This window comes from Bidens hawaiensis, unplaced genomic scaffold (assembly GCF_021521415.1).
Source record: "Bidens hawaiensis isolate Kalapana, Puna unplaced genomic scaffold, B.hawaiensis_p1.1 tig00030294_1, whole genome shotgun sequence".
Taxonomy (NCBI): Eukaryota; Viridiplantae; Streptophyta; class Magnoliopsida; order Asterales; family Asteraceae; genus Bidens; species Bidens hawaiensis.
Genome location: NW_027495054.1, coordinates 67,691 through 139,779, shown reverse-complemented (window position 1 = coordinate 139,779; position 72,089 = coordinate 67,691). Strand labels below are relative to the sequence as shown.

Here is a 72,089-nt window from a genome sequence, read left to right as displayed (position 1 = left end):
CAATTTAGCTTTCCCTTGTTGAAGACAAATCATGGATTTCACTTTCACTTATTGAACATTGATCATCCATTAGGATTCAGGACCACTAACTTAAAGGGTGCACACCAGGGGATATTGTTGTTGCACATATGATTTGTTTTATGTAAAAGCACTCCTTGTTTATTTTATACAAATCTGTTAGCACATACACGCAAGTGTGTTCTTATTTCGTTTAAAATACCTAGCTAGATCCAAACTGTTGTCGTTGGTGATGTTTGGGTAACTTCTCCTTCGTAGGTGACGATGGTTTAAATCATGTGTAGTGGATGAACTTTAACTAAAAAAAAAAAGCAACGTCACGCCATTGCTACCCCTTTGCCCATTCTTTCTTTGGCCTCTATGAGTGATGATGTGATAATGGTGTAGTGTCCACTATAGATGATCTTAGAGTGAGACTTCGCTACTATTGGTAAGTGTAAGTGTTTATTAAATAATGATACGAAAGTGATAATACGGAGTATAAGTAGTTGAAATGTGTGTGTGTGTGTATAGCCCTATACTGCTCGTATAGGCCTACCTTACGAGGCATGGTAAACATAAGCTGACACACAAACTGGTGATATCTTATAAAGTTGTCTCTATGTAACACGTAGAGATTATACAAGTCGTATAGGTTACACGTGGTGTTAAAAAAATATCTACCCTGGTATCCAAATATCGCATGCCATATTAAAATAAAAATAAGCATAGAAACATACATGATGTATTATAATCATAAAAATATTTACCCTATGCATACTAAAAGATAAAATCATTAACCTAATCTAAGTTTTTTTTTAAGTTTATTAATAGTATACAGTACTTTACTTGTCTTAAAGGTAAAATTAGTGTTTGGGAAGATGAGATAATGAGATTTAAAATAAAAATAAGTTTTTTTTAAGTATACAGTACTAAAAAAATTAGTGTTTGGGAAGATGAGATAATCATAAAAATATTTACCCTATGCATACTAAAAGATAAAATCATTAACCTAATCTAAGTTTTTTTTAAGTTTATTAATAGTATACAGTACTTTACTTGTCTTAAAGGTAAAATTAGTGTTTGGGAAGATGAGATAATGAGATTTAAAATAAACTTGTCGCATCACTCTTTTGCTTTCAAAAGTTTATGTGATATTACTTTTACGTATACGTCTACTTTATTAATTATATCTTAGAGAACTTTACAATGGCTTTAAATGTTAATTGGAAGTTAGTATTCAACTTTATTTTCTTAAGAAAATTATAATAAACTTAAACAAACGCGTATTTCGCATCACTGACTTGTTTGATAAATATTATGATCCATATTGATCAGCAAATTAATCTAGTGACACTAAACTAAAGTCATCTCTTATGTTTGTTGAAGATGACCCGTAAAAAGAATGTGCTATTAAATAAAATAATGGAATGTGTTCGTAGTGATTAATCTTTTAAACTATAGTCATCAAGCCCGTCCACGTTAGCTATGATTTTTATCCATTTCTTTCTTCTTTGGCATTGTCTTTGTTTTCCAATTTCCCCGTTTTCACTTTTCAGGCATTAATTGTGTTTCTCAAATAAAGGGAATTTAGCTTAATAATATCTTGTCGAATGGGCTTCGTTTTAAGTAATAACCTTGTGCAACTATTGGTGTAACTATAACAATACAATCGAATCTTCATTTATGTTGGTCAAAATCATACGAATTAGGATTCGTTGTCTTCTATATTTGATTACTTGGTGAGTAGTTTAATTTCACAACAAATTTCAAAGTCAAATTTTTTATAACTACACATCTTTTTGTCCACCAAAAGACCTAGTGGTCTAGAACCCTCCCCACTTTAAGGTGGGGCGCTTTTATCCAAATTCCAACACTTTGTATCACTAGGTTAAAGGTCCTTTATGCATATGTTTCAAATATTCGAACTTTTATTATATTAGAAGAAAATGATGGTCAAGTAAACTCGGTTCTAGTATGCTCTTTGTTAAATGCAGTTTAAGCGAGTTTTTGGTTTTTGTTACCATTAATTTGCCACATTAACAACCAACAATATTGAATAGATGGATTCAACTATGCATGTTGCCCTAAATCTATTTGCCACCCATCATAGTTATTTATATCTTCATCAGAAATCAAAGCTTTTAAATGTGATAGAGGGAAGCTTTACACATAAACATATTAATTTCGTAAAAAAATCATGGCATATTGACGTTTAAAAACTAATGAGTCCGATTACATAGTACATAGTGAAACTACACCAAAGAAACGAACAATCAATCACGAAATTGAAGTATTATTATTACGAATTAACGACCTAATGATTTACACGAAAAGTTGGAAACGAGTTACAAACGAAAACGATAGAATCGGAAAATCGCTCAATGACCCCTGAACTTGTATAATCCCGTTTAAATGACTAACACTTGTTAAGTATTTGACTTTAGACTTTAACATACTACATTGAATATGTCTTCTAGCACTATATACTATATGTATGTATTGGTAGTCTTGTGTTTATTTTAGTATTTAATAAAGTATTGTATGCATGTATAAATCATAAGTAGGGTTTATAGGTAATTAATCATTTAAAGGTAATGAAGAAAGCATTAAAGTGGTATGTGGTTTGGTGGAATTGGTTCCTTAATTGTTGCAACTTATAATGATTATTATCATGATAAGATAAAACTAGTTACGTATAAAAAGAAGAAGATGAAAGTTTTGCTTTTTAAAAGACAATTCCCTATTTTACTAAAAGATCATTAATAAAATAATAATTAAAGGACAAAATGTAGAATTTAATTGGTTTCATAATCTTTTATGTCTCGTGTTAACTCGTATTATATAATTACATGATCATTTTAATTCGATGTTCTCGTATGTATATTCTTGGTTTTATTCGAAAAGGATGAGACAACAGACTCATGTGCTAAGAATTTCATTGTACATTATACGAACAAAGAAGAATCGTTTCCATGATATTTCTTAACTCATTTGGTCACACTATAACTGCTCACGTTTCATATGGTGTGGAAAACGTTGGGATGGTTATGAACTACTAGCCACACAAAACTGGCGGTTAATATCAAGGCGGTAACAAAATTGTAACTGATAGAATGTTAAATATGATTTAAAATGAAAAGAGGAAATTCAATCGTTTTATTGAAACTTTTCATTTAAGTTTAGTTTAACCAAGATTTTTAATCCTAGTACTTAATTATTTTAAATATATATACATATAGCTCACAAACTTAAGAATATTACTCTCTTAAATTTGAACATAGTATTTTAAACTTGTTATAAAAGTACAACTGATCAATATAAGGTGCATCTTACTAATAAAGCAATATGACTAACTTATACGACATTACAATCTACCTAATACAATGGTGCGTCTAAAATTCAATGTTAAACCTACTATTATGATTAAATTGTGCAACCAAAACACTTCTTAAATCCCTCAATTCGTTGCACACATTAAAAAGTCCTTTTCACTAAAACTAGTCTTGTTTGTGTGTATATAGAGTGCACAAACTGGGTATTTTTTTTTATTGTTAAAACCGAGTAAGTTTCAAGTATGGTCAATATAAGTCACAAACAAGGGCCGAGTAAAATCGGTTCCGGGTATGGTCAGGTATTTGACCGGGTTTGCAAGATTTTTATCAGGTTTCAGGTAGGTCGGGTTGGGTTTGACCGGGTATTGTGGAACTGGCTTCGGTGGGTCGGTTCTGGTTTCGGGTATGGTTCTGGGGAGAAACTCAAAATCTAGTATGTACCCACGGATCGAGTCCAATTTCGGATAGGAACCGCAGGATCAGTTTCGAACCGGTTCTTTTGTGCACCTCTATATTATCACTAATCAGCAGTCACCCTCCCATAAAACCACAATAAACAAGTAAATAACAGGGCCGACCCACTAAATTGGGGTTTAGGCCCATAAAAAATTAAGGGCCTACTTTTTAAATTTACTTTAGATTTTTATTAAGGATTTGGGCCAACTTATTTTAAACTGGGCCTGCTTGTTAGCTTGTAGGCTTGTAGCTAATGTAAATACATTTGTGTATTATACACACCACTTGGTCCACTGAAACTAAAGGTGCGAATACCGGGTAACCGGTTAATGAAAATATCAGTTATTAAATAATCGGTTACAGTTTCTAACAGGTTTTTGAGTGAGAAAACACTAAACGTTGTAACCAGTTAAGTTCGGTTAATAGCCAGTCTATCTTTTGACCTATTAAAATTAACCGCTTACCATATGAAAACCCCTAACTAGTCCCTAATCTATGTTTAATGACGGTTACAAACCAGTTTCTTCTAAACAAGTTAATAGACGGTTTCGGTCAGCTGGTTAGGATTTGCACTTCTAACTGGAACCCTATGAGTAAACGAAAAATTGCGACCAGGACATTAACACATTTTATAAGTCAAACATCTTAACCCATTTAAAGTGTCACATATTCCCCAAATCTATGCACATTTTGAACCCCTACTTTAGACTTTTTAAAAACTATAAAAACAAATTATTTACCCCAACACAAACAATTAGTTCATCAATAAAGAATCATAAAAAAAAAACAAATCAATGTATGTCATGCCACATCAATGTCAATAACATCAACACAATTTCTTGAATCTTTTGTTGAAGATTCAGAGGAGTATGTTGTTTTATTGTAATGTATAGGTATGTTTCCATCGTCGTCGTCGTCGTCATAATTGTCATCGAGATCACTAAATGATACATCTTCATTATTCTCAATGGGAATTGTAACTTTATTAGTAACAATTTTTGGGCTTTCTTTCTTTAACCAATCATCATCATCTTTATATTCATGTGACTCTTCTTGAATCACAGATTTGTGACATTTGTCTACAATCTGAATATCATTAATCTTGATCGGGTGTTTTACGGTCTCAATTGCTGATACATCGAGTGGGACAGATTTCGAGTTACAATCAAGCATGTTTTGGGGAACAAGAACGCTTTAACTCGTGTGCTAGCAAGGCTCTAGCTTTCACAATCTGCATGACATACCAGAGTGTGAGATGAAAAAATCACTCATAAAACCGACACGAAACATGAACTATATAAGGTAATATCATTTTTAACTTTAGGGCTGCTAACAGGTTGTGTTCGTGGGTTGGCGGGTTTAACCCGATTAGGACATATGCATTCAAAGGCAGACATGAACACGACCTATTTAACCAAAATTTAAAAAATAAATAAATAAATAAATAAAAACTTAAACAATTGGCTTAAACGGGTAAACCCGTGAACCAGCCCAGTTGACACAAACACGGCCCATTTAACAGAAAATTCTTTGTTTTTTACTTATTAAAACTTTATAATTCTTAATTCACGTATTATTTTTATATTTTGAAGCAATTATATTTAAACACTGCCATAAAATTTTCAATTTTTAAATTTTGGATATGTAAAACACAGTTTAACAAACAAAATAAATAAACAAGTCAACCCACCGGATTAACACGACCCATTTAACTAAATGTGTTTGCGAGTTCTAACCAAAATTAACCCAAACTCGACACTGACCCGAACCCGTGTAGACCAATCATAGCAGACTTACATTTGGTGTTGAAAGAATTTCAGCATCATTGCATGCGAGTCTTGGATGCAAAAGTACAAAATATATCTTCCAGAAAGAACTCTCACTCATATATTTAGGACACAATTCAATCCTTAAAGCATTTAATCTTGGTACTAATTGTTCTACAGCCAAAACATGTTCTTGTTGTGCATCAGAGAGATCAAAATCTGGAGTAATTAAAAAACCAAACATAACCTAATTAACAAACTAATTATTATAGTAACAAGTAGATGAATAATGAGAAATCAAATAATTAATTATGATATTGAAATTAGATTAAAATAAGTTGTATTTAGGAGTACAAACGAGCCGAGCTGCTCACGAACTACTCGAGATCGAATCGATAAATAGCTCGAATTTAGTCAAGCTGAGCCCGGGCCTCATATAAAACTTGTTTTCGCTGTTGAGCCAGAGCTCGAGACTTATATGGGAAGATCTTTTAGCTCGTCAAGCCTTAAGTCCTTAACAAGCCTAGTTCGTCTCTTTTGAACTATGTATTCATTTCGCACTGCAAAATCAAGCTCTATACGAGCTTTGGGTTGTTAAGGTACTGCACACGAGCTCGAGCCAAGCTTAGGCTCGTTAAAGCTTTTCTCAAAATATAGGGACTGCACACGAGTTCGAGCCAAGCTTAGGCTCGTTAAAGCTTTTCTCAAAATATTTATAAATAAAAAAATATATACATAAGCTAATTGATAAATAATAAACAAGCAGAGCCTGATCTTGAAAAAAAGACTCGCGGGCTAGTTCGAGCTTTAGAAAAAAGAGCTTGAAACCAAAAAGGCCATATAGAAGCAAAAACCGAGAGCTTGGTTTTATGTTATTGTACTAACCTGTCTTATGGTTCGGTTTTGGTATTGCATGTAACAAAAACTGCAAAAATCAAACCAACCCGAATTTCTAAATTTTTATTTTTTATTTTCCTTTTTAAGTAATATATTAGAATTTAGTAAACATGTAACTTAAAATTTTAGTAAAATATATTTCAAAACCAAAAATACCAAAACCGAAAGATTTTCAAAAACTAAAAAACCGAGCCACGCACACGCCTAATCGCATTACCTTCATCTTCGGGTAACGGAAAACCCAGCCACGTTCCCGGATACATTACAATATCATTAACAAACGCCACAACTTCATCCGTAACGCCAACCGCCACATCATCACCATCACCTGAATCATAATCATCATCCGAATCCACCTGAAGGAACTCCGAAGCGAATTTCGATAATTCACTTCGGACTCTCCCTCCGATCTCCACCAAATCCCTCCGCATTCCCTCCGATCGCTCGTTAGAGCGATCAGAGGGAACCGGAGGGGCAATTAATGACGCGACACCCCAAAATTGACGAGTTAAGTTTTTAGTGATCTCTGATAAGTCTTGTTTTACGCCTCTTTGAGGCGAATTTTCTATGTTTTGTTCGACGTCGTCGTCGGTTTGTGGTTTGAGGCTTTTGGTGATGGATTGTGACATTGTACGGCTGCCGGAGATACGGTGGTGATCGGAAAATATTTATATAGTTGCTTGAAGATGAGATAACTAAGTGTGTGTGTGTGTGTGTGTGTGTGTTACACGAAATCTAATAATAATAATAATACTTTTTAGAGGTAGTGGTATAACGGAATATAACGGATTTATGAAAATATTATTATAAAGATTTGATGCATTGGGAAAGAAAACTGTATTCACCTAATACGCGGATTTATGTAAGGATGAGTTCGGTACCAAAGTACCAGTAATAAAAATCAGTGTTTTAAAAACCGTTATGTATCGGCCAGTTAAACCGGTTATACCGGATTTAGGTAAGGCACCCGATATTTAGAGCCTGATATTTTTAGGCGGTTTGCTAGAACGTCGTGCCGCCGGTTTTTTCAAAAATACCGGTTTAAACCGGCAAACCGGTTTTAAAACCAAGAGATTTTTTATATTTTTTGCGACCCATATTTTTTAACACGACTTTTAACCTAGTAGATAACATAAAAACAAGCAGACACACTAAACAACGATTCATTAATCAACTAATTTTGTATCTTACAAATCCAATGTTTGTTTCTTCACATCTTTTATAATTAATTAATTTCACACATAAAATGAAACTTCATATTTGACTAGATCATTATTTATATGTAATGTTTGGTTCATGTGTAATGTTTATTAATGTACTTTAGGATTATTTTTTGAGTTGAAGTTGTATTTATATGAATTAAAAGGTAAACTATTCAACCCGGTTGAACCTCCCGGTACATCCCGGTTCAACCGGTTGTATCATTTTTGAACCAAATCCGGTATGAGTAAAATACCGGTTTTTAAAACATTGATAAAAATAGTGATACCAAAATCCATCAAAAAATTTTGGTATCGTACCGACCTTGAAAACTCATAATATGGGTACCAAAAATACCAGGTTCCGTACCATTTACCATTTGCTCAATCTCTAGTTTTATGTCTCATTTTTTGTCAGAATAAGGTGCAAACGAGTTGAGCCAGGCCCGAACTTGAGTAGTCTCGTTCTGATTTACAAGAGCTTGAGCATGTCGTTTTAACTAACGTATAATTTAATATATTTAATATATTATGTTTTATTACTATAAATAAAATGGGTTACGTAAATGGTTAAACAGTTACTTGTTTATTAGGGATTGATAGGTTAAATTTTAACTTTCAAGATTTATGTGTACGTAAAATGCCTCCACAACCACGATAATAAACGAAGAATTGATTAAGAGAACTTGAATTCTTATTATTTCTTCAATTTATGGTTAATCTTACACAAAGGGTTGATATATAGGGATGAACGGGTACCGGTACCCGTCCGGGACCGGTATTGAAGGCAAAATTCGAGAAATACCGGATCGAAAACTCGAAATCAGTATCAGTACCTATTTTGCTAATCACTAGAAATCGTTGCTTTTTATCAAACTTTTGAGAAAATTTTGTACGCTGAGAAACCTTACACTTTAGTAGTTTATTGAGAAAAGTTTTAGGGTTGTGGTATATTTGTTCCCATTAGATCATTTTTATTTATATATAAAAGTATAAAACTCGTATAAACATTTTTTAATTACATTAACGATCTTATGTGATTTGAATCATTGATATTTGATTATTTGATGAAGCATCATCGATTATTAATAACAGTTCTTTTTTTCTCTTTTAAATTCTTCATGTTTAAGTGAGGTTTATTAAAAACCCAGCCTTTATATGGGCCTAAGTTCGTCTCGTGTGGGCCGAAAATAAAATGTCGAAATTTCTGTTCATTTTGGTTTACTATTAAGTATTAACTCCTTCAAGTTTTAATCAAGAAACTAACACATGATAGTTAAACAGGAGATTCCAGATAAAAATCTATTTTTCATGAGTTATTTGAGATTGGTTTGCTAAAAGTTGAATCGAGTAAAGCTTAAACAAACTCGAATCTGAACTTTATATAGCAAGCGTGGCTATCCTGTTGAGCTTAACGAATCTATTATTGTGAGAGTATAATCATTTTTTAATATAACAAATATCAGTTACATAGATAAAAATAGTTATATATTGAATTATGATCAATAAAACTAAATATAGAGAATATTATAAAATAATTATAACTATATGTAATATAAAAATTATATATGCATATGTATTAAATAATTAATAAACAAGACAAACTCGAATTGGAATTTCTGTTCATTAGCGGTTTCTCTAATAAAGACACCGCCCCCCTAAAGCTCAACATGCTTTGGTGAGTGCCCTTTATAGTGGAATCATCAAGAGTTTGGAAATGAAGTTTGATTTATCCCCTTGTCAGAAAGCGGTGTTTGAGTGTCTTCGGGCTCCTCGGGCTCAAGATTTCTTAAGTGTTCTCCCTGTTGAAGGATTGGGCCAACATATGTCGGCTTTGGAGTACCGGGCCATCCTGAAGTATCGGTTAATGATCCCTTTATTTCCGGTAGATGAGCCGTGCCCGGTTTGCCGTAAGGTTTGTTTGGATTCTTTTGGCGAGCATGCGGTTCGCTGCAAAGAGTTGCCTGGGTTTAAGTATAGGCATGATTTGGTGAGGGATGTTCTATGCGATGTTCTTAAACGAGCCGGAATTTCGGCTAAAAAGGAAGCCCCCGTAAACTTTCTTACGGATCCTCAAGAAGGAAGATCTACATTACGACCGGCCGATATACTTGTTTTTGGGTGGGTAGGGGGAAAACACGCTTGTGTCGACCTCACAGGAGTGTCCCCTCTTGTTGGGATTAGGGACACTGGATTTGTAGCAGGCCAGGCAGCATTGAAGCGGCATCGGGCAAGGTTGCTAAACACGAGAGAGCTTGTTTGGAAAATCAACACGTGTTTATCCCCTTCGCCTTTGACACTTTTGGTTTCTTAGCTCCGGATGCCGTGGACCTTTTGAATAGGGTTCAGAAAGTTGTGTATAGTAACGTATCAGCCCATAAGAATCAAAACTTTGTTTTTAGTCGGATTGGGTTTGCTATCTAAAAGGAGGTTGCGGCGCAGCTTGTTGCCCGCTTACCTGTCACTTCATTGTAAATCGTTTGGATGTTTCTATGAAATATAAAAGTTACAATTGCTATTTAAAAGGACATAAAGCTAGCATAAAAAATAATCTAGTTGGTATGTCTTACCTACTTAATAAACATGTTATGTCTAAAAGACAAGTTTAGGTCACTTAATTAACATGTTGCCTTGTTCAATTCAATTATAGTTCAGTTTTAATTTTTAATTTCATCACATGCTAGAACCAATTATAGTTTTTGTTTTATATATTTTTAGTTAATAAACTAGTTATTACCCGTTTTAGTTCGTACGATTGGTTAAAGCAATACATATGTCAATTTAATAACTGATCGTTTTCACAACATCATTTAAAATGACAAACTTTTTTCTTATAATAGTTATTTTTATAACTTATGGTGTTATAAAATTTAGTTATTTTCATAAACTTTTTAAATTACATATATTAAATAACCAGTAATTTCTATTCTATATTATATTTTAAACAATTTTTTTATATTTATAAATCAAAACATGTGTGCATTGCTAAACAAATAAGTGACCTCTCACGTGTAGTGTTGAAGGTATGGGTGACAAGCTAGTCTCACCTCCCATCTGGATTACAAGTGTGGTCCTAATCTGAATAAGACTTTAATAACTTGCATAGCTTTTGTTTTCTATTCTAATAATTTAGTAACAATAGTATTAAATACATTTTAAACTTTAATCATCTAAATACTCGAGCTTTGACTCATTTTAGGTTTTTCTTAAATTTGCTCGAGTTAATTTGAGCTCGAGCAAAAAACATAGGCTAGAATCGAAATTATACTAGTGAAATCCCTGCTTATTTAACCCTCATGTTCCATTAATTATACAATTAGCCATGTAGGTCCCGGATTTGCGTATGGGTCTAGCAATGAATCGGATCAATCCGTGTTGTAGATCAGCGGAATAGATCAACAAGTCCGAGAAAAAGGAATATAAAAGACTTTCTATATGGCCGCATTTTGACCCAACACTCGGATCTCGAACCGTGAAGAATATGGATCGGATGAGAAAACAGTCATCATCATCATCATCGTACTCAGTATATCCCACCAATAGCAATGCTATGGTAGGGTCTGGGGAGGGTAAGATGTAGACAGCCTTACCTCTATCCCATAGGGATAGAGAGGCTGCTTCCGGTGAGACCCCCGGCTCGATAGTAGTTTTGCATCAAGCCTTGGACATAAGGCACATAGCACTCAATCATCGGGACACCGGCTGATCGGTGCATGTGCCCTTGTCTTTCGGCTATCAACGCCACCACATGATGCCTGATTAACCTTCCGCCACTTTTAACGTTATTTTCACGAGATTAGTAAAATAACGTCAAAATTAGTGCAATTTTACTTTTGCCCACCCGAGGGTTCACACATATATACATTATATGCGCGCACCGCAAGCAGGGCGTTGAGAAAACAGTCAAACACCGTTAAAGAAGAAAAAATGAGTTTTCATAAGTTAGGATGGAGTAACTTATGAAAATCTCTTTATATAAGGTATAACGAGGTGTAAATAAGGAATCCCAAACACCCCCATAATATGGTACGAACCGAATCTATACCTTAACAAACTGAACTGATACTAATTACGTTTCCACCGCTTCTCCCCCACAATGCATGAGTTTAAAGAAAATAGTTTAGATTAATCAGGTTAACATCAGATATTTAAAACTTTCCATATATGGAACATGATTGTAGAGGTACAGAGAAAGGTCTCTCAAGTCTCAACCATCTTTTCATTGCCGGGTCAGCACTGATATGAACTATATTGATTGGTCCAATCCTCATCCTCTTCATTCAGATTGACCCACCCACACACGCCACAATTATTAACCAAATTTGCAGTCCAGCAAGTCAAGGGAATCGAAAATTGAACCGTTAACCGAAATTAATCATGATTGAGTAAAATCGATGGTTATGGGCCTTATTACTAAGTGAATATGATTAACCAACCATTTGGTTATGACTATATGAATATGTCTCTGTTAACCGACTTTAACCGAACAGAACCTTGTTTATATATATATTTTATACATTTTTAATTTTTTATCCAATTTCGAACATTTAACTTATGCTGCAATTATCTATAACATTGCTTGGAACACCATAACCAAGTTTAGAACATGCATATTTCACTATTTCAGCTTCGAACGTCATAATTGAGCTTCGAACACCACAATCGAACTAACTTCAACTAGAAAAAAAAAATAAGCGCACACACACACTTTGACAATGAACCGAAACCGACCCATAACCAACGGTTAAAGGTTAACCGACCATTCAGTTATGATTATGGTTATGGTTAAACAATCTTCCATAACCAAACCGACCCGACTTTACACACCCCGGCCAAAACATATCAATGACAAAATTCCCATATATTCACATCCCAAAATTGAACACTAAATCAATATCCCAAAAAAGGATCAAAAAAATATTGGACAAAAAAGGTGTTACTCTAATTTTTTACCCTTGGATTAACATTTAACACACTTCTTTATCAAATATATACATTCATTCATAAATCAATAATCAATCACCTAATGGTTTTTGTTAACTTGCACTTAGAAATAAATATTGAATCTGTATAATTCAAACTGCATAACTTCAACAATTCAGCTGACCTTTGCTTCAACAAAGGATCACAACCACTTTGAATAACAAGAAGCAACTTTGCAGCTAGCCCGACTTCAACCGCGACCGACGAGTACTCTTCGGGCGACACCTTACATATCGACCACAATATCGACAATGCAAGTTGCGTGCAACTTTCCGATACACGCATCAACACTTTAACCATATTCGGTATAGTATTCGAACAACCGCTTAACGCCAAATTACCCTCTTTTAACGTTGAAACCGCGTCTAACACAAACAACGCGAGTTCCAAACATTCTTGATTCATTCCCGGTAATAATTCGACTAATTGAGGAACCACGCCTATGTTAACTATCATAATTCTCACTTGTTTATGCCAACATATCGATTTTAAAACCGTTAACCCGTGAAGACTCGCACTAGGGTATCGTTTATCGCGAACCAAACGCATTAACCCGACTAGTAAACTGTGGCTCGAGACGATTTCGACTTGGAAACCGTCTTCTTCCATTAACATTTGGATCAACTTAGTACAATTAATTTTTGTCTCAATCGTCCCCTCGTTTAACATATCGATAATTAACGACACCTTCGCGGGTTGCATCAAGTTTACCCGCGAAGACGAGTCTAAACACAAATTAACAATAATCGAAACAACTTCAGACCCGATCGCGTGCGATGTGTACGGGCCTAATAACGACGAGAGGATGCTAATCCCTCCGTTTTCGACTAACGTAGTCCTCGCGGGTAAATGGTTTGTTAAAATTACCCGAAGGCGTTTTAACGATTGGACTCGGGTTTGCCCTTTAACCCGTTTAAGCGTGTCGAGAAGCTCGGCAACCGTGCCGTGGATATCCTCGGATTTTTTCTTAATTTCCTGGTATTTATGCGAATACCAGGAAAATATTAATTGATGTAGGGTTTTATTTGGGGTGACAGAGTCATCCTAAAGACCCTGCATAATTGTGGGACACGTGAAGTGTCCCAGATTAAACCATTTTAATATGTTGGTGCGTTCATAGGTTTGCCCGGTACATAAAGTGACCGGGTCTTGCATCGGTTCGAGTGATATCGGGCAGATGAATACCGATGGGACATCGGGTAGATCTAGCTCTTCAATCAATGTGTTTAGATCTAGTTTGTCAGAGAATCCGCCTCCGAAAATGACACCGCCGCCTAAAACTCCGTCTTTGACGGCGGTGTCTAGATCTAGAACCTGCCCGCTGACTGCAGGTTTTTCTGACGGCATTTTATCAAACAGTTGGTGTGCATAAATGGGTTTTGGGTTTTAAGTGATGCACATTACCTCAACAATGTGGGTCTTTTAATTGTTCTTCTCTTTCTTCAAATGGAGACTGGTTCACTTTTTCTCTGGTCAAAAGGCTCATCACCATCACAACAAAAATGATAGAGAGAGGAATAGAGCATAATAATAATAGTAATGATAATAAAATAGTGATATTAATAGTAACAAAGAGATATTTGTATAAATGGTTCTCTTGGTTTGATAATATTGCAAGTTTGGATTGTAGATTTTCTAAATTGTAAAGTAAGTCTAAACGTTTATGAGAGAGTTGCAGGGTTAGTCCTTACGGTTAATCTTAATAAAAAAAATGTCATATGTTAATTATGTGAAGTTAATTGTGTCTTTTAAATTTGAATTCAGATCAAATAAACTTTTAAACTCAAAAACTTCGTAACGTCAACTTTATCACCTTCAATTAGTGCAAAATCGAAGGTTTGGTGATTAAAGGTGATGAAGTCGACTTTAGGATTATTATGTATTTTCAAATGATGTCATGTGTCATTCAAGTTAGAATAGTTGTGTTTTTCTTTTTTTCGAATTTGAAACCGGAATCAAATGAACTTTCAAAGTCTAGCTCTTATTTTTACTTCATTGTCTTTTATTAATGAAAAGTTGAAGGTGAAGAATTCAGCGCCACGGCTTTAGAGTTTGAAAAATTATTTTATCATGGTTTCAATATTGTAAAAACACAACTACATTCGTATAAATGGCATATATCGTCATTCTTTTTAAATGATGTCATGAGTTATTTATGTGATAATAATTATGTTTTTTTTTCAAAACTAAAACCCTAATCAAATGAACTTGAATTTTCAATGACGGGAACTTTTAATGTTTAACTTTATCGTCTTTCATTGATGCAAATACGAAGGTTCAGTGAATAACTGTATATCGAATGTGATGAGGTCAACATTAGGAGTTATGGACTTTAAAAATTTATTTTATTATGATTAAAAAAACTACCTTCACATAAATAACATTAGGAGCTATGGACTTTGAAAATTTATTTTATTATGACTAAAAAAACTACCCTCACATAAATAACATTAGGAGTTATGGACTTTGAAAATTTATTTTGTTATGAATAAAAAAACTACCCTCACATAAATAACATTAGGAGTTAAGTACTTTGAATTTGTTTTTATTATGATTAAAAAAACTACCCTCACATAAATTGCATACGTCATCAGTTTTTTCTAGGGCTGTAAGCGAACCGGACATCCCTTCAGCAAGAAGTTTGTTAGTGGTTGTTTTTTTGATAAATGAACCGGACATGGACAAACAAATTTTGCAGTAAGCTTAATGGACGAACACAGACAAATGTCAGGTCTGCTCAATAGTGTTCATGAACGTCCGGTAACGCCCATTTGATTACGTCCGGTAGCGCCCGTCCGGTAATATCCTTCCGGTTAGGTTTGTGTACGTCCGTCCACCGTTAATGACAATATTAGTGTCAGTTGTCCATTAGTGTTTATATGTTTGTTTGTCCATTAGTGTCAATTAATGTTCATGTGTTTGTTTGTTTGTCATTAGAGTGTATTAGTGTCAATTTGTCAATTAGTGTCTGATAACGTCCGCTTATAATATTAACGGACATACACGGACAAACACAATTTCTTAATGGACGGACACACACATAAATTTTCGTTCGGTAGAGTGTTCGTGAAACGTACGTTTTTCCATCAAAAGCTTAACGGACGGACACAAATATGGTCTCGTCCTTGTTTATACGATCCGTTTACACCCCTAGTTTTTCCCATTAAAAACTAATTGGGATTAACAACGACTCATGAGAACTAATTAGGCTAAGTTTGTCATCTTTTAAAGTCTAAGGGCCAAACTTGCAATATACTCAAATTAAATGGCCCTTTTTGCAATTTTTAAATAGAAATAATAGTAAATAATACCCTTTTTCCCTAAAATCAAAGTGTTTCACGTCGTATTCAAAGCTTGAAAAAGTTTGAATCATGAAACCAATAGTAAACAGTCAATGAATAAACAATTAAACCACACAGAGATCTATATGCTTTTTTAAAGTAGGTTTAATTAAAAGAATCAAAAAGGGGATTTCCAATTTACGAATAAATAATAAATTGAAAGAGACCCAAATTAAAGTAGGAAAATTCTCATAATAGCCCATTTAAAAAGTGTGTTTTTAAAATTATCTTTAATAACTAAAGTTTCTAACTTTGTCCCTTTATTATCTCGTCGCCGACGACATGATAGCGAACACCGACGATGCGTTACTGAAACAAATAGAATAACGACACGTGGCCGGAATCTGTGTTGACGATGCGTTATGTTGCTAACGTAGGGTAGCGGCAATGCGTATTGCTAACGTAGGGTAGCAACGATGCGTTATCCACTAACGCATCGTCGACGACCTATTCCGGCCACGTGTCGTTATCCTATTTGTTTCAGTATCGCATCGTCGGTGTTCGCTATCATGTCGTCGGCGACGAGATAATAAAGGGACAAAGTTGAAAACTTGAATTATTGAGGATAATTTTGAAAACACATTCTTTAAATAGGCTATTATGGGAATTTTCCCATTGGAATGACATATAGAGTTCATAAATCTTGACAAAAATAAGATGATAGAGAAAGAATTAAAAGTCTAGCAATCGTTCAAATGTTCAATGCCCTCAACACACATCAGTAAAGAAATAGTGAATATGTCGAAATTAAAATCTCTAATGCAAGTTTAATGAATATGTATACAAGTAACAATGATATATTCAGCATTATGATTTTCTGTTGAACAAATATGATATTACTAAACTATAAGACTGAGGGGTGTGGGGTTTCAACGGGGGCGCTAGAGCCCCTTCGCTCGCGCCCCCAGGCGCTAACACCACATCACCAGGGCGCTAGCGGGGGCGCTAACGGGGCGCTAGCGGGATAAACAAGGCAGACGTGAGCCGGTTAGCGGGAGAAGAGAGAGAGCTGCACATCTTTTTATGTTTTTTGGACCGTTGGGGAGCCAAACAAACAAAAAAAAAATATTTTTCCTATATAATTATACTCCATTTCACCCATTTTTATACAAAAACTTCAAACCTTCACCCAAAATCAATTCATCTTCTCAACTTTTTTTAAAAAAAATGGTTGGAAATTGGTTCCCAAACCTTGATTCAGATTCGACGATTTATGGTCGTCACCGCACCAACCGATGTTTTATTCGGAGCCGCAAGAATCATCCGGCTTTCAACCATCCAACACACAACCGTCTCCTAACTTTGTTGATCCGGAGACACAAGAATCACACAGTGAAGCTACGGAACCAAAAAGACGCGTCCACCGGAAAAAACCAGTTGCAACGGACGGGTCGGGACCGGCTTCGACTCCGAGGACGAAACGGAAAGCCACTCCGTGGTCATCGGATGAGAAGGAAGCCTTGTGTCGGGCTTGGATAGTCATTTCTGAGGATCGGCGTTGCGGTAATTGTTTTAACGTTTTTAAAAAAGATTTTTAATAAAAAAGTAAAATAAAAAAGTTAAATGGAAATCTAATTTATTTATTCATTTTGCAGCCGACTACCAACAGAGAAAGATTTTTTGGACAAAGGTTAGGGAGACGTTCTACATGCTCGTTGGGAGTACAGAGCGGAACCCCGATATGATTTCGGGTCGGTGGTCCGAAATCAGAAAATTTGTCGGCTTGTTTACTAATCTTTTCAACAGGAACAGCGGTCGTATGAGACCAAGTGGCAGTGATGATTTGGCGGTTTACAATTTCACGGTCGAAGAGTGGAAGCAGGAGTGTTTGCGGAGGTATGGGATGGTGAAGACGTGGGACGATTTAAAGTTGTGGGACAGGTTGAAAAGGTGTTCCAAGTGGGTTGAGCTGGTGGCGCCGGACTTTGATGCGGAAGTAGGGCCGAAACGAACTAAAACTAGTTCGTCTGGAGCGTATAGCACTTCAACCGGGTCGGATTGCCGCGTTAGATTCGACCTAAACATTGCGGAGGAGGAAACGTCTTCACCACCGAGGAGGCGGCCATTGGGAAGGGACGCCAAGGGGAAAAAACCGGCTGAGGGGAAAGCCGTAAACATCACCAATCTTGTTGAATCCCTCAATAAATTCAACAAAACCATAGAGGTGGTCTCTTATGACAAAAAGGAAAAAAGTCGAATGAAAGATTTGGACTTTCTTACTAGAGACTTCAGTAACCTAAATCCGGTCGATCAAATGCTAATGGAAAAGCAAAAGGAACGTATCCGAAAGAGGTTGATCGAAGAAGACCAAGCCGAAGAATAAGAAGAATGTTTCTTTTTAGTACTTTAATTTTTATTTTATTTTTTAGATATTAATGTGTTTTTTTAATAATTTATGAGTTTTTTTTATTAATACGTTGTTTGAATATATTTATAAAAAAATAAAAAAAAATTCGCTGGAGCCCCTCCACACCAGGGGCTCCAACACCCCCTTATCCAGTTTCTCTCTCTGCCACACGTCATAATATTATTGGTTCTTGGCTCTTAAAGCCCCCACTAGAGCCCCCACTAAAGCCCCCCACACCCCTTAGTCTAAGAAAATATATGAAACTAGTACAAATATTAATTCAACGTAAAAAAATTAGAGAAATATATATACCGGATTTCAATTTAAGCGACTTAATTTAAAACATGAACTTATTTAATCTTATTTCAGAGTAGTTTTACAAACGAAATTAGAGATTATTGTTTGCTATAACATATCTGAAATATATGACGTAAATCGTTATTTTATTTTATCATCTTTAAAAAACAAAGTTTACAAATAGGAGTATAAACGATTCGAGCCAAGCCCGAGCTAACTAGGCTCGAACTCGGCTAGTTTTGACTTAAGAGAGCTCGAGTTTGACTCGTTTTAGGGTTTTTTTAAAGTCCAGCTTTGGTATTTATTAAGTAATTTATATACGTGCTTAATTGTTTTTATATATTTTAATAAAAACCCTTAAACGAACCTAAGCTCGGGTCAAACTCGTGTAGCACCTTAAACGAGCCAAAGCTCAGCTCGATCTTGAATGTGTGGTGTAAAACTTAAAATTACATTAGTAAGAGGTAAAACTTAAATCACATACGACTCGTTAAAACTTAACGAAACTAAACGAGTTTCCCATACAAAGTTTAAGCTCGTTTTCACTTCTATTTACAAAGAGCTACAAGCTATATGAATAATCTACCAAAAATAATAGTTGGTCAAGTATTTATATATATTTATTACAATAAAAATATTGAGCATTAATTTGTTTAATATTGAAATAATAATGAAGGGTAAAGTAGTAATTGGAGTGACCCACGTGGGAAGCCAGCTCAAGTCATTAACATAACACCGCACGAGGATTGAGGTTAGCCAGCCCGCACGAACCAAGACCAATAATAAAGTGAGCATATCTCGAACCAAGGCCACACGGGTACCAGATAGATAACACAACAAATCTCATATGATAATTTTCATTATGGCCCCTTTAACTTTTGTTCTTTATACTAGAGTTGTCTTCGAGAACTGTTAAAATTATTCAGGCTGATGGCGAAACTTTTTTGGGCTTGATGTAAAAGGGTTTTTTTGTTGGTCTTAAACAATTAAATTTTTAAATAAGTTTACTTTGTTATAATTTGGATTGTGTAGAATGAGTCGAGTAATTAGGTTTAATGTCATTGGACATCCGACACACACCTACGGATTAGAGCATTGGCTATTGATAAAGTATAATGTAAGAATAAATATATTTTATATATGTATTTATATGGTCATCATTATCATTTATATAATAATAGATCAAAATAATTAATTATACCTTATTATATATTAGTTTGGTAATTGTTGATGGGCCATATTACCTATAATTAACTAATAAAGGGTTTCCCCTTAGGTGTATATATAGAGAGATAAATATTAACATCATAACCTAATCATACACACATAACAATTTGTGTGTCTCCTCTCTCCTAAAACCGGGTTCCTCTCAAGAACCCTAACACCATCCTTAACTATACATCCTAAAGGGGAACTCGACCAAGCTGACAACCATGTCGTCTACATCCTTCTCTGTTGCGGTTACTACTCTCCATGCTGTAACATGTACACATATATTTATAGGTTTATCATATTATTCATGTTTTCCATTATCACCATGAGGAATTGATCACCATGTGGTATCAAGAGCGATGTTGTTTAATCGGTTCTTCATGGTTTTCCATTAAATCTGGATTTAAACCGGAAAACTTGTAAGGCCCCGTTACCGGTAGCCCTACTTTCGTGTTGGATTTACTTATAAACGCAATTCTAAATATCAGAGTTAATTAAAACATTCGCGGAATATAAAAGCTTTCATAAAACATTTCATAACAAAACACGTCTTGTCTTAAAACATAATTTTGTCTTTCAAAATAAACGAAACATTAAACTTAAACGTCTTGAGTCTTCCGATGCCAGCCTCTTATTCAGTGCCACGTGTCTCCTCAAGCGAGCTGCCTCATCCTACTCACCTGTGTGCATACTAAAAGTCAGCTACGCTGAGTGAGTTCTAGTTAATCATACATTATACAATACACATAAACTTATATTCTTTCATTCATACTTTCATACTTTCTTTTTGTATTAACTTGCTTTCATATCTTACGTTATAAAGAGCATTACGCCCTACATTCCTCGAGTATTATTAGAGCTCGGTACCCTCCTTCCTCGAGTATTATTAGGGCTCGGTACCCTCCTTCCTCGAGTATTATTAGGGCTCGGTACCCTCCTTCCTCGAGTATTATTAGGGCTCGGTACCCTCTTTCCTCGAGTATCATTAGGGCTCGGTACCCTCTTTCCTCGAGTATTATTAGGGCTCGGTACCCTCTTTCCTCGAATATTAGTAGGGTTCGGTTCCCTAGTTCTCGAATATTAGTAGGGTTCGATTCCCTCTTCGTTACCATACAACCATACATCATACCTCGAGTATTATTAGGGCTCGGTACCCTTTTCGTAACCATACAACCATACAACCATCATTTCCTTCTTTTATTAACTTTATCACGTTCATACACATAAGCATACATATCATACTTACCTTATACATAGCGTTACAACCTGACAGTACGTGCAATATCCGAAGATCGTTCACGTACCATCAAGCAATCATTCATACATTTCACATTATCCACATAAGGCATACACTTATCTCTTAGGATAAGCGTATTAACAAACATATTGAGTATGCACACAGCCCCGAAAACATAACACAGAAGTGGGGCTAGAAACTCACCTGAATCCTGTTACGCTCTCCGTTAATCGTTATTCCCTTCTTGATCTGTGCACGGCTAACTGTATAATATTTACATGTATCAATTAACTACTACTACTCATGTTGTATTTCTATCTTTATATAACCCACAACGAACGGGGGTCCGGGGGCAGCGCCCCTGGCAGCGGGGTCTAGGGGCGGCAGCCCCTAGCAGGGTCCAAGGGGCAGAGCCCCTGGCTGGGGTCTGGAAAAATTTTATTTCCATTAACTGTCTTAACACATTTTTCATTAGGTTTTTAATTTATTTTCTAATCGAACTTGACTTTAGGCGAAGTTAAACCTTAGGCGAACTTAGCTTTAGGCGAAGTTAAACCTTAAGCGAACTTAGCTTTAGGCGAAGTTAAACCTTAAGCGAACTTAACTCAGGCGAAGTTAATTAGTTAGGCGAACTTGCTTGCAAGCGAAGTTAAGCTTGCAGGCGAAGTTATGGCTTTGCAGGCGAAGTTATGGTTTTGCAGGCGAAGTTGCCCAGTTCAGCTACGGGTTTGGTTTTTATCAAGCATTTTGGCGATTCTAATACCCTTGTTATGGTTCGACATCACCCACTACGTTCCCTAACCGTTTTCGGTCGTATATATCCCGTATATACTATAAAGCTTGGACCTTTAAGTAAAAACGTTCAATACTACGTAAACTTTAAAGGTCAAGAACATACCTTTAGCGCTCGTTCGATCTTGGTTAGCTTGTTTATGCCCTCTAGATCTCGTGTAATAAGATCTAATACCAACTAACGTTTACTCTCTCTCGGATCTTGCTCGTTTATGGGGTGTGTGTGTGTTTGGAGTGTGTAGAGATTATGATGGAAATGAAATGAGGGTTTAGGGTTTTAGGTTGGTTTAGGGGATATTTATATCCCTTAAAGCCCATGGACCTAAGGCCCATTCTCATTTAACCCATCTCAATTAATCTAAGTCCATGATCCGTTCTTTACTCGATATTAATTAATTAATAACGCGAAATCACTAAACGTAACTTTCTTTATTCAACATTATAAATTTTAGGATGTTACAAGTCTTCCCTCCTTAAAGAGGTTTCGTCCCCGAAACCTAACTATTACATAAACAGACTAGGGTAAAACTTGCGCATCTCATCCTCGGCCTCCCAAGTAGCATCTGATCCCTTGCGTTGTTTCCATATCACTTTTACCAAAGGTATAATCTTGTGACGAAGCTGCTTCTCCCTGCGATCAACGATCTCTATCGGTTGCTCGATGCAGTTCAATTGTTCATCAACCTCAATGTCCATCAATTGCACGTGAGACTTGTCATCAGCTAGACACTTCCTCAGATGGGAAATATGGAAGGTTGAATGAATTCCTTCTAACTCATCGGGTAAATCCAGTTTATAAGCTACTTCACCCACACGATCTACAATCTTGAACGGTCCAATGTACCTCGGACTCAACTTTCCTCTTTTCCTAAAACGGATAATCCCCTTCCAAGGCGAGACCTTGAGCATTACATTGTCACCAACGTTAAACTCAATTGGTCGTCGCCGCTTATCTGCATAAGACTTTTGTCTGTCTTGAGCGGCTTTCATTCTTGCTTTGATCTGATCGAACTTTGAAGACGTTTTTTGAACCACTTCGAGGCTTCCCATTTCTTTCTGACCAATCTCACCCCAACACACCGGGGTTCTACATCGTCTACCGTAAAGCATCTCAAACGGTGGCATACCAATACTTGAATGGTAACTGTTGTTATAGGAGAACTCTGCCAGGTGCAGATGATCATCCCAACTTCCACCAAAATCTAAAACACAAGCACGCAACATATCCTCAAGGGTTTGGATTGTCCTTTCAGACTGTCCATCGGTTTGAGGATGATACGCCGTACTGATGTTCAACCTCGTCCCCATAGCTTCATGGAAATTCTTCCAGAACCTCGAAGTAAACCGTGTATCTCTATCAGACACGATCGATAACGGTACTCCATTCTTGGTTACAACTTCTTTAATGAACAAGCTTGCTAACGTTTCTGACGAGATGGCCTCTCGTATGGGCAGAAAGTGAGCACTCTTGGTCAAACGGTCCACAATCACCCAGATAGTATCATGATGCTTAGCTGTACGAGGTAGCTTAGTTATGAAATCCATTGTGATGTGTTCCCATTTCCACCCAGGGATCTCTAGCGGTTGCATTTTCCCATAAGGCTTTTGATGTTCGGCTTTGACTTGTAAGCAAGTTAAGCACTTACTAACATAATCCACTACATCATTCTTCATCCCAGGCCACCAGTAGTCTCTTTTCAAATCTTGATACATCTTTGTAGCTCCTGGATGAATCGAATATCTTGACTTATGAGCCTCATCTAAGATTTGACCTCTGAGATCTCTATGGCGTGGAATCCACATGCGCTCAAATCTAGTCTTAACTCCATAAGTGTTTTCCATCAACTCATCTTGCTGGCCATAAATCCTTTCTTTCTTTACTAACCCTTCATCTACTAACACCTCTGACTGCACATTGATGATTTCTTCAAAAAGACTTGGGTTCATGATCAACTTGTATGACTTTACTGTTGCAAGGACTTCCTCATTCTTACGACTTAACGCGTCAGCAACCACATTAGCTTTACCGGGATAGTCATAATCCTTAATCAACTCCAACCATCTTCTTTGCCTCATGTTCAATTCTTTCTGCTCGAAGAAGTACTTTAAACTCTTATGATCTGTATAGATAGTACACTTAGTACCATACAGGTAATGTCTCCATATCTTTAAGGCATGCACTACAGCTGCTAACTCTAAATCATGCGTCGGATAAGTACTCTCATGGACTTTCAACTGTCTAGACGCGTAAGCTATCACCTTCCCTCGTTGCATCAACACGCAACCTAGCCCTTGATGCGAGGCATCAGCACAAACAACTAAATCCTCATCACCATCGGGTAGAGCAAGGATTGGAGCTTGCGTGAGTCTCTTCTTTAATTCCTCAAAGGCTTCTTCTTGAAACTTTCCCCAACTGATTACTATCGACTTTCGGGTCATACCGGTCAGCGGTGCGGCTATCTTGGAGAAACCTTCGATGAATCTCCTATAGTAGCCGGCTAACCCTAGGAAGCTTCGTATATCAGTCGGATTCTGCGGAGTCTTCCAATTCGTTATCGCTTCAATCTTAGCTGGGTCCACGGTAATCCCTTCCGGATTAATCACGTGACCTAGAAATTGCACTTCTCTTAACCAGAACGCGCACTTCGAAAACTTAGCATACAACTTCTCTTTCTTCAGAGTCTCCAATACCTCTCTCAGATACTCAGCATGGTCAGACTCGCTCTTTGAATAAATCAATATATCATCAATGAAGACGATAACCGACTTATCCAACATCGGCCGACACACCCTATTCATCATGTCCATAAATGCTGCAGGAGCATTTGTTAGACCGAATGACATTACGAGGAACTCGTAGTGTCCATACCGCGTTCGGAACGCTGTCTTAGGGATGTCTGCCTCCTTCACCTTCAGCTGATGGTAGCCTGATCTGAGATCTATTCGTGAGAACCAACTTGAACCTTGCAGTTGGTCAAACAGATCATCAATCCTTGGCAAAGGATATCTATTCTTTACCGTAAGCTTATTCAACTCACGATAGTCTATGCACATTCTCATACTTCCATCCTTCTTCTTCACAAACAAAACCGGTGCGCCCCACGGAGAAACACTCGGTCTGATAAAACCCTTGTCGAGGAGTTCTTGCAGTTGGGACATCAATTCTTTCATCTCGGACGGTGCTAGACGGTAAGGCGCTTTCGCGACGGGCTGGGCTCCTGGTATTAAATCTATCTGAAATTCTATCTCTCGCTCTGGTGGCAACCCCGGAAGATCCTCAGGGAATACTTCTGGGTAGTCGCGCACAATAGGAACATCTTTCATTTCTTTTGTCTCGGCCGTAGCATTGACAACATATGCCAGGTAGGCACCGCACCCTCGCCTTAACAAACCCTCGGCTTTTATCATCGAAATGACATTAAGCCCATAACTTTCCTTATCACCATAAACCGTCACCGCACTACCATCCAAGGACTTTAACCTTATTATCCTACTCTTACATACTATCTGAGCCTCAAACTCAGACAACCAATCCATACCCAAAACCACATCGAACCCTCCCAAGGTCATAACGTACAAGGTAACAGGGAACTCATGTCCCTCTAGTTCTATCTTAGCGTTCTTAACCATTTTTATTATTTCAACCGAAGTGTCGCTAGCGGTTTCTACTATAAGAGCTTCAAACACTCGGCAACATTTCATTTTAGCTAGTTTACTAAATGGTGTGGCTACGAAACTTTTGTTTGCGCCCGAATCAAATAATACTGAAGCGGAAATACCGTTTACTAGAAACGTACCTGTGACGACATCCGGAATCTGCTTGGCTTGTTCTTGGGTCAGCATGTAGGCTCTAGTTCTTGGCCTAGCTTGATCGGCATCCTTCCTTCCACTACCTCCAGCTTCACCCTCGGTGCATTCTCTAGCAAAGTGACCTGTCTTACCACACTTGTAGCATGCAGGCTTAGAACTGCACTAATGAGCATAATGACCTGCCTTCCCACACTTATAGCAAACATTCGACCCAACTCTACACTCTCCAGCATGCATCTTTCCACACTTATGACATGTATCCGAACCCTTTCCCCACCTACACTCACCACTGTGTGCCTTGCCACAAGTCTTGCATGACCTGTTCTCCCAAACTCTCGGCTGCTTGTTCTTAGGGTTCCACATCTGGGTACCGGGTCGTTTAGCAGGAGCGACCCATTTCTTCTCTTTCTTCTCGTCTCCCACCACCACATCATCCGCAGCCAAGTCTGCATAGACCATTTCTGCGAGTTCGACAGCAGAATCGAAAGTAGCAGGTTTACTTGTCCTGACTAACATGCGGACTCTCTGTGGTAATCCCCTCACGTAAGACTTGATTCTCTTAGCCTCAGTGTTGACCATATCGGGCACCAACCTAGACATTCGATTGAACTCGGTGGTGTACTCACGATGTGTCATTGTCCCAGCTTTCAAGTTTAGGAACTTCATCTCTGCCCTCTCAACCTCGGCGTCAGCACAGAACTTCTTCATCACTAATTCCTTCAGATCCTCCCACTTCATGGCCTTGATTTCCTCTCGACTCCTTCTTTGCTCAATCGATTCCCACCAATACATTGCCTCATCTTCAAACGATTGGGTGGCATAACCGACAGCTTGGTCAGGACGACACTCGCTGATTCGGATAATTTTATCCATGGCGGTTATCCACTGAAGAGTAGCGATTGCGTCTCCTAAACCAGTCAGCTTAGGCGGGTCACAACCTTTGAAGGACTTATAGTTGCAACCGCCTCGGCCCCTCTTCCTATCATCAACTTTCACAGACCTTACCTCACTTGAATCACCCTTTTCCCTCTCATCATCTTTCCTACCATTACCACCTGCCCCTTCAACAGTTCTTTCACGGCTTCCAGCAGACCCTCCCGGAGTAATATTCTTCACAGCAGTGGCTACAGCTTGAACAATAGCTGCTTGAATTGCGGGATCCAGTTGAACCCCTTCGTTGTTGATCGGACCTCCTCCAGCTGCACTCCCCTCATCTCCGGTGTTGGAAGCTGTCTCAACCGAAGGTTGCTGGACACGACGAGGCCTGCCGCGTCGTCCAGTGCGACCTCCAGCTCCAACAATGTCTCCAGCTCCAGCCATCGTATTCTAAAAGGAAAAACACAAACATCATCACTCAAGGGACTATTTAGTACAAGGATAGTAAGGCTAACAGGTAATAACAGTGCCCAGCTGTGATTAGCTGATCACGTTACTTTTCGTGTCCTATACACTTCCCTCTATGAGTCTATTTGTGCTGGTTCTACTTAAGCAATTAGTCAAATCAAACAATCAATTATTCCTATCCCTGCCGTTCACATACCTTTTCTTTCTCATTAACATATATCATTTAATCATACACTTTACCTTTACTGATCTTGCTTGAGCGACACATGTCATTCTTGAACTGGCATCTTCTTTCTTTTCTTACTTAAATCCCATTCTCTGTTCGAGTCTAAGCATGTAGGATGCTTAAATCTCTCGAACTTTGCTCTGATACCAACTTGTAAGGCCCCGTTACCGGTAGCCCTACTTTCGTGTTGGATTTACTCATAAACGCAGTTCTAAATATCAGAGTTAATTAAAACATTCGCGGAATATAAAAGCTTTCATAAAACATTTCATAACAAAACACGTCTTGTCTTAAAACATCATTTTGTCTTTCAAAATAAACGAAACATTAAACTTAAACGTCTTGAGTCTTCCGATGTCAGCCTCTTATTCAGTGCCACGTGTCTCCTCAAGCGAGCTGCCTCATCCTACTCACCTGTGTGCATACTAAAAGTCAGTTACGCTGAGTGAGTTCTAGTTAATCATACATTATACAATACACATAAACTTATATTCTTTCATTCATACTTTCATACTTTCATACTTTCTTTTTGTATTAACTTGCTTTCATATCTTACGTTATAAAGAGCATTACGCCCTACATTCCTCGAGTATTATTAGGGCTCGGTACCCTCCTTCCTCGAGTATTATTAGGGCTCGGTACCCTCCTTCCTCGAGTATTATTAGGGCTCGGTACCCTCCTTCCTCGAGTATCATTAGGGCTCGGTACCCTCTTTCCTCGAGTATTATTAGGGCTCGGTACCCTCTTTCCTCGAATATTAGTAGGGTTCGGTTCCCTAGTTCTCGAATATTAGTAGGGTTCGATTCCCTCTTCGTTACCATACAACCATACATCATACCTCGAGTATTATTAGGGCTCGGTACCCTTTTCGTAACCATACAACCATACAACCATCATTTCCTTCTTTTATTAACTTTATCACGTTCATACACATAAGCATACATATCATACTTACCTTATACATAGCGTTACAACCTGACAGTACGTGCAATATCCGAAGATCGTTCACGTACCATCAAGCAATCATTCATACATTTCACATTATCCACATAAGGCATACACTTATCTCTTAGGATAAGCGTATTAACAAACATATTGAGTATGCACACAGCCCCGAAAACATAACACAGAAGTGGGGCTAGAAACTCACCTGAATCCTGTTACGCTCTCCGTTAATCGTTATTCCCTTCTTGAGCTGTGCACGGCTAACTGTATAATATTTACATGAATCAATTAACTACTACTACTACTCATGTTGTATTTCTATCTTTATATAACCCACAACGAACGAGGGTCCGGGGGCAGCGCCCCTGGCAGCGGGGTCTAGGGGCGGCAGCCCCTAGCAGGGTCCAAGGGGCAGAGCCCCTGGCTGGGGTCTGGAAAAATTTTATTCCATTAACTGTCTTAACACATTTTTCATTAGGTTTTTAATTTATTTTCTAATCGAACTTGACTTTAGGCGAAGTTAAACCTTAGGCGAACTTAGCTTTAGGCGAAGTTAAACCTTAGGCGAACTTAGCTTTAGGCGAAGTTAAACCTTAAGCGAACTTAGCTTTAGGAGAAGTTAAACCTTAAGCGAACTTAGCTTTTGGCGAAGTTAAACCTTAAGCGAACTTAGCTTTAGGCGAAGTTAAACCTTAAGCGAACTTAACTCAGGCGAAGTTAATTAGTTAGGCGAACTTGCTTGCAAGCGAAGTTAAGCTTGCAGGCGAAGTTATGGCTTTGCAGGCGAAGTTATGGTTTTGCAGGCGAAGTTGCCCAGTTCAGCTACGGGTTTGGTTTTTATAAAGCATTTTGGCGATTCTAATACTCTTGTTATGGTTCGACATCACCCACTACGTTCCCTAACCGTTTTCGGTCGTATATATATCCCGTATATACTATAAAGCTTGGACCTTTAAGTAAAAACGTTCAATACTACGTAAACTTTAAAGGTCAAGAACATACCTTTAGCGCTCGTTCGATCTTGGTTAGCTTGTTTATGCTCTCTAGATCTCGTGTAATAAGATCTAATACCAACTAACGTTTACTCTCTCTCGGATCTTGCTCGTTTATGGGGTGTGTGTGTGTGTTTGGAGTGTGTAGAGATTATGATGGAAATGAAATGAGGGTTTAGGGTTTTAGGTTGGTTTAGGGGATATTTATATCCCTTAAAGCCCATGGACCTAAGGCCCATTCTCATTTAACCCATCTCAATTAATCTAAGTCCATGATCCGTTCTTTACTCGATATTAATTAATTAATAACGCGAAATCACTAAACGTAACTTTCTTTATTCAACATTATAAATTTTAGGATGTTACAAAACTTGAATCTAAAATCTTGATAAAACCTAATTTTGAATTTTTTATGCTTGTACTCATTGAAATCGGTTTATAAATAAATTGTTTAAAACTTTTAGAACCTGATTTCACATTAAAAACCTGTTAAAAATTTATGGTTTTTCGGTGATCTTCTTCGTGTTCATCATTGGTTTTTTGAAAATAATGCATATTTTGGTTAAAATTTAGATTATAATTGTGGTTTTCCTAAAATAATTGAAAAACACATCAATTTTTGAAATCTGAATAATTATTAAGAATATAAATTTCAAAATTAAACATATCTTGGAGATAAAATTAATCTCTAACAATTTGAACCAAAATATTATTACCTTAAATAATTTTTGGATTTTAATACTTACCGAAATCTCGGTCAAACTGGGATTTCATCAAAACCGAAATCTCATTAAAACCGAGATACCATTAAAAACCGAAAACCTGATAAAAACCGAGAACTCATAATTTGACCGATAACTCATTACTAGAATCGAGAACTCATTACAAAACCGAAAACCAAAACTTTTTCTAATCTAAACAGGTTGTTATTAACTAATTAAATGTTTTGTAAATACTTATAACTTAAAAACCTTTTACAAAACATAAAAAGTTTAACTTGAGTGAATTTTAATGTATCACTTCCGCCCAAAGGTGATGTGTTACATCTACCCTATCATTCATGTCTAACTAAAGCTTTTGTTAGTTTTTGCCTAAGATGATACAAATGTCTCACTTCTGCCCAAAGGTGACGTGTTACATTTTTATCTAGCAAAACTAGTCCGTACATAATTAAAATAGTTGTCTCACTTCTGCCCAAAGATGATGTGATACAATTATTTTGCACACATACTTAAATAAATTTTAATTATGCCCAAAGGTGATTTATTTTTTGTTTAAGTAGAACTTTTAATTATAGTCTATTAGTTTGATGTTAATAATAGACATATCACATCTTCAATAAAACATATTATCCTCACATTAATGATCCTTCATTATTCTAATGATCATAAATATTAATCTATATTATTTTAATATTCTATGACATTACTCACTATAATTTTCTTCTATAAATAACTATCTCATTCAAATCATCCACTCTAATATTAAAGCATAATATAAGTTTTACATCACAAAGAGTTTCAATAATATTTAGCTCATCTTAATTTTAATTATTCATTAAGACATGACATGACTATCCTACTGCTCTTTCTAATAACAATCATTCTATTGAAAGCTAGAGCATAACAAATGGGATGAGTCAATCATAATGTCTCTTATGATAATGATAATCAAGAACTTATTTAAATAAATGTATCACTAGAGTTATTCTTGATTTAGTTTTTCCTAAGACTAATCAAAATAACTCATAAGATGCATGCATTCCTTCTAAATTCTAACTATAAGGTTAAATGGTATTCCTGGATACATCATAATGTACATTTCCATGACCCATAAAATTAAGGGTTCGCACATGAAAATAAGTACAATTTTATAGTACATTACATACTAAAATTTTCAATAGTACAATTTGGTGCATTACGAATCAACTATAACACTCAGAAGTACCAAAGGAAAATGAGTGTGTTGATCAGCAACATATGTACACGAAAATAAATGTCTGGTACTAGAAATAAGATGTTATTCAACTCACTACCACTAAAACCTAAAAGAGGATAATTCTAAGGTTCATAGACAAAATACAAGTATTACTTCCAGCTCTAAGTTCTCTAAGGATAAGTCTCATTGCAAAAATATGTCATTAGATTAGGCATAAGCAACAAGACTATCCATAATCCAAAAGAACATCTGGCTAAAACAGTAGTCGTATATTAATGATATTTAAGTATGCTAATCCTAATATTCCAATTAACACGTGATAGGTTGAGTCTAGTTCTAAATGTTTACCAAAAATCAACAAATAACTAACATGAGGGTTAGTGACAAATTTACATGTTAAGGTTATTAGAACCATGATAAACTGTCTTCAAATTACGTTTTATGATACCTTAAATATTCTGGAGATTAATCAGTATTTAGTATCAATACTTAAGCTACATTATGACAGTTATAAGGTTTGCATAGCCAACATAAAGTCACTATTACCTTAAACTCTCATATGATTTGTTATCAATATTCGGATTGAAACATTTATAAAATACAACTAGATGATACTATATATTTTCACAACTTTTGTTATCATAAAAATGTAACAAAAGACAAATGAGACATATAAAATTCATTCATTAAAACCAAATTTCATGAGAAATCATGACATGGTTGATGAGGGTGATTTTTCATATAATCTCATTCTTAGTGATTTTAAATCATGTGTTAAATGCCCTAAACATTACTTGTCTTAAGAAATAAGTATGGGTCCACCATAAGTTATATTTCACTGACATTCGTGAAACTTATTCAAACGGAATATTCAGACATAATTATTTTATCATTTAAAATGCTATTTACTTGTATCTAATCAGTATTCGATGGTCCACGGTCTTAAAGAGATCCGTTCATATATACTTAATATGATTTCTTCTAAATATGTCCTTTAAGTTTATTATGACATTTGGACGTTAATGGAATCAAATCAAGTCTAACATATATATGACAGATTCCCACGTCATGTACATCATTGAAACTTCTCTTGTATTTTTCCTAGAGATGTTAAAGATCAGTGGGAGCCTTAAGTGTCTCAATCATAACTTACAAGATTTGCAAGAGGTGGGCTTGATATTATCTCAAATACACCTCTTGTACAAGACACTGCTCCATCAAATCTTCTCTCTTTAGAATTTACTACTACTCTTACAAAAGTTTCATTGTTGCTTAAACGTGGACAAATTCAGATTTCTTACTAAATTAATCCTCAACAAAAGAAACTGCAACAACTTATATTATTAACTTGTTTCTCTGTTAGAATCTATTGGTCTTTTAATACTAACCCTAAGTATGCTAATTTCCTAAAGGTTTCTAAGGTCAGCGGGAGCAGTAAAAGTCTGTATATTGACTTGTTAGAAGTACAAGAGGCGGAAGAAGAGAGATATTAAATTTTACTCCAATTACACCTCTTGTACACCATACTGCGCCAAATCTTACACACTTAGAATCCTGAAAATGATAGCAACCTAACTAAGAGCTAATCCATAAAACTGAGACTTCTAAAATTACCCAATAATCAACTTAGGAGGCCATATAGGTTTTAAAACCTACTAAATTTGATGCTTATGTAACCTCCCTAACTAAAGTTGAATTGGATGTTGGAAAGTTTAATGATCATACCCTTTATAATTAAACCATTATCATCAATCATAATTGACTCCGTAAGTCGCTAACGTTTTGAGATTTGGTTGAATCACCTAAAGGTGTTCATAACCAAACTAAATCCTAACACAAACGTTAAGACACTAAGAAGCATAATTGATTATTAAAGGTTAGATTCAAAAGGGAATAAATCATCAAAGAATCTTATAACCTATATTATAAAACATTTCTTTGAGGATCATCACTGTTCAAGTAGCTTATAATAGTTAAAGAGCTACGTTAGAAAAACATTAAAACAACTTTCCCTAATAACAGACTTACATATCTACACGCTCATAAAACAACCTAAATGTTATAAACTGAAGGTTAATGAACATTTAGTCTATAAGTCAATAAAATCCATATATGGGTTAATGCAAACATCAAAATTTGATGAAATATTTATACAATTATTTTCATAAAAAACCAAGTGGATTAATGTACCTATCTCAAGATGAGTGGGAGCAACTAAAAGCAAACTTGTCCTTATATAGATGACATTCTTATGACAAGTATATGTTACATAAGTCAAAGCATTGTTCACACACTTTGATATGAAATATCTCAAAGATATCCCTTACATAATAGATATCATAACATTCTGAGATAGACCTAAAGGGACATTAGTTTTGTTCTATAAGTTTTATCTTAAATGGGTCCTTATACATGTAACAAACAATATTGCTCTATTTAGAGGATAATAGGATCATTGAGATTATTACCTTATGCTTCATTAAGTAGAAGCCTTATGTAGGTTCAAGTCTATACTCGTTCAGATGTTACTCAAAATTGTAACACACTAGATATGCCTAGATTAATGTGAAACATCTAAAAGAGTATTAAAATATCTTTAAAAGAAACGAAAGACTATAATTTAAAAGAAGTGAGAATTCAAACCGGTATATTACTCTAAACTTTGTCATATTCAGAGATAAGAAAATGTAATTTTCGGGATATATATTCTTATGTTAGTAGATAAATCTATCTCATGGAGGAGTCATAATGAACTGATAACAACAACCTAAGTCATAACAACATAATAGGTTGATTAATTACAACGTTGTTGTCAATAAATGTTGTTGAATATTTATTAGTGGACTCATAAGTTATATTAAACTCCAGATAATTTATATATTGAAGACTAATTGTGATAAAGTCAGCTACCATGTTTTCACAAACAGTAACAGTTTGAGAGGTGCTGCATTAATTTTTGATATGAAATTAATTATTCGTTTATGAACGAATTGAGGAATCTAAATTTTCATATCGAATACATTCATGATATGCTTAAGGATCCTATAACTAAAGGTCTATTACCCATAAGTATTATGAAAGCGCTTATAATCATAAGGGGTTTATTAATGACCGCATACAACTGCATATCGTAGTATGAATGATTAAATATTAAATTTCCTCATCAGTTTTGATTTTGTATGTCTCTTATTATGTTCTGCATGCATAATGACATATAGACAAATTATTATACAAATCAAACGTTTGAAGGGCTTACTTGAAAATTTTGATCATAACTACTTAGGTTTTAAATAAGGACTGCAGTATGATAAATGGGGGTCTTGAGCTAATGTTCAATTCAATGACTGTATTTCTCTGCTCCAGTTTAAGTTTAAAGCTAAAATGAGTGTTAACTCCTGATCAGGCTTATCCAATACTCATAATAAATGATTACTCGGCCAAGTGGGAGAATGTAAGAATAAATATATTTTATATATGTAATTATATGGCCATCATTATCATTTATATAATAATATATCAAAATAATTAATTATACCTTATTATATATTAGTTTGGTAATTGTTGATTGGCCATATTACCTATAATTAACTAATAAAGGGTTTCCCCTTGGGTGTATATATAGAGAGATAAATATTAACATCATAACCTAATCATACACACATAACAATTTGTGTGTCTCCTCTCTCCTAAAACCGGGTTCCTCTCAAGAACCCTAACACCATCCTTAACTATACATCCTAAAGGGGAACTCGACCAAGCTGACAACCATGTCGTCTACATCCTTCTCTGTTGCGGTTACTACTCTCCATGCTGTAACAGGTACACATATAATTATAGGTTTATCATATTATTCATGTTTTCCATTATCACCATGAGGAATTGATCAACATATAAAACTATAAACCACTATCATGTAACAAACACCTTCAATGTTGGGACATATATAATAACGGTAAACACCTTTAGTACTAGTAGTATATCACATCATGGTGTTTTCATGGTTGGACCGACATCGACCGTATCTTCTCTGAAACGACTTGCTAAAAAGGTTGCAAGATCGATCAATGATTTGATATGCCTTCTATTTTGTGTGAATAGTCTCTTAACCCCTTTTGCTATCTCAAAAACACTGAACTTGTTTAAAATTAATAAAATTGTTAAACAACGGTACTATCTTACTCATTAGTCGTTACATATATGGCGTCTACGCAGATGAATTTTTTCAGTCGAAGTACATATACTAACCTTTTTTTTCTTTTTTGTAAGGACTGAGGACATGTATTCTTTTATAATTGAAATTTAATTAATAAATAAAATATTAATTCGAAAGATTTGTTCTGATGACATCATCTTCTGATTTATTTTGATAGCTGTTTGAGTTCAACTAAATTAACCTGGGCCAGATTTAGAAAAATAAAATGGGTCAATACCCGAATATGTATTCTAGTTCCAGCCCGACCCAATATCATTTAGAGTCCATTTGTGTGGTTACCATTAGAGGTGAAAAAAAAAGCCGAACCCGGAACCGAACCCGAAAAAAAACTGGAACCGTTTTTTATACCCGGTTTTTAATACCCAAACCCGTACCCGTACCCGACCCTACCCGTAGGACACGGATAGGGTATGCATTTTAGTACCAAAACTTGTACCCGAACTAGTTCTATACCCGGAACCAGGTTTTTCCAAAACTCGAAACTGGGTTTTTCAAATACCTGATCTATACCCAAAAAATAACTTGAAAATACCCGAAAAATACCACTAAAAAGTGCAACCCCTGAAAAATTCCAATCTATACCCAAAAAATACCCGGAAAAAAAAACCCGAAAATATGCTTTTTTCAATACCCGGAAATAAGGTATTCAAATACCCGATTTTAGAATACTTGGTTTTATACCCGACCCGAACCCGATACATAGGGTATGGTTTTTAGAGGCAATACCCGGACCCGAACCGGGTATTGCTAATACCCGATTTTCCAATACCCGATCATACCTGAGCCCGGTTCCATACCCGAACCCGGGTTTTTCTAATTCCCGAGTTGTGCACCTCTAGTTACCACCTCCCGTTATAAACAACCAAAAACTCTAACGTTTTCCATTGGCCGCCGCTACATTCGCAGATCAAGAAGCACACCGAGCAGCGAAGATGAAGTACAACGTATTTGTAATAGTAGATTGTGCGTGGCATGAGATAATGGTTAAGACTTGGGATCTTTGTAGTCTCATGTTCGAAACCTAACTTAAAAGGGTTTCACACATTGGTCATTGGTGGGTTTCTCATTGATGATGTTACTTAGTGAGTCTGGTCTAGTGCATCAAAATTAATGTGAACGGTTAACATCATGTGAAAGGCAGCCCCCGTATTGAGTGTAGCTCCAAACGATGTTAAAGAAATGATTGTGCTTGGTATTTAATTTTATGTTATCAATCGATTTTATTTCTATTAATAATGTTATAGTTTCAACTACTAAGTTTTATCATTTAATAACCCGTATTTCATTAAAAAAGCAAACTCTCCCACATGCGCATCTTTACCATGTAATTTTATAAGATACCGTCTCCATAACTTAAAGTTCATAAATTGAGTATTCTTACAAATTATATGATCATAAATAAATAAATTAGATTTGTACCCGTCACGTTACGACGATGCATTAATGCACATTCGGTTTGTATGAGTTAGGTTTTTTTTTATGATACCAACACTATTCTGAAAAATAAATAACATATTGGGGAAAACAATGACACTCCCATAACTTATAATAAAAAATAGCATATTAAAAAAAATATAACTTATGATCAAAGCGATATGAATCATGTTTATATCGGTTAGCTTCGTTACGGTACTGCACTAAACCAACAAAATAGATAGTAAAAGCCCAAAAATACTCATATAAATTTTGATACAAGTTAATAACATATTTAAAACAACATTTATTCGGCCGGTAAAACCATAACACGTGAAGCTCTCTAACGTTAATACTAAATGTATAACAAGATATGCAAGGATTACAACAACTCAAAGCATATTTTCAAAGAAATAACAGTTCTGAGAGTATGACAAGAACTTCAAATTTAAAATATATATATAGTAATGGACATCTCTTATATAAATACTCAGCTAATCAATTCTCTTTTCATATAATATCAAAAAAAATAAAAAATAGTGTTTAACAAAGTCAACAAAATGCCTAAGCATACACGAATGGAATGCTTAAGCATTTTGTTTTAAATGGCCCACGGGCCACCCCTGGCCTCAACCCGATGCAATGACTAAACTCAAAACATAATATGATAGAATTTTAGGTTTGTGATTATTTTTAATATTCGTATATTTGGTATCGGATGATATTTGTCCATTTACCTGGACTCGTATATTTACACGGTCGGATCTATAAATATATTATATAATTTTAACAAATATAATAAGCAGTATTCTATAGTTAGAAACTTAAAAAATATAAGATCTGGTTTTAGATAACGAACTTATCAAAAGAAAATTATTAACCACATATAACTATAAATATGAAATTCCAAATGAGTAATAATAATAGTTACTTTTTTTTTGAACAGCGAATTTCATTAAAAAGCTAGCAAGGCGTTAAAGACCGAACACCGAAACAAACTTGCATATTAAAATTACACCAATCATTCAAGCCAAACTTTTAAACGAAGAACGATTTTTAATCCAAAGGAAACCCAAAGATTTTATGTCCTCCACCATTTTAGAAAAAATAGCCGACTTGTTTTGAAAGATGACTTCGTTGCGGGTCTTCCATATGCTCCAACATGCCGTGAGAATAATCCCGTATAACAACTTGTTTTTCTTGTTCCCCAAATTGCTAGATTCATGAATGGTGAGCAAATCTCGGACCGAGAAGGCAAAGATCGGTGGCACTAATAAAGACAGAAGAAGAAACAAACTACAAAGGCAATAATATTACCAAAAGAATCTTGTCACGTTCGAAACTTGCAAGTTCGTTTAAGACTCTCCATAGAGCCATTTAAAGGTAACTTTTTGAAGGCAACGATGAGATAAAAATTAAATAGGGTAAGAATAATTGTAAGACTGAAAATGAAATTAAGGTGTTTAAAGATTTGTAAGGATATTATGTGACAGATGATGTGGCAGTTAAGACTTAGCATTGAAGATAGTCTTAGACTATCTCCGATGCTAAGGAAACCCTTAAACGCCATTAACAGTCCAATCATCTGCGTCGCAACCTCCTTTTGAATGACAAATCCGATTCTACTGAAAACAAAGTTACATTTCTTCAGCGTTGATATGCTACCGTGCACGGTCCGCTGAACTATTTTAAGAAACGTAACGACATTTGGGCCAAAGGACCAAATGTATCAAAAAGAAATGAAAACATATTAATTCTCGACACATGCCTTCTCATATAATTTTACTTAAAAGATAAAAACATAGAATTGCATGTCATATATAACGGATTTCCTTTTAATTTGGATTTTATAGAATTGGTTTTTTTTATCAGACCTATTTAATTTGATATTGGATTTCTTAGAACTAAAATCAAGACATAGGTTATTTGCAGTGGCGGATCCAGGAATTTTTTTTAGGTGGTTCCCTCTTAATTTATAAGGTGGTTCCTACGCATCTTCTATATATCCGTACACTATTATTTCGAAACTCGGGTGGTTCCGGGGAACCACCCGTTTGTATGCTGGATCCGCCAATGGTTATTTGGACATCATATGCGCTTAAACGGCTCGTATAAAGGCTATACGAGCTATATAGGTGCAAAATTTTGTCATTTTGGGTTGAAGAGTGTCAGTTGTTTGAAGCCAATACGGCTCATATAGGGGCTATACGGCTCGCATCGACTAGAAAAGCTGTCATCCGTACATTAGTTAGTCATGTGAGAACTATACGACTCGTATAACCCCTATACGAACTTCAAAAACTAAAGAGCTATATAAAAAACTTCAAATAATAAAACAAAAACATATCTTTTTTCTTGACTTCATACCATCTTCTCCACCACAAGTCACAACTCTTCATTATTAAACCTGTTACCAAAACTTAAACCATCATATAATATCATCAAGTTATCAAACACTATGGAGAAACAGAAACTAGACCTCTTATTCATCCCATCACCACTTATGGGCCATGCAGGCCAGCTTATTGAGCTAGCCAACTTGTTTGTCAAAACCTTTAGCCATATCACTGCCACCATACTTATTATGAAGCTCCCGGGTGACCCGATAGGTACCGCTTACACCGACTCGTTTACCGATCAAACAAGAATTAAATTCATCCATTTCCCACCTATGGATATTAATTTGTTACATGACTGCCCAACTGTTGGCTTCAAGGCTGATGCAGTCATTAACTACCATAAGCCCATGATAAGAGAGTTAGTTGCTACTCGGGTCAACGGGTCGGGTAGGGTCAAAGGGTCCGGGTCCGGATCCGGGTCGGGTCGGGTTGGTGCATTGGTGGTTGACATGTTTTGTACACCAATGATAGATGTTGCTAATGAGTTTGATCTAGCTACATATGTGTTTTTTCCGTCGAATGCCGCGTTTCTCGGGGTTATGTTTGTAACACCCTTGGCAAACACAACATTGTCCCACTCTTAGGCTATCCCACATCGGCCGTGGACAAGAGAGATCACTGGTTCATAAGTAATGTCCTGCTTCTTCAATCACCAACGCGTTTTGGGCAACCAAAAACAAATCCGTGAGCTCTTCGTGGGCAGAGCGGACAATATTGGTGGTACGAGAGGCCGGGGTGTTACAATGTTTTATTTTCAGATACTACATGATGAACAAGATGTTGATATTGTGGAACTGAGGCACTCGGTTACCGAGTTATCGGTCCCGAGCTATGTTAACTCGGTTCCGACAAGTGTTGTCTCAAATGTGATTTGGGATAGTGATCAATGGTCGAAATGGTTCGTTCGTTACACCTGAAAGTATAGAGAGGCGAAGGGTATAATCGTCAACACGTTTCGAGATCTTGAGCGTCACGCGCTTTCTTCGTTTGATGATAACACGCCTCCGGTTTACACCGTGGGCCCGCTACTAAAACCCTTAAAACCGACACCGAATGATGAAGTGTTGAAATGGTTGAAAAGTCAACCGAAGTCGTCGGTTGTGTTGTTATGTTTCGGGTCGAGGGGGTGGTTTGGTTCGGACCAGGTTAGGGAAATAGCAGTGGGTTTGGAATGGAGTGGGTCCCGGTTTATATGGTCCCTACGTGGGCCGCCTTCCGAGGAGCTAAAGGGGTTCCCCGAGGAATACACGGATTTTAATGAAGTCCTGCCAGATGGGTTTCTAGAACGGACCGCGGGAAAGGGGAAAGTGGTGGGGTGGGTCCCACAGACGGAAGTCCTGGCTGATGTGGCGACGGGTGGGTTTGTGTCGCATTGTGGGTGGAACTCGATACTTGAGAGTGTTTGGTATGGGGTCCTGGTTGCCACATGGCCGTATATGCAGAGCAACAACTGGACGCGTTCCAAATGGTTAAAGATTTGGGTTTGGCGGTCGAGATTTCTTTGGATTATAACCAATTGGACAAGAATCAAAAACTGGTGTCGGCTGAAACGATTGTGAAGGGGATACGAGAGTTGATGGATAGCGATAGCGTGGTTCGAGCCAAGGTGAAGGAAATGAAAGAGAAGAGCCGAATGGCGATGAAAGAAGGCGGTTCATCGTTCACGAGTTTGAGGAAGCTTGTTGATGATATTATCTGACTTTCATCAAACATGCAATGTGTTGGGTTAGTATGTATTGCTCCCACATCAAATAAAAACGAATGCGTGAGTTTTCGATGGGTAAAACAGACAATATTAGTTGGCATGTGTGATCGGATATAACGTTAATAACACGGCGTTCTTTTGAACACGATTACCATATAAAACTCATGAAAAACAGCGAAAACGAGTTTATTTAAATCTGTCCCAACTCCAAATGTAACATTTTGTCAATAATCAAACATAAAGAATTAACTGGTTGCCTAACATAACAAGTTAATCAATAATACATACACAAACAAAAAGAAAAAAATCGTCGGTCCAAGCTTGGACCGAATAGAAACGAAAGATCAATGTTTAACAAACTTTATACATCTCTAGTTTTTAAAAAAAATGTGCCTATCTTGGGTCGAGTTTGATCAAGGTTTAAGAGCAAGGGCGAAGCCAAACTTGGGAGTTCTATGCAAGGATTTCGTGTTGACCTCAGTAGACAACGAAACGAGTGACTTATAAATAAATTTATGCTGCAAAACCGCGCCTAGCTTCCCATTATTATCAACCTTAGCCTTCACCAATGTTTGATCATCGAACACATAACACCCTCCAACCACAAACTTGGTCTTGTTTGTTGATAACCTTCGTGTAATCTCGGCTGCAACAGCAGTCTTTTCAAGAACATTAAAGCTATACATATACAACGCTCTTATCGTGTCCCCATTGTCACCCCTGCAAAATAATATGTTAATTAGTAGATTTAACAGTGATTTTTTATATAGCAAATAGTTACAAGCACAGCCGACTTTGAGGGGGCAGAGGGCGACTGTCGAATTTTCTGCTGGATTAGGTGATTTAAAGAAAAAAAAAGTGGTTTTAGGTGGTTGACTTGAATTTAAGTGGTTTTAGGTAATTTGCTATCTCGGATAGTATGTCCACGTCATCCAACTGTTCAACAAGTGTCGTCCATGTGGAATCCGCTATCTCAAATAGTGGATTACGCAGGGTTTCGAGATGGTAAATGTCAGTAAAAGGACTTGTAGAACAACTGGATGACGTAGATAGCCACGTGGAATGTATGCTGACGTGTATTGGTAATCCGCTATCTGAGATAGCAAATTACTTAAAAGGCTAAAACCACTTAAATTCTAGTCAACCACCTAAAACCACTTTTTTTTCTTTAAATCACCTAATCCAACAAAAAAATTCAGCGACCGTCCCGGCCCGATCATCCTGGTAAGCCTGATTATTTTAAAAAAAATTTGTGTATATTTTTTGAAAAAATATGTATTCTTAATGTTTAAACCCAATTACTCAATAAATTTAAGCCCATTTTTATTTAAAAAAAACATTTTTACACGACCCAAATCATAACCAAGTAAGCTGATTAAAATACTTAATTATTTAATAAAAAGCCCTTTTGCTTAAGCTCCAACTTTTTTCTCGCCATCGGCCCAAAATTTTTTAACAAATCTCGAAGATGACCCTACTTACAAGATTAAAGAAGCAGTGTAATATAGTTTGTTGAAATTGATGCCAACTGCAATATTTTTGAATTTGCAAGAAGATGTTTTATAAGCTGCATTTGCACCAATGGCTAATGTTGGAGTGCCAAATGTTGCAGCAACATTAATAGTTGGAGCTTTATTCAAACTCATTGTAGATGTTAGAGTAGCATGCTGATGAAAGTATTGTACCTTAAGCTGCACTAAACAAAAAAATACATCATTTCGATGATTTAAATTGAGTTATACAAGTAACGATTGCACTGAAGAATGTACCATGCTAGATTCAAAACCATGGAGTCTGAATGTAGCAACAATGTCTGTTGATGGCACAATCTTCTTCGCAGACAACGTCAAACTGATCTGCACAATTTGATGAAGCTTTTAAATAAACGTGTCATGTTCGGGTCAACCTCACAAGTTCACGGGTTGACCCATTTAACCCATATATTTTTTATTTTATTCTTTTAAGATTTTTTCGTCATAAATAAGATTGGTTACGTATTTTATTTCAAAATTTAAAACTAAAAAGAAAACTAAAATAAGATTTTATAATTAAAATGTAACTGTGTCAAAAAGTTTTTGTATAAAGGGGACTAAATACCATGAGGAAAAAAACAATACAATAATTTTTTTTAATAAGGTCAACAGGACGTGTTCAGGTCAATCCAATGCATTTCATGTACGGTTTTTGGGTTCGGGTCATATTTGCCTCTAGTATAGTATTTCAGTATTTCTAGAATACTATTTTCTTATATTTTATAAGAGTTTATTTTTATTTATTATTATTATTATTTTATTTATTTATTTTTTTAGCTGGTGGTTTCATTAGAAGCAACCTCTCTATCCCTACGGATAGAGGTAAAGTCTGTCTACATCCCACCCTCCTCGGACCGATAACTTTAGCTATATGTGGGATATGTTGGGTATGAATGTTGTTGTTTGGAACCACACCAATTCCTGGATGAACTTTTCTAATACGAGATGTCAACCGTCCATACTATTTTGACGTTTTAGGGTTGAGGAAACCCACGGTGAGAAAAACCCCCTTGAGTGAGGTTTATAACACTAAGTTTAGGCGGTGTTTGGGATTGCTTCTTTAAAATGCATTTTGCTTTTTGGAGATGCAAAATGTCCAAAATGTCCCTCCAAAAGCACCAACTTGGTGCTTTTAGGTGTTTTTGGAGGGGCATTTTGGACACTTTGTCTCTCCAAAAAACAAAAAAACATTTTAAAGAAGCAATCCCAAACATGCACTTATTGACAATTAGTGTTATGTTCTCATGATGATTTGTGTTAACATTGGTTTCAAACTTTCAATGTTTCATATTAAAAAAAAGGGTTTACCTGTTGTTTGTAGGTCAAGCAGCGTGTTGACTGACAGCATTTATTGAGTTGTAAAGAGGAGGGATGTTTTGTAACAAGTTGTCTGGTTGGCGGCCTATAAACATGGCATCATCGTTCTGTAAGCCGATAGTTGAGGAATTTAGAATCATGCTAAAAAAATACTCCATACATATCTGTTTACTTGATTGGAACCCCTTCCTAGTTTCTTTAATAAATAATATTGATAAAACGATAAAGTTCTAATGCAGCGTTTGGTATGTTAGTATGTATGAGAGATTGAGAGACGGGATTGAATGCGACTTTGTGAAGGAATGAAATAAATAGTGTTTGTGATACGTACCTGGTCCTTAGAATCTATTCCCGCCTAAACCCATGTTACCAAACAAGCGGGAACAGTTTAAGCAGATTTTAGTGGGGCAATTATGTTCTAGAACTGTCAATTAGGTTTAGTATTAATAGGGTTATCTTTGTTTTATTAGTTATGGAGGTTTATGTTAATTAGAATTAGGGTTCTTTAACCTTGTAATTGGAGATCAAGCCTATCTCGAATGTGGCTATTATCTTAATTTCAGTACTTTAGTTTTCCGGTTTCTATCAGTTTGGTTGGTTAATATAATGAAATCACGTATCATCTTCTTCATTAACCCCCCCCCCCCCCCACCCAAACACCCCATTTCATTCCGTCTTTCACCCTTCGTCAACCAGTGGCGAACTTACATCATTGTGAGGGGTAGACTTCTCTGACAAAGTGGAACTTATTTTTTTTAACGTTTTATGTACTAACCTGAAGTTATATTATGTTATCCCTCAAAATATTTATAAAACCCAAAACTTCACATTTCAAATATTAAAAGTTTAAAATGATTAAAAACAACTATTTAATTATTCCCAAAACTTCACATGTCAAATATTAATAGCATAAAATGATTAAAAGCCTACTATTTAATTAAAACTTCGCGTCAAATGGGTAACCCAACACATAATGAAAAATCAGATTCGGGACACTCAAAATGCTTAGCCAGGCACATGTACAAGCAAAACATGTCGCCGATATGCATGAAACTTGTAATCGGGCATCGATACACGTGAAATGGGTAATTCGCCGGCTGTAGCACGTAACGCAGTTCCTAGCTCAGGTACGAGCGAAGAGCGAAACCAGGTGCCCGTACTCGTGAAACGGATTAAAAGTTTTTTTTCTTAATGTTTGGTTAGAAAAAATTATGTTACCCCTAACAAAATGTTCTAGAGCGAAACCATTACGAACCTAACCAAGTAACTTGACGTAAATTATAAACCAGGCGTATAATTCTAGAGCATTATTACTAATATATATAAAAGAAAAGTTTGGTGACGTTGATACGTAATTGGTCCACTTGGTAATGTTTCATTGGGCCAAGGTTTTTTTATATAATTTTTGTTTTTTTTTTGTTTTGCTTTTCTTTTTTTAAGTTTAGTAATTATATTTCTAATTAGTTTTGTTATGTTTTTTATTTGTTTTATTTTAGTTCCAATATCGTAATGAACGTGATAGAAATTGACCTAATTTGCGTAGAATTACCGCATTTTGTTTTAGTTCTAGTACCGTAACGAACGTAACGAAAACCGAGCGAATGACAACTTTTTTAGTTTCATGTTTCGTAACGAACGTGAAAAAAACCGACGGAATTTGCATAGACTCGCCGCCTCAACGCCAGGGATCAACACCGCTCGGGATTTACCAACACTCGATTTTTACCAATCGACGCCACCCCATTGGTCAATCTCAAAATTTATAACTTTTTGTTTTAGTTCCCGCACAATAACACGCGTAACCAAAGCCGACTGAATTCACGTTGACTTATCACCTCAACACTTAAGACTGGTAATGTCTGGGTTTACCACCGCTCACATTTATCGACTTGTCTGGCGCAAAGCGCCGGTTAAAAAACTAGTTGTATATAACAATTAGAAACTTTGGTGCCGAAAAATTCCGATTGGACCACTTCGTGACACTTTATTGATGGATTTTTTTTAATATGTTTTTGTTTGTTCGTTTTGTTTTGTTTTGTTTTGTTTTGTTGTGGGTTAGGCACGTAGCGAAAGTGACTGAATACCAACTTATTTTTTATTTTTGTTTTAATTCCGGTGTTGTAACGATCTTGACAGAAACTGACCGAATTCGCGTAAACTCAACACGTTTTGTTTTGGTTCCAATTCCGTAACGAATGTAACGAAAACCGAACCAATGTTGATTTTGTTTTAGTTTTGGCATCACAACGAACGTGACGAAAACCAACCAAATTCACGTAGACCGACCACCTAAACACCGGGGATCTACAACGATTGAGTTTTACCAATGATCGAGTTTTACTGACCGACACCACCCCATTGATCCACCTCAACTCTTATAATATTTTTTGGTTTACTTCCGATACAATAACGCACGTAATCGAAAACAATAAAAGAGATTATAATATTATTAGTTATTATTTGAAGACATTCATGCATGCAGGAAGAGAAGAGAAGAGAAGAGAAGAGAAGAAATATATTAATACCCGGTCATTCCGTTTCCATGACAATCGGATCACTCTCTTCTTCTCTCTGCACTCTCTGTTTTCTCACAACTTTTTACACCTTTCAATCTCACGTCTAATTTCCTTCCAATTTCTCAAAGCTTGCAGATGAAGACCAAACGAACGGTTCAATTTGGCTCATGAACAATTGATCGTACGGTTATAATTAAACCAGCAATTGCAACGAGATGGAGACGTATTTGAATGATAAATTCGGCGAAGTGAAACCGAAGCATTCTTCCGGTGAATCCTTGAAGAGATGGAGGACTCTCTGCGGTGTTGTCAAGAACCCGAAGCGACGCTTTCGCTTCACTGCCAATATGGCTAAGCGTGATGAGGCTGCCGCCATGCGTCGGTCTAATCAGGTTCGGTTTCAGGCATTTTCACAAACACTTGGTGGTGACGGATATGAAAAAGTTAAAAACATTTATACAAACTATTATCATTATAAATATATTTTTATAGTTATAAAAAATGCATGAATAAAATAATGAAGGAATTAATAAATAGTAAATAAGTTGAGCTCGAGCTTTAGAGGTGGAGATCAACTTGAGCTTGATGTCTTTAAGTTAAAAGGAGTAGAGTTCAAGCCCTCTTAAGTTAAAACGAGTCGAGCTGAGCCTGAGTCTTATGAAGCTTAGGCTTGGTTTGACTTGTTTATTATTCACGCATTTTCACAAAGGTGGTGAGACGAACTTTTTTATTTATATAGTTTTTATTAATATGTTTACATAGTAACTATTAGTATGTATAAAATTATGATGAAAATAATTAAATAATATATAGTGTATTATAATTTATATATATAAGTTATTGTTATAGATATACATAAATATTATAAAAATGCATAGATAAAATAATTTAGGAGTAGATGTCGAGCGCTTTAAGTTAAAAGGAGTAGAGGTGGAGCTCTCTTAAGTTAAAACAAGCCGAGCCTGAGCCTTATGGAACTCTGGCTCAGCTCGTTTTTTATTCACGCATTTTCACCAACACCCGTGACTGTTGCGAAAAAAGTTTAGAACATAACTGAAATTAGGAAATTACACACTAGGTGACTTATGAATTGTAGTTTGACTGATTGCAGGAGACATTGAGGGTAGCTGTGTTGGTTTCAAAGGCTGCATTTCAGTTTCTACAAGGTAGGTTTTGGTACTATTTTAAAGTATTTATGTATCGTATTTCAGTGAACCGTTCATCGGGAAGTTCGTTGGTGTTAATTTATTTATTAAACGAAGGAAATGAACAAAAAAATTGTTCATTTAGTTAACTGATGCCCTATTCGTTCATTTATGTTCGTGAATGTTTGTTCATTTGAATTTGTCTATTTTCCGTTAGTTTTATGAAATTAAGGTATCACCTATTGCAATTTGGTCTAGTTTTATTAGTTAAAAGCCCAACAGATTAATGTTTACGTTTACTTTTAGTTGGTATTCGTCAGGTCTGTTCATTTGTGTTTGTTCAACTATGTTCAATTATGTTCACTTTTGTTAAACGTTTGTGAACCATTCATTTATACTATTAACGAATGAACATTAATGAACACGCTCTTTTCTTAATGAACGAAAACGAACAAGAAAATCTTGTTTGTTTGTTTGTTCCCGTTTGATCTTTTATTCGGTTAAAGTAAAACGAACGAACGAACATGCACTAATTGTAGCTGCCTATCACATAATGTTTGTTTTCATGCCAAATCGAGTGCAGGGGCTCAACCAGATGACTACACAGTACCTGATGAATTCAAAGCTGCTGGTTTTGACATTTGTGCTGAAGAAGTAGGTTGTATTGCTGAAGGCCACGACCCGAAGAGGCTTAAACTCCATGGTGGAGTAGACGGTGTTGCCAAAAAGATCAAAACATCAACAACTGATGGGCTTTGTACTGAAAACAACCACGAGCTGACACGAAGGCAAGAACTTTTTGGACTTAACAAGTTTACAGAAGCTGCACAACGCAGCTTTTGGTTGTTTGTTTGGGAAGCCCTTCAAGATATGACCTTAATGGTCCTTGGTGCATGTGCATTTGTCTCTTTGATTGTAGGAATTGCAACAGAAGGCTGGCCCAAAGGAGCTCATGATGGTTTAGGGATCGTGGCGAGTATATTATTGGTGGTTTTTGTAACAGCAACAAGTGATTACCGCCAATCTTTACAGTTTAAAGATTTGGATAAAGAAAAGAAAAAGATATCTATACAAGTTACACGAAACGCGTACAGACAAAAATTATCAATATACGAGTTACTTGTTGGTGATATTGTGCATCTTGCTATAGGTGATCAAGTCCCTGCAGATGGAGTCTTTCTTTCTGGTTTTGCAGTCTCCATTGATGAGTCTAGTTTAACTGGCGAAAGTGAGCCGGTTATGGTGAGTTCTGAGAATCCGTATTTGTTGTCTGGAACCAAGGTCCAAGATGGTTCGTGTAAAATGATTGTTACAGCGGTTGGTATGCGAACCCAATGGGGAAAGTTAATGGCAACTCTTAGTGAAGGTGGAGACAATGAAACACCATTACAGGTTAAGTTAAACGGAGTTGCCACAGTTATTGGAAAAATTGGTCTTTTTTTCGCGATGGTGACGTTTGCGGTTCTTGTGCAAAAGTTAGTGGCACGTAAGATCGCAGAACAAACTCACTGGAGTTGGTCTGGTGATGATGCTTTAGAGCTTTTGGAATATTTTGCAATTGCAGTCACCATTGTTGCTGTTGCAGTACCAGAAGGACTTCCATTAGCTGTCACGTTGAGTCTTGCATTTGCCATGAAGAAGATGATGAATGACAAAGCACTCGTTCGCCATCTGGCAGCCTGTGAAACCATGGGGTCTGCAACAACTATATGCAGTGATAAAACTGGGACATTAACCACTAACAGGATGACGGTTGTGGAAGCCTGCATTTGTATGAAAACCATGGATTTAAGCAAACAAGTCGCGACTGAGATATCAGACTACGCGTTAAAGCTTCTGTTACAATCTATATTCACTAACACAGGGGGTGAAGTTGTAATTAACCAACACGGGTCACGTGAGATACTAGGAACACCAACAGAAACCGCTATTCTAGAATTCGGTTTGTCACTTGGTGGTGATTTCAATTCTGAACGCCAAGCGTGCAAAATTCTTAGAGTGGAGCCGTTTAACTCGACAAAGAAACGAATGGGAGTCGTGTTGAAGCTTCCAGAAGGTTCTACAAGAGCTCATTGTAAAGGTGCTTCTGAAATAATATTGGCTGCTTGTGACAAAATGATTAATACATATGGTGAAGTTGCTAATCTTGATGAGTCATCAGTTAACCATTTAAAAACTGTGATTGATAAATTTGCTAGTAAAGCACTTAGAACATTATGTCTTGCTTATATAGACCTTAAAAACGATGTTTCTGCTGACACACCGATTCCATCTGACGGATACACGTGTATTGGAATCGTGGGTATTAAAGATCCCGTTCGTCCAGGTGTCAAGGAATCAGTGGCTCTTTGTCGGGCTGCTGGTATTACCGTCCGCATGGTTACAGGAGATAATATTAATACAGCAAAGGCAATAGCTAAAGAATGTGGAATACTTACAGATGATGGTATTGCTATTGAAGGTCCAAATTTTCGTGAAAAGAGTCTAGATGAATTGTACAGAATAATTCCCAAGATTCAGGTACATTTTTGGTTTGGTGATTAAACTTAATAAATATCATATATACTAGTTTCATTATAAACAGTTAATATTAATATATTACAATTTTACCCTTATTTTCCTTAACACTTTTAAATTTCGTATATGTTCATTTGTAAGCTTAAAAGTTCATATTTAGTTATTTACCTACCTATATTTACAACAAAAAAAGGCAATATATTCGAGACGGGTAAAATGGTAACAAGCTAAAAGTTCTTTTAACAAGGGTACTTTTGTTATTTTAAGTTTCGCTTGGGTGTATATGATCCAATTTTGTTTTTTAATGTTTAAGCGTATTTTGGTCATTTAGCTCGACTTAATACCCAAACTTGTTACAAAATTAAAACCAGAACCTCAAACATGCAACTTTTCAAACGTAGTACTTAAACCTCTTACTTCAAGTATGTAACTAACTCTTACAATTTTGATTCATTAAGGTTATGGCTCGATCATCACCTCTCGATAAACATACATTAGTAAAACATTTAAGAACAACATTTGGTGAAGTTGTGGCGGTTACTGGTGATGGAACAAATGATGCACCAGCTCTTCATGAAGCAGATATCGGACTTGCAATGGGCATTGCTGGTACTGAGGTCAGAATATAAGAAACATATTGTAAATTACGGTTTTGCCCTTTGATGTAAATCTTGTTCATATTATTGATTGTTACCCATTTCAGGTAGCTAAAGAGAGTGCAGATGTTATAATCCTAGATGATAATTTCTCCACCATTGTGACCATTGCCAAATGGGGAAGATCGGTTTACGTTAACATTCAAAAGTTTGTACAGTTTCAGCTCACGGTCAACGTTGTTGCTTTGATAGTCAACTTTACTTCAGCTTGTTTGACAGGTACAAAATCTTTAATAGTTTAATTAATCAAGAAGAAAACATAAAGTTTTGAAAGGTTGCAAGAAGAAAAAACACAGTAAAAAACGAAACTTTGAAGCAGATTTGACGGCTTGCATGTTTGCGCTTCGATAAGTTGTACATTATCACGTACAACTGGGTTTTGAATAAAATTTACATCGAAACATAGATAAAAATACGCACGTCAGCTGTATGTTTGGAATTCTATAAAATATCTTTTTTAATAGTTACAAGAGAATAACTAAAAGTTAAGTGTGGGCCACATGTCAAAATCTGGATGGTTAAAAAAGAATAAAAAGAAAACAAACGGAAAAGTATAGGGTTTAAACAGTATCTACTTGACGGATATTGTAACTTAATTTATATTTGAATTCACGGCCAAATTCACGCTCAAAACACTTGTAAACTTTGATTTGACAAATGAACCGTGTTTTCTGAGTAACTAAACAACCAACATGACATTTTACTATATATAATTATCGTCTTTCGTGTTTTTTAACATTACTGTTACCTTAGGAAGTGCTCCTTTGACCGCGGTCCAACTCTTGTGGGTCAACATGATCATGGATACATTGGGAGCCCTCGCATTAGCAACCGAACCTCCAAACGATGAACTAATGAAAAGACCGCCCGTTGGCAGAACAGGAAACTTTATTAGCAATGCAATGTGGCGAAATATATTGGGACAATCTTTATACCAGTTCTTAATAATATGGTTACTTCAATCAAAAGGAAAATCATTCTTCGGTCTTCGTGGAGATGATTCTGATTTGATCCTTAATACTCTCATTTTCAATGCCTTTGTCTTCTGTCAGGTATATTACATTCTAAACATTATTATGAAATTCGACGTTCTTATATGCAAAATGTGATCAAGAACTTATATTGGGTTGATAATAATATTATGCAGCTTTTTAATGAGATAAACTCTAGAGAAATGGAGAAAGAAGATGTGGTAGATGGGATATGGGATAATAATGTGTTTGTAAGTGTTATCTCGGCGACATTTATTTTTCAGGTGATAATAGTCGAGTATCTAGGCACGTTTGCGAATACATCACCGTTAACAATCGTGCAATGGTTTGTTAGCATTGTTATCGGGTATTTAAGCATGCCGATTGCGGTTTACTTGAAGAGGATTCCTCTTTTGTTTTCACAGAAAGATTTGGTTCTTTAGACTATTTAGAAGAGTGTTAAGTGTAGATTGGTTACTAGGTAGGTAGGGGGGGGGGGGTGGGATGGGTGGAGGTCAAGTTGATTCAAGAGAATGTGCATTTAAGTATCTTGATGATGAATATGTTTATGTATAAGAAGGTTGGGTTAGTTGTGTAGTTGATATCATTTTTCTACTTTTTGATTTTTATAGAGTATAGGAGTATCATGTGAAATTTTGTCTTTTGGATGCAATGTTATGTAAAGTTCTTTATTTAGATTCTTAGTTAAATGTCATGTTGGTTATCCTTGGCAATCTTAATCGTCGAGTAATTTAAGGGTGTGGTATATGTGTAATCGATGAACAGAACACACCATTTTATTTATTCGTGTCAAACATCAACCTTAACCCAAACACGGTAAAAAAATCCTGCAACCTGGACATGACATTTATATATGTATATGTCATACTGGCAACAACACAAATTTTTTTTTGGTGTGTTTAGTCTATAACATAAACATATATACTATCATATATAATATCATGTTAGAAGTTAGTATAGTTTTAATAACTTTTTAGGCTCAATACGTTCACATTTACTTGCAATTGGTTTTAGCTTAGTTACGTATGCCCGTTTATGTTCAATTATGTTTGTTCGCTTACGTTTGAAACGTACGTTTATATTGTTAACAAACGGACATGAAAGAACACGCACAAACTCACCTACTTAAACATGAACAAGAAAACCCCATTCATTTAATTCTTCGTGTCAAATCATATGTTCGGCTAAAGTTAAATAGTGCAATTACTTGTAGCGTTTAGTCTATAACATAAACATATATAATAATATCATGTAATAACAATCAAAGTACAATTATTTATACTGTTGAGTCTTCTTTTCATTTCATTGTTACATAAAACAGACTGATTCCACTTACCATAAAGAAAGACAGTCAATGCAATGCAGTCACAAACAAACCAAAAACCATTTCACTTTCACAGTCCATCACTCCATTATTTGATCAATTTTGGCCACAAAACAGATGCTTCTAATCATCACATCAAATCAAATAATACACTCTCCATTCCCCACAAATGCCTTTTGAAAGTCAGCATCCAAAGCCCTCTCATTTTCAATTCAAAAAGAAACTTAAACTTCCAAGTGTTTCTACAACAGTAACATGTACACAGAAACAGGACAATCTTTATCCACACCTAAAGCTTAAAAGGGCTTTAAAAAAGACAAATGAATTCAAGAAATTGAAAAAAAGTGAAGGAAAAACTCCAAATTTAACAACTTTTACTGACACACATCTTTGGCCACTTTTTATTGTATGTTAAACTTTACCATCCATCTTTCTTTTGAGCATTTCAGATTCTAATCCCTTATAATGTATACCCTTAACATCATACCATATGTTGGTAGATTAGTATCCCCGAAACTCAATCTTATTCGGTTAAGATCACGCGATCAAACCAATCAACAAATCCACTTGTTTAACCCATATCTTGTTTATTCAAAACGCTACTACAATCGCCTGCTAATCTTCTGCAACGGGCATTTTTGTTCGAATCCTGTGTATGTAAGCTTCCTTTTGATCCCAACGTTGGAAGATCGGTTCCAATGATTGGTTAATACATCAAAGGAATTGGAATCGGGTGTGTTGTTCTTTTTAGTCTTGATTTTCTTCAAAAGATCGTAGCAATCAAGTATACGTTCCTGCTTGCGAAAGATGATTAAAATGTCAAAACTAAACGTTGGTAAAAACTAAAAACTAAAAATAGATCGAAAAAATAAAAAAAAAAACACTTGCTTTTTCAAGAGAATGAAATGATGACACGACACCAATCTTGAACTCCAACAAGTTTCTCGTTAATTGATCGTCATAAGCTAATAACACTGCTGCTATTGCAACAACAGATGGCCTATGATCCATCAAATTAACCTCTGTTTAAACGAAAAAAAACTCAACTTTATTAACAATTTCAAAACTTTAACAAGCTTAAAGATTGAAACTTGAAAGTACCTTTGGAGAAATCAAGAATGAGTTCGATAGCTTTGGGAACAAGAAGCTCATTACAGTCACATTCATCCCAAATCTTGGAGAAGAAATGGTGTAAATACGCAAACGGAGTGATGCAACATAACTTCCATTCCAAAGTTGCTAAAACCATCAACTCCATTCTTTGAATCACACTGCTTTCGAAGTTGTACCCTTGTGCTTTGTAATGGGACAATGCCGGTACAGCTTGTTCCTCCATTTTGGCCGCCAGAGATAAGCATGCAACTCCGAGCAATTGTATCGCCCATTCTTTCCCATTCTATTAATCATAATTGACCAAACTATAATTTTCATGTCAAATTTGATAGACTGTTTAGAATCTTTGGTACAAATTGATGATAAATGTTTGATCATAAAAGTCAGAAATCTGATAGCTGAATCTTGTTCTAACCACAAAAATTACGGTTGTGCACGAGGCGGCTTGGTTTTGAGCCTCGACTGAATCAAAACCGAGGTGTCCGTTATTAGACAGATTAACCAATCGGTATTCAGTTATGTTTTGATTAATTCGGTTATTCACACACCAAAACCAATCGGTAATGACTTAACCGAACCATCAGTTAATTGTTTTGTTTGTTTTAAGCCTCGACTGAACCAAAGCCGAAGTGTTCGGTTATTGGACTATTTAGCCAATCAACCAAAACCGAACTATAATTTTTGGTCAACTGGTAATGACTTAACCGAACCAGCGGTTAATTGTTTGGTTCGTTTTGATTCTCAGCCAAAGTATTCGGTTATAGGGCAATTTAACCAATCGGTTTTTAGTTGCGGTTTTAATTAATTCGGTTATGCACACACCAACACCAAAACCAAAACTGAACCATAATCTCCGGCTAATCAGTTATGAGTCAACCGAACCATTGGTTAACTGTTTTGTTCGTTTTGAGCCTCAACCGAACCGAAACCGAAAATGTTCGGTTATTAAACATTTTAACCGATCAGTTCCGGTTCCAGTTACAGCTTAACCGAACCATCAGTTAATTATCAATTCCGTTACAATATTAACACTTACATCAATAAGTCTTCTGGAATTAAAACGATCAAAATACGTAAGAGACAGATACGCAGTACGAAATTGAAACCCTAACACTTCTCTCGTCTGCAGCAATCAAATTCAACAACAAATTATAATAATAAAAATAATAATAATAATAAATAATAATAATAATAATAATAATAATAATCAGAAACCCAAAACCCTAAAAAGCTTAAAAAAAATAGGGATTTATATATATTCGTAATCCGTACGTACAGTAAAAATCCAATTAATAGCGTCTAATCGAACACATTTGAACCGATCATCAGTGCAAACGCAGCCGTAATAATTTGATTCAGCAGCTTCTCGTTGGATCAATGATCGGATGAAGTGATCGTTGTCTTCTGAAGTAGTATTAGTAGAGTTGGAATTGAATTTGATTTGGGTGGTTAATGATGATGATGATGATGATATAATATCGTCTTCTTCTTCACACAAGAGACTGGGTAGAGAGAATGTGGTATGAGGATCATTCATATTATTATTATAATTATTATTATGGATCTGCAGAGAGATTGCGATGAAGATGAATTTGGTACAATACAATGTAATGTTGGGAGAGAGAGAGAAAGGCGCGAAATTGATGATTTCAGTGCCTACCGCCAAATAATGTTGGTTGTGACTTATATGTATAGGAAGAACGTGGTGGAAGCAAGTTTCATCACATACCAGTAATACTCACTCGGTTATTCGATGTAATTTTAAAGGTTATTTAGATCAAATGATCAACTAAGACATTGTTCATGAGTTTCACTTAACTGAGGAAAGGGAAGGAAAAAGGATTGATGGAAAAAATGTGTTGTTTCCCGAGTTTCATTTAAGAAAGTAAAACGAAAGAAAATTTAAAAGATATGTTCTCGAGTTTCATTTAAAGAAAGAAAATGAGGGGAGAGAAGAGAAAATGATGAGTAAAATAAAAAAATTTGTATCTTTCCAAATTGAAAAGATTATGAAAGAAAATAAGTTGAAGCAAAAGAGGAGATACCAAAAGAAAAGATAAGAAAAGAAAATTTTGTTTTCCTTGCCTTTCTTTTCTTAAATGAACTCGGGAACACTTACGCTTGGTTTGGCTTGTGAATAGTTTTTCAAGCTTGACTCGTTTTTTATTTGTTAATTATTTAAATTATATTTAAAATTATCTTTTTTGTTTATTTAGTTATCAATTTTATATATAACATAATATATATATATATATATATTATTTAACTATTTTTCATACTTTATTATATAATAATTATTTTTTTATAAATTTATATTTAATATACTAAATAAAAACTAGGTAACTAGTGGGCTTGTTTAGCCTTGCGAGTCAGCCCAAGCTTAACAAAATTGATGTTCTTAGCTAGCGAATCTCAAGTAGCTCACAAGACACAAGTGATTTAGCACATTTGTACATTGTACATAGTTATGTTGATGGTACTTCGAGAGTGTTGAAAAATTAAGGAGAAAAGAAACTCAAATATAATCTCAATGGTAGCCATATTGCTTCTACGAAAATACAATATTTTTGTATTTTCAATTACCTAAATGGCGGCTGTTTGATTCATTCAGATCTAAATGCGCATCTGTCACATTCAGCAACAACCATAAGTCTGAATGATTCAGACCTAATTTTTAACCATTCAGATGTTTTTCTGTTTGGAACCAAACAGTCTGAAGTTTGAATGAATCAGATGTTTACATCTAAATGGTTCCATTCAGATGTAAATAAACAGCCCCTAAATAACCTAACATTTGTTAAATATATTTGCATTAATCAAAGATAATTATATGTTAGTCCACTAGAGATGTAAACAAACAGCCCCTAAATAACCTAACATTTGTTAAATATATTTGTATTACTCAAAGATAATTATATGTTAGTCCACTAGTAATTATAAAAAAAGATTTGTAATGGTCCTAATAGATCAAATTTTTAATTGTAGTTTTGTTTTAGGGGGTGTTTGAGATTGCTTATTTTCATTAACTTATAACTTATAAACTTTTTGAAAAGTAATAAAGTGTTTTGGATTGCTTATAGTGTGAGAAGAAAAGTTCCATAAGTTACACTTTTATAACTTATTAACTTAATGAAAAGTTAAAAGGGGACAAAATAAGGAATCCCAAACACCCTCTCAGTCTATAAATGGATGGTGCTATGTATGTAGATGCTTTATTTAATTAAACTTTTTTTAAATATAAGGTAAGTCAAAAGTTATATCTATATAAAACCGTGGTCCAAACATATGACAACTACGTGGTTGTAAAATCACAAGAAAACATGTTAAGTATACTATCGTCCAATAATTTTTTATTTTTTTTTTCGCATTCGATAAAATATATTTTGCTAGGAGACTGATTTAAGAATATAACGACTATAAGTCACGGTAGTTGTGAGGCGGCTGGAGGAGTAGAGAATTAGCTTCCTTTAGCGGTAACTTGACAAGTTATCACAAATTGTTACTGATCATAGTTGTTGATCGCTCAAGTTGTTATTGATGGATCAATTACTATTGGTGATTAACTCTCACTTACACTAATGGTCATTTTTCATGCAATTTTGAATTTTCTAGTGACAATGCATATTCGAAGCATAATGAATATTTGTTAAAATTACATATAAATACTATTTTTACATATTTGTTAAACAAAAGTAAGCATTGAAAAGGTAGAATAAAACAAATGTCATATGTTAAAGATAGGGGTGTTCAAAAAGCTCGCGGCTCGCTCGAAACTCGTTTGAAAAAAGCTCGGCTCGAAAAAGCTCGATTTTAAATGAGCTCGGCTTGACTCGGCTCGATTTCTCAACAAGCCGAGCTCGAGCCAGGGTCAACTCGGCTCGTGGCTCGGTTTTGGCTCGACTCGTTAGCTCGGCTCGTTGGCTCGTTTAGATTAAACCCTAAATTTTAATATCTATATATAATAATATCATACTTATACATATATTATGTCCTCGATACCTAAAACCTTATATAATAATAACAAAAATAAAACATGTAAAGTTCAAATTATTAATATTTTATAATATGTATGTTAAAATTATATTTTTTATCTTTTATGTATCAAAATTTGTAAAATAAGAAATTAAAAAATAAAAAATAAAAAATAAAAAAATTCAAAAAAATTAAAGGAGACTGGCTCGACGAGCTTGACTCATGCTTTAAACGAGTCGAGCTCGAGCTCGATTTTTCAGCTCAATAAAGAAAACGAGCCAAGCTCGATTAAGTTCGATCTCGGCTCGGCTCGGCTCGGCTCGTTTACAGCCCTAGTTAAAGACTTGGACGTTTTTCAAAAATATTGTATTTGGATGCATATATATAGGAAAATAACTGTAAGGATTAATTTCTTGACTCGTGGCAAATTTTTAATATTAAACCTAATTGATTGGCATAAACTAACATAATCTTTATTTGGTACTACCTAAAGAAACTGAATTAATTATATATGTAATCATATATTATATCTTTTTATTATTTCTTAAAAGAAATTATATACAATAGTTGATTGTTGAACTCATGGCTGATTATTTATATACATAAAGCATGGTGTGTAATTATTATTTTAGCTTAATATATAGGTGGAATTTGATTTGAACTTTCATTTGTGCTTTAAATGTTTGATTGCCTCAAGTTGAGATACCAAGAGGATCGCACGCTCGTTGAGAAGTGATCAATATTTGACGTGGTGCTAACTAGTGTAAATAGAAGAGAGAATTGAATGAATAACCTTCGTCTACAAGGGGAGTATTACTATGATAAAAAGTTAACCATTGTAATATATTCGTCATTTAATATGTATATTGTAGAGCCGAAGTGTCCCTTGTCGTGTACCGCGTGATGTCGGGTGTCCAAGGTATTTATTTACCCACGGAGTAATGTTAGAAATCGATACTTTTATAGTATAGTACATGCAAGTCTTCACATCCGCATTGTCGAAGTATTGTGTATTCACATCCTAGGTGTTTCATGTTAATAATTTTATAAGCTATTTATGCAATGTTATATTTTTAACATATCAATAGAAAATCCCTTTAATAAAAATTGATAGAAATGATGTTACATTAACAAAATATTATTCGTTGCTTTAAGAAGAAACATGAAAAGAAAGGATGGGGGAGAATGTGTGTGTCATAGGATAATAAAGACATGACATAATAATGGTTTGTTGCAAATATCCAACACACTTATATTCAAGGCCCTAGTTTCCCCTTTTCAATTATTTAGTAGTATATATTTTATATCATATACAACATTTTTTAAAATATACATAAAACATTACATATAAAATATTAAAATTAATATTTTATAAATGACTTATGACAAATATTGGTTTGATTTATATAAAAAGTAGATTCTTAAATTTATGCATAAATTATAAAACTTGAAAATATGATACATATATGATATACTTATTTTAGCCGGTTTAGCTCATCCCTATCCTAGGTGAGTCTCACATATGATAGATGTTGGATTGAGTATAATGTTGCCCCGTTTTGCTAAACATTTTGGTTGAGAATAATACCTATGATGTCCTCATGTGACAACAATATTATCGTGATAGAGTGTTACAATATGTTATTAAAGAAACTCCTATGTCGGTTGAGATAAAAAAAACATACCTTGGTAAGTACGATTAGTTACGAATGATGGTTATATAACCCACACATGATTATGTTTTTATTATGAAAAGAGTGAAAGTTTAGACTTGATTCCACATATAACTTAGTTCAATCTCTCTGACCATTTCTAATGCATTCTTAAGACATACAATACAAATGGTAGCATTCTATATAAATATGTTTCTCTACTATGTAGTTCGGCCTAGATTGCTAGTTTTTCTCGCACATTTATGATTGGGGCCGGCATTGAGGTGTCATCTTTTATAGCTTTGACACATCACTTTGCTCTTGTCCTCTAAAATCATGTTATGTAGAATAATACAAGCGTACATAACGTTTCTATTTTCTCTTGTGTTCACAACCGACAAGGATTTGCTAAAAAGATTCTTTCATTTTCAACTCAACACAAACAATTTCTTGAATCGAGTATAGCTAGTATAACCCGATTCTTTACGCAAATCTTGTCCTACCATATTCATGAATTTTCTCATTTGAGGCCCTAGGTATCGAACTGAACCAGATGAAGTGTTCGGTTACCGGTCCGGTCTGGATTTGATGTAACAACAGTGCCATTTTAAGATCTTTAAGAAGATACTAGTTCAACATATTGCTAAAAGACACACATACATAGTATTTAAATAAATATAATTAATAAAATAATATTAAGTGAGAATGAATATATGATTTTAAGGAAGCACGTGGGCAAGAAATACATGATGGGGGTTGAATGTTGATTAGTGTGGAGCGTTTTCACGTGTTAATATGGGTCACACCTTACGCTCCTCATTTTTCTTTTTCACATTTCTTTTGTATTTTTAACTATTAATATATATTAATAAAATATCTCTTAATTATAGCTAGTCTAAAGTGCTAGAAAAAGATAATCTACACTAAAGTTTACTTTGTTTTTATGTAATTAACTCTTCATAAATATGTTTTTTTAACCGCGAATGAAATTATTCAAATGAATTATTGGCTAAATTTATTATATCGGGAACTTACATTTTCTTTGACAGTTACTTTAATAAATATGTTTATTATTTGATATATTAATATTATTTTAAAAGTAAAGATGATAATAAAATTTATGAAAGTTTAAAACATAAAAACATTTTTATAATGTATTTTTGTAACTTTTAAAACTAACATGTTTTTTAATATGGATTCGAATAAAAATTACTGGTTTTTTTATCACACACATAATATATAATTTCTTTAGTTAAATAAGTATTCATGTTCTACGTCCTTTTTTTCTAATCGTTATTGTTTCACCTTCATTATTCTCATTTCGATTTCTATTATTTATGTGTACAAAACTATAATCACATAAGTCATTTATCTGATTCTCGAATGCATTTTAAAATATTTCTTATCAATTGACACAACCATACGAATAAATTAATGAAACAACTTCAAACATCCATACAACGGCAATATCAACAACAAACAAGAAAACAACAATAATAACAATAAAATATATTGATTTTATATTAATCCTAACTATCATATTTTGGTCGTTGGTGGTCCCAACTAACGAAATAAATGTTGACAGTCCCTCTTTTAACGTATTTGTTCCCAACTGTCCGCGGCTAACAGAATCATAACGTCGTTACTTGCAAGTCGCCGGAAAAACGCTTTTGGCAGAAAAAGTCGCATTGTTTGCCGGAAATCGCTAGTCTCCACCCCGCCAACCAACTAACGACTAGCAATTACAACAGCATTGCTTGCTACAATAAAAGCTTAAATAACATCTTTTTTTAAATAAAAAAAAATTAAATAAATGATTCTTGCAACCCAAAATTTACATCACAGAAAAGATATAAAAATACAGTTTCACAATCACATAGCATGTTTTCCAATGAAACAAAACTACAAAATAACATAAAAAATGAAATAAGTATGATCAATAATCGGTTCATGACACTGAGAAAAAAAGTACCGACTGCTTTCCATTCTTTCGCACTACGCACGGGTCCGGCTGCATTCAGCATTTCTTACTGGGGAAAAATACGGATGTGCCTGCGGTTAACCAACACACAAACACAAACAAAACAATATTAATATTTTCAAAACATCCAAGCAACCAATTGAATAGTAATTATGAAAAAAACTTTACCATTGCTTCTTTAGCGGTGGGTCTTTCTTGATGATCATACCGAAGCAACTTGTCAAGAAAGTCAACTGCCTGGTCAACCAAACAACATGTATTAACCACAAGCACGAGGCACATACATGTGAGACGACGTTTCATTACCTCGGGGACGGCTAAATGTTGGTTATCAGAATTAATGAACTTTGGCCAAGGTTTCCTGCTATGCCTGCATCAATAGATAATTGTATTACTAATTTTAATTTAATAAAGAAAATTAAAAAAAAGTCAAATTTAGCATATGTTACGAACCTTCCGACAAGTGCAATTAGATGTGGATCTAGCTCTAAGTGATACCTTTGTAAATAAGCATTTAACTCGTCTGTCCCTAATACCTATCTCAAAAAAATAAAGAAAAATAAAATGTCTATTATAATTCATGATTGTATATATTTATGACTAGGCCTGTAAATGAACCAAACGTTCAGTGAACCGTTCATGACCATTCGGCTTGTACTACGTTTATGTTCGTTTATTTAATAAACGAATGAACATGACCAATTTCTTTTGTTCATTTAAAAAACAAATGTTCATATATGTATATTTATACATTCACTTATTTTTTAGGCCCATTATAATTTCGTCTAGTTTATGAAATCAAGATATCACCCATTAGAATCTATTAGGCACATTATAAGTTCGTCTAATTTTATTCTTTTAGGCCCAATAGATTGATTTCAGTTTAACCTCGCTCAGTTATGTTTGTTCATCTATGTACAGTATACCCAACAATCTGCACCCAAAATATAATTTAAGTAGACCCCAATTGGCGCGATGTATAACTTTAGTAAAATCTAAATGAACCCATAAAGCAAATATTTTTAAACAAATTAATTCGTTTCTTGAAAAGCGGGCCATAATTGGCAGGTGTTTATAAACACATCTGAAACAGCACTCATACCTTGGCGATTTTAACTAGCTGATCATAATTGTCATGCCCGTAAAAAAACGGTTCCTTACGAAATATCTGCACACATAACCAATTAAAAAACATTAAATAAAGACATTTTATATGAAAAATCAATTTAAAGAAATATAATCACCATTCCAGCAAACATACAACCGAGGCTCCATAAGTCTAATGAGTAATCATAATCTTGCAAGTCCACAAGCAATTCTGGACCTTTAAAATATCTGGCAATTAACAAGAATAAAAGCAAGTATGAATATTAATTATTCGATTAAAAAGGGTTAAAATTATGGAAACATACAGACCTAGATGCTACACGAACATTATATTCTTTCCCGGGATGATAAAACTCTGCAAGTCCCCAATCTATAAGCCGAAGCTTGCGTTTTTCATGATCAATCATCACATTATGAGGTTTAACGTCTCGATGCATGATTCCTTGAGAGTGACAGTAATCTAAAGCCTAATTACAATCAATACAAGGTATATTAGACGCATATATATATATATATATATATTTGATAAAAGAAGCAAGTTTTAGAGATGCTTACTTTTAAAAGTCCGTATATATAATAGCGGATGTCAAGATCAGAGAGTGTTGGATAGAGGACTTTGAAATCAGAGTTGTTCACGTATTCGAATATTAAACTTGGTGTCCTTGATTGCTGGTCTCTAACAATATCCAGTAATTTCACAATATTTGGCCCACCACAAAGATTTTGTAGGATTTTGATCTCCCTCTTGATCTGCATTTATAGATATATTAACAAAAAATATCACCAAATCTACTGCTGCCACTCTCTATTATCCTTCATGCATATTTTCCAAACAATGAGTTTCAGCTTTAACATGCTACCTAGCTAACAAAAGAGTATGTACACGCATGACTAAGAACCTATAGTCCTATACCATAGGTATATCATCTTATTCCGGATTGTAAAGTTTTGCGAATAGCAGCTTCCAATAACGCATTTGATCTAAAACCAGTAGCAGCTAAGCACATTTGTGAATATCTAAGGATAAGATGAACAACATTGTAGGTTGTAACAATCAACCTTGAATCTTGCAATTCCATCTTTATCTTTTTCATATAATAGTTGTGTTTCCCATTTTACCTACATGTAAATATAGTCAACACCCAAACCATTATTTGCCAACTTTATTTACTTGATCCTCCAGAAAAAATCCCAACAATGTTCTTATAAGATAAAAGAAAGTGAAAGAATTGAAAAAAATGTGTGCACTGAGTATTTTAAGAAAAGAGAATGAAAGAAAAGGAGGGGGGAAACGAAAGAAAGAAAGATTTGACGAGAGTTCCTTCCAAGATTTTCCTTTCATGTTTGGAGAGAAGTCAGAAAGAGAGTTGTAACTATTTTCGTGATGACAAAGCATATGCTTAACAATAGAACTTTAAGATAATCAAAGAGAGTCAATAGACAAATACTACACATTAAAGGAATAATTGTAAACTTTTTCTCTCCAACTCAAGAACATGAGTTTCCATTTTCTTCCCCACGAGAACACAAACAAAGTAATAATTTTTCCAATCCTTTCTTATCTCCTCTACACTTTTCTCCTAGTTTCATTTATTCCTTTAAATTTGAAACTTGAGAATGAAGCGCAAAAGAGGAAAAATTAAAATTTAAGAATCCCAAAAGCATTTGATGAATAAACAATAGTAGCTACGGATAGTAGAGCAAAATGAGAGAGGAAAAAAAAAGCACTAACTCCTATACAAGCACCTATACACTCCCCTAAAAAGGTCTATACGGTCCAGAAAGCGCTAAGGCAAACAAAAAAATAGAAAAAGCTATCGACCCAAGACAAACCGAAGACAGATCTATACAATCCCTAAAAAGTCCATATCCCCGATCATGTCCTCGAAGAGATGCAAGTCCAACACATCTTGCCTAATTCACACATCCCAAGTTAGTTTGGGTTTGCCTCTGCTTCTCCTCTCTATGGTGAGGATTTCCATGGTTCTTACTTCTTAATGAAGCCATCAACTGTCTCCTCTTCACATGCTCAAACCATCTCAATCTCTGCTTGCTTCGTCCCTTTAAATTATCCTAGATACATACCACCCATAATGACATGTTTACCAACAATGTCATGCAACACAAAACTTGCAAGTCTCAAAATAACCTAGCAAGCATTACAAGTAAACTAATGAACAATTTAAGCACATGTGCAGACCTTTTCATTAAAAACAAGAATGTCTTATTAGTTAGTTAATAAGCAGAGCAACTTCCACAATGACATTTAGTAGAGAGCCAAATTAGTATTCCAAGTATAAAATCCTACTCGCGCAGTCACATTATATAGGCAAAAGTAAGCCAGTCTATCTACATGAAAGAAAACATCTAAACGCTATGAATCTGATAACTTATCTATATTCTGCATTATCAATATGTAAAAAGTACCTAACCTAGAAAAATATAACATACATACATATAAGACATAACCTAAACCTTTTTCTTCTTCTTAACAGGCCTGAGTAGGTATGGTCAAATCCTACTCACATAAATGTTAAGCTATTTACAACTTCAACTCCATATCATCGAAGAAAAACATCTAAAGGCAAGCAATCTGATAACTTATCTATAGTCTGCATTATCAATATGTAAAAAGTACCTACCCAAGAAATATATCATACATACAACACATAAGTGAATAACCTAACCTTCTTCATAACAGGCTTGGATATCTTAATAATGCACTTCTCATCATCGGTCGTCAAATACTACTCACATAGTGGCAAATCCTAACAAAAATGTTAAGCTACATACAACTTCAACTCCATATCATCAACGAAAAACATCTAAAGGCTAGCAATCTGATAACTTAATCTATATTCTGCATTATCAATATGTAAAAAGTATTTAATCTAGACAACAAATAAGCTAACCTTCTTCTTCTTAACGGGCTTGAGTATCTTAATAACACATTTCTCGTCATCGATCCGGTCAAATCCTTCGAAAACCTCACTGTATTTCCCCCTCCCAACCTTCCTCACCACCTCATAATTATCCTGCTCCCTGTAATAACAATCATTATTGTCTAATTAAAAACATAATTATAATAATAATAATAATAATGAAATTGAAGTCTGATATGAGGCCTAACCCCCACTGAACGATCAACGACTCGTAATCCGAATACTCATTAGGTCTAACGACATTAACGTCCGCATAAACCCTAGCTTTTGACGGTGCGCCGGGACGGCGTATGGCTTTTCCGATCTTCTGCGCCAGGGTGTCGTGTTGAGACAGCGGCGGCCGGATGCTGTGGTTGCGGTGGTGGTGCGACGGTGGTGATGTGACGGTGACGGAGAATTAGGGTTGGAGATTTGACGGAGGAGAAGATGGATTGCAGTGAAGGCCTAACGGCCATTAAACGGTGTGAGCTAGTTAGTTATAATCAAAAGGAAGATGACGATGATGATGACATCAGATTGTTTTTCATTTGTTTGTGCTTCTTATTTTCGTTTTTTTCTTTGTTGACTTCATTGTTACGGTTTTATCACTTCTCGTTTGATTCGGTTCGTTATTAATTGAAACGGAAAGTCATCGGCTATTCTATTTTCTCTCAGTTCAGAAAACTCATGGCTCATAGCTCGCATGAATCAAACTAGTAAAAAAAAAGCTTGATTTCTAAGCGAGTCAAGCTCGGCTCGGGTCATGTCTCAGCTCATTGGCTCGATCTTAGGCTCGTTTAACTCCAAGTTTGTGCTCGAGCCGATCAGCGGTGGCGTTGCCTCGTTTAATTTCGAGCTCGAGCCCATCCTGGCTCGGTTCGGCTCGGTAACAATTATATTAATTAATGCATTTTCGGTTAATCAATTCAGTTTATTCTGATAGTTTGTTGGTTTTTGGTTCGGTTAATAGCTAAAACCAAACTTGAATTAAATTTTTTTGCTTAGAACTATGTGAACTTGAGGTATAAATACATAAAGTGGGTGTATAAGTATATGAAATTGAGCTATAATTACATGAAATTGAAGTGTAAAAGTTAGAAACATATGAAAGTATGAATGGCTAGGTTCGATCCGGTGCATTTTGGTATTAAAAAACCAATAACCGTTTTTTGGTTAATTCGGTTTTAGTTAATCAATTTTCAGTTTAATATGGTTTGGTTTCATCAATTATCAATTCGTTTTTAACGGTTCAATTATTATTCACGCTTTTATTATAGGTACATAAATATTTTATTGGACTTTTAGGACCAACTTAAGCATTTTTAGATATCAATATTCCTTTTGTTAGTGCATCAAGTTCCTCAAAAGCATCATGCCATATTTAGTCAAAGTAAAGCGAAGGTAAGCCCTTATGTTATGCCAATAATGTGAGAAGAATTATCACTTATCAATAATCATGTTTATCTTTGTAGGGAAAGATTTATCTTGGTTTTTTTTTATCGTGTTATTTTTAAAATATTAATTTGTATCAACACGCATGGAGTTATTCCATTGATTAATATTTTAGCCAAGTGTACTCGTCATGGTTACTCCATGTGCATATGTAACTTGTGACACCTGCAATCGAGGAGCAGCTAAGTACTTAAGTGTTTAAGTTACACTTTACTTCCTTTTACATGTCTTAGGGCAAGTACCACTAGCATGTGATGTCACTTGTAACATGTACAATTGTTTGGCATATCCCAAACATTTTTAATCTTTTGACGTTTTAGGATCACATAAGTCTTTGATATTTTATCAAAAACATCCATTTTTTTACCTTTTCAAAAATCAAATTCATATGTCATCTTGCGATACGCGAGCCAATATTGATAAACAAAGTTTCTTGTTAAATAAAGCTCGACATAACTAAGGATGACGAGTTCGGTAATCTAACACATGTTAGTACTTAGTAGCACTCAGAGTTCAACTAGTTAACCCCTATGCTATATGTGATCTCAACTAAACGTTAGATACTAATTAAAAAGTAGGAATTGTGGCCGTGTCTTTAAATAATATCGAAACCATAACGAAAACTTGGGCGGACTCTATCACTCTATGTGTTCCTTCATTTCATTGCAAAACAAAGGACAAACATATCGTTGGAAGTGCCATAGTGAAAGTGAATTCCGTCACTAATTAGTTGATAATACTACATTAGAAAATTTGGTGTGAATAGAGAATTTACCGATTAGTCACCAACACATGTTATCATTACCCATGAATAGAGGTGTACAAAACAAGGTTTTTTCCCCAAAACAAACCGGTTTGGACAACGCCTTGACAAAACCGGTTTCAAATCGGTTTAGTAGTTCCAAAACGGGATCCGGTACCAGGACCGGCAGGTTGGGTCGGTTTGAGAACCGTTTTGACTGAAACCAACCTCTATAGTGAACCGGTCTCAAAAGCGTTTTTTTTTACAACTCCCACAAATCTATACTATATATAATACACCAAACAATGGCAAATTAAGACACCTATTTTAAGTAATTTACAACACTTAAAGCATGAGGTACATGTATTAGTAGGGGTAAACATGTCTTTTAAACACAATCCATTCACCTTACAAGTTTGGTCCCTCATCTTTAACTATATTATATTTTTAATTTAACTTGTAAACTAACTTCCCACCCGTGATTTTTAAACGACTATAGCATTTTCATACGTTAATATTTTTATAAACAAATTGCACCCTAAAAACGAGCATTTTATTCTCTTTAATTTGGATATGATATTGTTGTAATTTTTTTTCATTTTAAATAAATTAATATGTTACGTAGGGGTGTTCAGTGTCGGTTTTGATGGTTTTTAAGTTAAACTTGTGAGTCCAACCGTTAATACTGATTTTTTGTCATCCAAAACCAAACTCAACCATTGAAAGTTGAAACCGAATCGTTACTAATGGCCTGGTTCCAGTTTGGTTTCACAGTTTAAACTTTAATAGTAAATTTAGTTTAAAATAATTAATAATTTAAATGTACCATCAATTTTAACTAAAACCAACATAATATGATACTTGAGAATATCATAAATAAAAAATGATAATTTTAGCCACATAAATGGTAAATATTAATAGAAGATCTAGGACGTGAAATAATAACAACAAAGATTACAAAATGAATCATATTGCAATTAGGTTAATTTACAGTCTTTCTGGTTTCATATGGCCGGTTGCCGATATAAACTGCGAACCAACCGTTCACTACGTTTTGAAAATTTTGAAACCGACCAACAAACCGAAAGTAAAAAAGAAAAAGAAAAAAGAAGTCAAACCAATGACCGATTTAAACGATTTCAAGGTTTTAACCGAACCATAAACACTTATATTTGTACGTGATTAACAGGTTCAAACACCCGCTGCATCGCGCGGGCACCCGTCTAGTATAGTCACATAGATGAAGTTTGATTCCTTGTATTGTAGATTGTATCTATTGGGTTCTTTTCCTCTAGGCCTTGTTGTTAATTGTGCTCTTTACGGTTGGGCCTAAATATTATTGGGCTTTTATCCATGAATAAAATGTTAGTTTCTACATGAATAAAAAATGAAAATTTGTTAATTGAAAAGAACGGGTCAACTGTCACATCAAAAAAAAAAAGGTACTGATCGTTTTATTAAAAAAAAAAATCATTGAGATTGTGTTTAAAAGAGAAAAAATGAAGTGTTAAAAAAATATAGCAAATCAAGAAAATTAATCTTCTTAACCGAAAAACCTCCCAGACAAGGCAACACTAACCATAACTACGGGTGGTATATTTAAGTGCCACTCGTTGTCATCTGATAGCTTTTGTTTACGGGCGGCATACTGTATATTTCGATGATATAGCAGTCATGGGTGTAAACGAGCCGACCATGTTGAGGCATTTGACGACGAATGGTCCAGGTTGGATTAAACTTATTTTAGAGAAAATAAAAAGCATATCTTTGGGTGGATATTATTTTTTGTCTTCATTTTCAATTTGGAAAGCTCTTGCCTGCCATCATGTCCCAATTCATAGGCTTTCAATTCAATGTATGGTGAAAAAACAAGGAGAAATAGGAAATATGCTGATGCATGTGTATACATATTTTTAGCTTTTGTTGGCATGTGGTCAAGACAAACTAAACTATAGTAATAATTTCATTTTCTTTTAAGTGTAGGCAATTTATGTTTTAAGCCTTGAACAAAGAGTGTTATCATATGGCCTCTTAAGTGTAATAATTCTTTTCATTTAAACAAATTAAGTTTCCGCCCTTATATTTATTTAACCAATTTACATTTTTTACCACCGAACTTTAATAAAACTATCATACGACCCATTAGCTTTAATAATTTTTTTAAAATAGTTTATGTTTGAACCCCTGAATTTTAATAGAGTCATCAGTTTGTTTTTTTATTTAATTTATTATAACTAAAGGGTCTAAAGCTAATTTTTAACTCTAGACATGTTTATTTAACTGTGTGACTTGCTGATTTTTACATCCATTTAAGCTAAAGCCTAAACGGTCTATATATCATTAGTAACAAAGAAAAATAGATAACCATTATGCAAGTCAAGTAACCATAATTCACAACATTAGACTTGTGAGCTACAAACGCACTTATATGCTTTAACGTATTATAAACTAAACTTACAATTATACCCCTTGAAAAGGGCATGTGTTTTGTGTACCTATAGGAACAAGGATTTGTGTGTATAACCAATGACAAATTGACACGTGGTTGCCAATATCTTCATTGCAGATCTTGTGAAAGCAAACTAAACAAAAATGGCTGGAAACCAACACCGTGGTCGGGTCGGTCGGGTCGGGTTGGAAATAAAGGAAGTGGCTGATGTAAATCTCATAGTGGGACCCACCAAATGGATTTTGCTAGATTTTTTTTTTAATTTATTTTCACAATTATTAAAAAATAAAGAAGAAGGTTCAATAAAAATCAGCTTCGAAGTTCTAACTTCTAACTTCGATTAATATGGAAGTTATTAATTGATGACACAAATCACTATTAAATATGATGGAGAATAGTCATAAAAAACTTATAAATTACGTGAAGAGGGCTATTAGACTTTTTTTCCTCGCAACTCGAAACTAGGGATGAGCACGTATCGAAAATCTCGATCCTTAATTTCGTTAATTCTTGGTACCGGTACCGAAATATTCGATTCGGTACCGGTACGGTATGGTACCGGGATTGTACCGGTACCGATATTCGGTTCAGTACCGGTACGGTATGGTACCGGGATTCGGTACCGTACCGTACCGGTACCGGTACCAGTACCGTACCGATCCTGAAACTTAAAACTTTGAAACCCGATTCGGTACCGACGGTACCAAATCGGTACCTGTACCGATTTTGCTCATCCCTACTCGAAATACGACCCGATAAACTGTTATTATAAACCTGAAAGTGCTTGTATCATTCTCGTTCTCATTCTTTCTCCAATCTTTCTCCAATCTTGTTCTCATTCTCGTCCACTACGGAGAGCCTATATGCCTAATATAGATACTTTTAAGCGTACACCAGGAATATATGTGTGAAAGATTTAGGATATAACTTGGCTTGATTTGTATTCTTGAAAGGGGTGAAAAAGACCATAGAATGTACAAAGAAGAGCATAACTTGAACAAGAATTATAAAGCAGATTATATGATTATGAATGAGTGAGAATCAAGGAGGAAAGATGTTTTTTTTTCATAAAAGATGATGTGATATATGTATCATATCCAAATTTATTTGATTGAGAAGCTAGGGTTCCTAGTGTCTGAGCAATCCAAATTCATAAAAGACTTGATTTAATAATCTAAAACGAGCTAGTGGTTTAACTTGTTGCTCGTTGTCATTCTATTTCGAAATAAATGAATAGTAGAGCAATTTTGACATATATAAAAAATCTGAAACTTGTAAGAAAAATACATACACATTGGATATATATATTAGCCATCACATTTTGTAATGCCAAATATAATAAGTAATACATTTTCATCGTATGCTCTTATTTTGATAACAAAAAGTGAATATCTTATAATAATCTCTCCCTCTCTCTCTCTCTCTCTCTCTCTCTCTATATATATATATATATATATATATATAAGGGAAGGATCAAGAGAGAACCTATTTTAAAGAGAGAACTAGAGAACTTCTCTTATAACCATTGATTTTAATTAATCAGGGTTAAAAAACAAGGAAATTAAAAAACAAAATAAGATGAGGGGTTTTTAGTGAATGAAGGGTAATATTGGGATTAAGAAAAAAGAACACCAAATATCGTCTCCATCTATTTCCCCTCTTCTCATTCATCACTCTGCAACTTTCTCCTGGCGAATGAAGATCTAGGGTTCAAAAATTGAACAATCAACTGTAAAATCAAGCACGAATCAGAAGAACATTAGCAGGTAAACAATCATAATAGCTGATTTCACATATTATCTGGGTCGATTAGGCGTATTTAGCATCAACTGTGTTTCGTTTTTTTTTTCATTTTAT

At 35.1% G+C, this 72,089-nt stretch overlaps 4 protein-coding genes and 3 pseudogenes across 4 annotated transcripts; 2 read left to right on the top strand and 5 right to left on the bottom strand.

The window, feature by feature from the left end:
- Positions 1-4,221: 4,221 nt before the first annotated feature.
- On the bottom strand, positions 4,222-7,156 carry LOC143580264 (uncharacterized). Its single transcript, XM_077063349.1, has 3 exons — positions 6,669-7,156; positions 5,586-5,773; positions 4,222-5,019 (listed from the first exon to the last, which is right to left on the bottom strand). Exons 1-3 carry the CDS (start codon positions 7,078-7,080, stop codon positions 4,954-4,956), a joined length of 666 nt encoding a protein of 221 aa, XP_076919464.1. The 5' UTR covers positions 7,081-7,156; the 3' UTR covers positions 4,222-4,953.
- A 5,363-nt stretch (positions 7,157-12,519) lies between these two features.
- Positions 12,520-14,051, bottom strand: LOC143580263 (U-box domain-containing protein 30 pseudogene; annotated as a pseudogene).
- Positions 14,052-39,181: 25,130 nt separating this feature from the next.
- On the top strand, positions 39,182-41,005 carry LOC143580262 (anthocyanidin 3-O-glucosyltransferase 2-like; annotated as a pseudogene).
- Positions 41,006-41,257: 252 nt separating this feature from the next.
- LOC143580257 (mitochondrial outer membrane protein porin 2 pseudogene) lies at positions 41,258-42,490 on the bottom strand (annotated as a pseudogene).
- A 3,934-nt stretch (positions 42,491-46,424) lies between these two features.
- On the top strand, positions 46,425-51,994 carry LOC143580256 (calcium-transporting ATPase 2, plasma membrane-type-like). Its single transcript, XM_077063345.1, has 7 exons — positions 46,425-46,601; positions 47,321-47,406; positions 47,894-49,874; positions 50,330-50,488; positions 50,575-50,746; positions 51,281-51,579; positions 51,675-51,994. Exons 1-7 carry the CDS (start codon positions 46,425-46,427, stop codon positions 51,939-51,941), a joined length of 3,141 nt encoding a protein of 1,046 aa, XP_076919460.1. The 3' UTR covers positions 51,942-51,994.
- Positions 51,995-53,036: 1,042 nt separating this feature from the next.
- LOC143580248 (cyclin-D5-1-like) lies at positions 53,037-55,493 on the bottom strand. Its single transcript, XM_077063335.1, has 5 exons — positions 55,233-55,493; positions 54,993-55,079; positions 53,945-54,239; positions 53,732-53,865; positions 53,037-53,637 (listed from the first exon to the last, which is right to left on the bottom strand). The coding sequence occupies exons 1-5, from the start codon at positions 55,491-55,493 to the stop codon at positions 53,446-53,448; spliced, it is 969 nt and encodes a 322-aa protein (XP_076919450.1). The 3' UTR covers positions 53,037-53,445.
- A 5,898-nt stretch (positions 55,494-61,391) lies between these two features.
- Positions 61,392-66,007, bottom strand: LOC143580255 (casein kinase II subunit alpha-2-like; the record flags this gene model as incomplete). The annotated part of the gene is made up of 10 exons (XM_077063344.1): positions 61,392-61,632; positions 61,730-61,798; positions 61,868-61,931; positions 62,015-62,097; positions 62,664-62,729; positions 62,806-62,896; positions 62,978-63,135; positions 63,224-63,418; positions 65,581-65,710; positions 65,799-66,007. Coding segments are annotated over 10 exons (1,122 nt in total), but the record flags the coding sequence as incomplete, so codon positions are not given.
- Positions 66,008-72,089: the final 6,082 nt, after the last annotated feature.

Excerpts from the sequence above, each read along its gene's own strand:
- LOC143580248 (XM_077063335.1), bottom strand. The coding sequence starts at position 55,493 with ATGAATGATCCTCATACCACATTCTCTCTACCCAGTCTCTTGTGTGAA. Across the intron at positions 53,866-53,944 it reads CATTCTTGATTTCTCCAAAG|AGGTTAATTTGATGGATCAT; the intron begins GTACTTTCAAGT and ends TCGTTTAAACAG. Across the intron at positions 53,638-53,731 it reads CATTTCATTCTCTTGAAAAA|GAACGTATACTTGATTGCTA; the intron begins GCAAGTGTTTTT and ends TTTCGCAAGCAG.
- LOC143580256 (XM_077063345.1), top strand. The coding sequence starts at position 46,425 with ATGGAGACGTATTTGAATGATAAATTCGGCGAAGTGAAACCGAAGCAT. Across the intron at positions 46,602-47,320 it reads CCATGCGTCGGTCTAATCAG|GAGACATTGAGGGTAGCTGT; the intron begins GTTCGGTTTCAG and ends GACTGATTGCAG. Across the intron at positions 50,489-50,574 it reads TGGGCATTGCTGGTACTGAG|GTAGCTAAAGAGAGTGCAGA; the intron begins GTCAGAATATAA and ends TACCCATTTCAG.
- LOC143580264 (XM_077063349.1), bottom strand. The coding sequence starts at position 7,080 with ATGTCACAATCCATCACCAAAAGCCTCAAACCACAAACCGACGACGAC. Across the intron at positions 5,774-6,668 it reads TCCGTTACCCGAAGATGAAG|ATTTTGATCTCTCTGATGCA; the intron begins GTAATGCGATTA and ends TAATTACTCCAG. Across the intron at positions 5,020-5,585 it reads AAATTCTTTCAACACCAAAT|ATTGTGAAAGCTAGAGCCTT; the intron begins GTAAGTCTGCTA and ends TATGTCATGCAG.